The following is a 72,089-nucleotide window of genomic DNA, read 5'->3' on the forward strand; positions in this document are numbered from 1 at the left end:
CAATGGCCTCTCCACCAACGATGATGCTGTCGAGGATGACTCTGCTCCCACCTACTGCTTCATGGCACGTGGTGCCAAGGTAAACTCACGCGATGCTCACTATCAAACATCTTGTGAAGATGACTCTGAATGTAAATCTAAACCTAGCTACAAAACACTTGCTAAAATTGCAACACAGCAACATACTGCTACTGAACATATTCAAAAAACTGTTAGACAAAAGCGATGACCTGTCGCACACGGAAATGACTCAAACTCAGTCCTTAATTGAAGACATTAAAAATCTTCATGTTAAGTACGAAGAACTTGAAAGTCGTCATGAAACGCTTTCAACTACTCATGAAAAGCTTTCCTACGATTATCTTCAACGGAAGCAAGAACTTGAGAACATGAGAGCGGCTCATGAATATCTTCAAAAAGAGAATGAGTCACTTCACGCTCAACAGATCAGTTCCGCTCAGGAAGGATTTGAACCACCATGTCTAAAATGCCTTGAGAGTGATAACGCTAATTCTATTACTGGATGTTCTACTGCTACTACTATTGCAATATCTTCAACTGCTGATGTGGTAACTAACCCCTCTGCTGAGGATACCACTACTATTGCTGATGAGAATGCCAGGTTGAAGACATTACTTGAGACAGGAATGTACAAAAGTCTCAAAGGGCATCAGACACTATGTGATGTCCTCAAGAAATAGATTCTGAACCAAAACCATAGGAAAGAGGGTGTTGGGTTCGAAAGGAAAATGAACGTTGATGGTTCCTACTGGAAGCCTGAGCAGTACCCCAAAACCACATGGGTTGCTGCAAAGGGACCATCAGTGGATCCATCTACCTTGTCTGGCTTCACTTGTGCTAACCCGATTATCATTGATGAATCCTTTGATGCAAACTATAAACTGTTTAAGAATCAGAATGGTGAAGTGTTTGCCAGGTATATTGGTACTAACAGCAGGAATGGAGTGCTACCTCTTGAGCACTGCGCTGGTTTTCCCTTGAAGAGGAAAGGGTGATGCAGCAGAGCAGCGTAAGTATTTCCCATAGTTTTTGAGAACCAAGGTATCAATCCAGTAGGAGGCCACACACGAGTCCCTTGCACCTACACAAACAAATAAACTCCTCGCAACCAACGCGATAAAGGGTTTGTCAATCCCTTCACGGTCACCTACGAGAGTGAGATCTGATAGATATGATAAGATAATATTTTTGGTATTTTTTATGATAGAGATAAATAAAGATGCAAGTAAAATAAATGGCAAAGGAAATAACTACGTATTGGAAGATTAATATGATGGAAAATAGACCCGGGGGCCATAGGTTTCACTAGAGGCTTCTCTCGAGAGCATAAGTATTACGGTGGGTGAACAAATTACTGTTGAGCAATTGACAGAATTGAGCATAGTTATGAGAATATCTAGGTATGATCATGTATATAGGCATCACGTCTGAGACAAGTAGACCGACTCCTGCCTGCATCTACTACTATTACTCCACACATCGACCGCTATCCAGCATGCATCTAGAGTATTAAGTTCAAGAGAACAGAGTAACGCTTTAAGCAATATGACATGATGTAGAGGGATAAACTCATGCAATATGATATAAACTCCATCTTGTTATCCTCGATGGCAATAATACAATATGTGCCTTGATGCCCCTACTGTCACTAGGAAAGGACACCGCAAGATTGAACCCGAAGCTAAGCACTTCTCCCATTGCAAGAAAGATCAATCTAGTAGGCCAAGCCAAACTGATAATTCGAAGAGACTTGCAAAGATAACCAATCATACATAAACGAATTCAGAGAATATTCAAATATTGTTCATAGATAAACTTGTTCATAAACCCACAATTCATCGGTCTCAACAAACACACCGCAAAAGAAGATTACATTGAATAGATCTCCACAAGAGAGGGGGAGAACTTTGTATTGAGATCCAAAAAGAGAGAAGAAGCCATCTAGCTAATAACTATGGACCCGAAGGTCTGAAGTAAACTACTCACACTTCATCAGAGAGGCTATGGTGTTGATGTAGAAGCCCTCCGTGATCGATACCCCCTTCGGCGGAGCTCCGGAAAAGTTACAGCGGTGGAATTAGGGTTTTGGCTCTGTATCTGGTAGTTTGGGGGTACGTAGGTATATATAGGAGGAAGGAGTACGTCGGTGGAGCAACGTGGGCCCCACGAGGGTGGAGGGCGCGCCTGGGGGGGGGGGGGGGGTTGGCGCGCCCCCTACCTTGTGCCTTCCTTGTTGATTGCTTGACGTAGGGTCCAAGTCCTCTAGATCATGTTCGTTCCAAAAATCACGCTCCCGAAGGTTTCATTCAGTTTGGACTCTGTTTGATACTTTTTCTGCAAAACCCTAAAATAGGCAAAAAACAACAATTCTGGGATGGGCCTCCGGTTAATAGTTTAGTCCCAAAAATAATATAAAAGTGTATAATAAAGCCCAGTAATGTCCAAAATAGGATATAATATAGCATGGAACAATAAAAAATTATAGATACGTTGGAGACGTATCAAGCATCCCCAAGCTTAATTCCTGCTCGTCCTCTAGTAGGTAAACGATAAAACAGAATTTTTGATGTGGAATGCTACTTGGCAAAATTTCAATGTAATTCTCTTAATTGTGGTATGAATATTCATATCCGAAAGATTCAAGACAAAAGTTCAATATTGACATAGAAATAATAATACTTCAAGCATACTAACTAACTAAGCAATTATGTCTCTTCAAAATAACATGGCCAAAGAAAGTTATCCCTACAAAAGCATATAGTCTGGCTATGCTCCATCTTCACCACACAAAGTATTCAAATCATGCACAACCCCGATGATAAGCCAAGCAATTGTTTCATACTTTTGGTGTTCTCAAACTTTTTCAATCTTCACGCAATACATGAGCGTGAGCCATGGACATAGCACTATGTGGAATAGAATGGTGGTTGTGGAGAAGACAAAAGGGAGAAGATAGTCTCACATCAACTAGGCGTATCAACGGGCTATGGAGATGCCCATTAATAGATATCAATGTGACTGAGTAGGGATTGCCATGCAACGGATGCACTAGAGCTATAAGTATATGAAAGCTCAACAAAAAGAAACTAAGTGGGTGTGCATCCAACTTGCTTGCTCACGAAGACCTAGGGCATTTGAGGAAGCCCATCGTTGGAATATACAAGCCAAGTTCTATAATGAAAAATTCCCACTAGTATATGAAAGTGATAGCATAGGAGAGACTCTCTATCATGAAGATCATGGTGCTACTTTGAAGCACAAGTGTGAAAAAAGGATAGTAGTATTGCCCCTTTTTATTTATTTACTCTTTTTTTGGGCCTTCTTTTTTTATTTGGCCTTTCTCTTTTTTATTGGGACAATACTCTATGAATGATGATCATCACACTTCTATTTGTTTACAACTCAATGATTACAACTCGATACTAGAACAAAGTATGACTCTATATGAATGCCTCCGGCGGTATACCGGGATAGCAATGATGCATGAGTGACTTATATGAAAGAATTATGAACGGTGGATTTGCCACAACTAAAATGTCAACTACATGATCATGCGAAGCAATATGACAATGATGGAGCGTGTCATAGTAAACAGAACGGTGGAAAGTTGCATGGCAATATATCTCAGAATGGCTATGGAAATGCCTTGATAGGTAGGTATGGTGGCTGTTTTGAGGAAGGTATATGGTGGGTGTATGATACCGGCGAAAGGTGCGCGGTATTAGAGAGGCTAGCAATGGTGGAAGGGCGAGAGTGCGTATAATCCATGGACTCAACATTAGTCATAAAGAACTCACATACTTATTGCAAAAATCTATTAGTTATCAAAGCAAAGTACTACGTGCATGCTCCTAGGGGGATAGATTGGTAGGAAAAGACCATCGCTCGCCCCCTACCGCCACTCATAAGGAGGATAATCAATAAATACATCATGCTCCGACTTCTTAACATAACGGTTCACCATACGTGCATGCTACGGGAATCACAAACTTCAACACAAGCATTTCTCAAATTCACAACTACTCAACTAGAAGGACTCTAATATCACCATCTCCATATCTCAAAACAATTATCAAGTTTCAAACTTCTCATAGTATTCAACACACTCATAAGGAAATTTTATTATTAATCTTGAATGCCTAACATAATTAAAGAAAATTGCCATGCTGTTTTGTAGGACTCTCAAAATAATATAAGTGAAGCATGAGAGAACAATGGTTTCTATAAAACAAATCTACCAACGTGCTCTAAAAGATATAAGTGAAGCACTAGAGCAAAAACTATATAACTCAAAAGATATAAGTGAAGCACATAGAGTATTCTAACAATTTCCGAATCATGAGTGTCTATCTCAAAAAGGTGTGTGCAGCAATGATGATTGTGGAAAACTAACAAATAAAGACTCAAATAATACAAGATGCTCCAAGCAAAACACATATCATGTGGTAAATAAAAATATAGCTCCAAGTAAAGTTACCGATAGAAGTAGACGAAAGAGGGGATGCCTTCCGGGGCATCCCCAAGCTTTGGCTTTTAGGTGTCCTTAGATTATCTTGGGGTGCCATGGGCATCCCCAAGCTTAGGCTCTTGCCACTCCTTGTTCCATAATCCATCAAATCTTTACCCAAAACTTGAAAACTTCACAACACAAAACTTAAAGTAGAAAATCTCGTGAGCTCCATTAGCGAAAGAAAACAAAACACCACTTCAAGGTACTGTAATGAACTCATTATTTATTTATATTGGTGTTAAACCTACTGTATTCCAACTTCTCTATGGTTTATAAACTATTTTACTAGCCATAGATTCATCAAAATAAGCAAACAACACACGAAAAACAGAATCTGTCAAAAACAGAACAGTCTGTAGTAATCTGTAGCTAACGCAAGATCTGGAACCCCAAAAATTCTAAAATAAATTTCTGAACGTGAGGAATTTATATATTAATCATATTCAAAAAGAATTAACTAAATATAATTTTCCAAATAAAAATGGCAGCAGTTCTCGTGAGCGCTAAAGTTTCTGTTTTTTACAGCAAGATTAAAAAGACTTTCCCCAAGTCTTCCCAACGGTTCTACTTGGCACAAACACTAATTAAACACAAAAAACACAACCAAAACAGAGGCTAGATAAATTATTTATTACTAAACAGGATCAAAAATCAAGGAATAAAAATAAAATTGGGTTGCCTCCCAACAAGCGCTATCGTTTAACGCCCCTAGCTAGGCATAAAATTGAGGATAGATCTAGGTATTGCCATCTTTGGAAGGCAATCCATAAGTGGCTCTCATAATAGATTCATATGGTAATTTAATTTTCTTTATATGGAAGTGTTACATGCCTTTCCTTAACAAAAATTGGAATCTAATATTCCCTTCCTTCATATCAATAATTGCACCAATCGTTCTAAGGAAAGGTCTACCAAGAATAATAGCACATGAAGGATTGCAATCTATGTCAAGAACAATAAAATCCACGGGCACATAATTCCAATTTGCAACAATAAGAACATCATTAATTCTTCCCATAGGTTTCTTAATAGTGGAATCCGCAAGGTGCAAGTTTAAAGAGCAATCATCAAAATCACGGAAACCTAGGAAATCACACAAAGTCTTTGGAATCGTGGAAACACTAGCACCCAAATCACACAAAGCATAGCATTCATGATCTTTAATATTAATTTTAATATTAGGTTCCCACTCATCATAAAGTTTTCTACGGATAGAAACTTCCAACTCAAGTTTTTCTTCATAAAATTGCACCAAAGCATCAACGATATGTTTGGTAAAGGCTTTATTTTGACTATAAGCATCAGGAGAATTTAGCACGGATTGCAACAAGGAAATACAATGTATCAAAGAGCAATTATCATAATTAAATTCCTTGAAACCCAAAATAGTGGGTTCATTAATATTTAAAGTTTTGACTTCTTCAATCCCCCTTTTAACAATTTTAGCATCAAGATCTAAAGACTCCGAATTTTTGGAACGTATTCTAGGTAAAGGTGGATCATATTCAGTCCCATCATTATCAAGATTCATATTACAAAACAAAGATTTAATAGTGGAGACATCAATAACTTTTAGATCTTCATCTTTATTATCATGGAAACTAGAAGAACACACTTTTATAAAGCAATCTTTCTTAGCACGCATCCTAGCGGTTCTTTCTTTGCACTCATCAATGGAAATTCTCATGGCTTTGAGAGACTCATTGATATCATGCTTAGGTGGAATAGATCTAAGTTTGAAAGAATCAACATCAAGAGAAATTCTATCAACGTTCCTAGCCAACTCATCAATCTTAAGCAATTTTTCTTCAATCAAAGCATTGAAATTCTTTTGCGAGGTAATAAATTCTTTAATATTAGATTAAAAATCAGAGGGTATCTTATTAAAATTTCCATAAGAATTGTTGTAGGAATTACCATAATTATTAGAGGAATTACTAGGATACGGCCTAGGATTAAAGTTTCCTCTATACGCGTTGTTAACAAAATTATTCCTACCAACAAAATTCACATCCAAAGATTCATTATTATTCTCAATCAAAGTAGACAAAGGCATATCATTAGGATCAGAAGAAACACTTTTATTAGCAAATAATTTCATAAGTTCATCCATCTTACCACTCAAAACATTAATTTCTTCTATCGCATGCACTTTCTTAATACTAGATCTTCCAGTGTGCCATTGAGAATAATTAACCATAATATTATCTAGGAGTTTAGTAGCTTCTCCTAAAGTGATTTCCATAAAAGTGCCTCCCGCGGCCGAATCTAAAAGATTTCTAGAAGCAAAATTCAATCCAGCATAATTTTTTTGTATAATCATCCACAAATTCAAACCATGTGTGGGGCAATTACGTATCATTAATTTCATCCTCTCCCAAGCTTGTGCAACATGTTCATGATCAAGTTGCTTAAAATTCATAATATCGTTTCTAAGAGAGATGATCTTAGCGGGAGGAAAATACTTAGAGATAAAAGCATCTTTGCACTTATTCCAGGAATCAATACTGTTTTTAGGCAAAGACGAAAACCAAGCTTTAGCACGATCTCTAAGCGAAAAAGGAAATAGCTTCAATTTAACAATATCATTGTCCACATCTTTCTTCTTTTGCATATCACACAAATCAATGAAGTTGTTTAGATGGGTAGTGGCATCTTCACTAGGAAGGCCGGAAAACGGATCTTTCATGACAAGATTCAGCAAAGCATCATTAATTTCAAAAGATTCAGCATTGGTAAGAGGACCAATCAGAGTGCTAATAAATTATTGTTGTTGGTATTGGTAAAGTCACATAATTTGGTATTATCTTGAGCCATCGTGACAAGCAAGCAATCCGACACACAAGCAAACAAGAAACGAGCAAAAAGAGGCGAATAGAGAAAGAGAGGGAGGATGGAGAGAGAGAGCGCGAATAAAACGGCAAGGCTGAAGTGGTGGAGAGGAAAACGAGAGGCAAATGGCAAATAATGTAATGCGGGAGATAAGGGTTTGTGATGGGTACTTGGTATGTTGACTTTTGCGTAGACTCCCCGACAACGGCGCCAGAAATGGCTCGTTGTCGGGAGTCCAAATCTTGACTTGACCTTGCGTAAGCCTCCCTGGCAACGTCGCCAGAAATCCTTCTTGCTACCTCTTGAGCACTGCATTGGTTTTCCCTTGAAGAGGAAAGGGTGATGCAGCAGAGCAGCGTAAGTATTTCCCTCAGTTTTTGAGAACCAAGGTATCAATCCAGTAGGAGGCCACGCATGAGTCCCTCGCACCTACACAAACAAATAAACTCCTCGCAACCAACGCGATAAAGGGGTTGTCAATCCCTTCACGGTCACCTACGAGAGTGAGATCTGATAGATATGATAAGATAATATTTTTGGTATTTTTATGATAAAGAGAAATAAAGATGCAAGTAAAATAAATGGCAAAGGAAATAACTACGTATTGGAAGATTAATATGATGGAAAATAGACCCGGGGGCCATAGGTTTCACTAGAGGCTTCTCTCGAGAGCATAAGTATTACGGTGGGTGAACAAATTACTGTTGAGCAATTGACATAATGGAGCATAGTTATGAGAATATCTAGGTATGATCATGTATATAGGCATCACGTCCGAGACAAGTAGACCGACTCCTGCCTGCATCTACTACTATTACTCCACACATCGACCGCTATCCAGCATGCATCTAGAGTATTAAGTTCAAGAGAACAGAGTAATGCTTTAAGCAAGATGACATGATGTAGAGGGATAAACTCATGCAATATGATATAAACCCCATCTTGTTATCCTCGATGGCAACAATACAATACATGCCTTGCTGCCCCTACTGTCACTGGGAAAGGACACCATAAGATTGAACCCAAAGCTAAGCACTTCTCCCGTTGCAAGAAAGATCAATCTAGTAGGCCAAGCCAAACTGATAATTCAAAGAGACTTGCAAAGATAACTAATCATACATAATAGAATTCAGAGAAGATTCTAATATTGTTCATAGATAAACTTGATCATAAACCCACAATTCATCGGTCTCAACAAACACACCGCAAAAGAAGATTACATCAAATAGATCTCCACAAGAGAGGGGGAGAACTTTGTATTGAGATCCAAAATGAGAGAAGAAGCCATCTTGCTAATAACTATGGACCCGAAGGTCTGAAGTAAACTACTCACACTTCATCAGAGAGGCTATGGTGTTGATGTAGAAGCCATCCGTGATTGATACCCCCTCCGGTGGAGCTCCAGAAAAGGCCCCAAGATGGGATCTTGTGGATACAGAAAGTTACGGCAATGGAATTAGGGTTTTGGCTCCGTATCTGGTAGTTTGGGGGTACGTAGGTATATATAGGAGGAAGGAGTACGTCGGTGGAGCAACGTGGGCCCCATGAGGGTGGAGGGCGCGCCTGGGGGGTAGGCGTGCCCCCTACCTCATGCCTTCCTGGTTGATTGCTTGACGTAGGGTCCAAGTCCTCTGGATCATGTTCGTTCCGAAAATCACGTTCCCGAAGGTTTCATTCCGTTTGGACTCCGTTTGATATTCTTTTTCTGCGAAACCCTAAAATAGGCAAAAAAACAACAATTTTGGGCTGGGCCTCCGGTTAATAGGTTAGTCTCAAAAATAACATAAAAGTGTATTATAAAGCCCAATAATGTCCAAAACAAGATATAATATAGCATGGAACAATAAAAAATTATAGATACGTTGGAGACGTATCATGGAGCACCTTTGAAGAAGATTTGGGTGCCCAAGAGTTGTCTTGAAAATCTTCAGGTGAATGTCATCATGACACCACCTGGGATGAAGACAATCCCCAGACCAAAGGCTTCACATGGTCCAAAGGCTTCATACAGACAGTGGACTCACCAGAGTCACCCTAACACAAATGTTTTGCAGGGAAACCATACTCAGGCCTATGAATATGAGCGTGTTTCATCAAACCGCCATGTTCATAAGACCAAGAACTATTCTGCTTACTCTTATGAGTATTATTCACCTCCTGCAAGACTATTTGCTAGGGCTCCAAAGCCAAAGTTCTCAGACGCTGCACTTAGACTCATTGCTTCGAAGTCACCCCTGAAGATGTGGGTGGTTAAGAAAACTTAACTCTCTTTTGCAGGGAAAGGTCTTCAGCCAAAAATCAAAGGCGTCAGACGCTATTGCTGGGGACCTAAAACATCTTGTGGGGTGCAAGATAAATGCCCAAATGGTCTTATTATGTATTTCGTTCCTGAATCGCTTGCCAATCATCCTATCAATCCTAACCTTGATCTGAGCTTTCACAATCCGCTTGTTCGTCAAATGTTTATGCTTCACAATACCCTTGGTGAAGCCTATCCCCCTAACTGCGGTGTAGGGTATGACACTAGCTACTTCAGAATGGATTATTGACAGTGGATGCACTAACCACATGACTGGCGATCGAAATCTTCTCATGGACTCAACCCTACGCCCATCTGACAAGAGTTACATCACATTTGCTGACACTGGTAAAAGCAAGGTATTGGGTCTAGGTAGAGTTGTACTCTCAAAGGATGAGCACATGGATAAAGCGATGCTTGTTGAATCCCTTGCTTTCAACTTAATGTCTATCTCAATGCTTTGTGACTTGAACATGATTGTGATATTTGGAAAATATCGTTGCCTTGTTCTAATGGAATCTGACAAGTCTCTAGTATTTGAAGGGTACCGAAAAGGTGATCTGTACATGGTCAATTTCTCAGTAGGACCACAGTTGGCCGTATGTCTTCTATCAAAAGCTTCAGAGTGCTGGCTCTGGCATCGGAGGCGAGGGCATGCTGGCATGAGGAACTTGTACACCCTCGCGAAGAAGAAACACGTCGTAAGCATCGAGGGCGTCAAGTTCAAGAAGGATCATCTATGTGGTGCCTGCGAAGCCGAAAGATGAGTAGGGCCAAACATCCTTTGAAGACAATCATGACGACATCACGTCCCTTCGAGCTGCTTCACATGGACCTATTCGGCCCTACTCATTACTCCACTCTTACTACCACTGCTTGTCTCTATGGCTTTGTTATTGTTGATGATTACTCTAGATATACCTTGGTGCATATAATTCTCTACAAGACTGAAGTTCAGGATGTCTTCAGACGATTCGCAAACCGTGCCATGACAAACTATGGCATCAAGATCAAGCACATAAGAAGTGACAATGGCACAGAGTTCAAGAACACATGCCTCGACACTTATCTTGATACATTGGGCATCACTCATGAAATCTCAGCTCCATACACACCTCAGCAGAATGGCATTGTGGAGCGCAAGAACAGAACACTCATTGAGATGGCTCGGACGATGCTCAATGAGTACAAGACTCCAAGGAAGTTCTGGCCTGAAGCCATTGATACTGCGTGCCATGTCATCAACCGTGTTTATCTTCACAAGCTTCTAAAGAAGACATCATATGAACTACTGACTGGTAAGAAGCCAAACATAAGCTACCTCAGAGTATTTGGTGCCAGGTGCTGGATCAAGGATTCACATCACACTTCAAAATTTGCATCGAAAGAACATGAAGGTTTTATGCTTGGTTACAGAAAGGATTCACACTCCTACAGAGTCTTCAACCTCTTTCACTATAAAGTGGTTGAAACAGTGGATGTGCGGTTCGATGAAACTAACGGCTCGCAAAGAGAGCACCTGCAAAATGTGCTAGATGAAGCCCCTCCTAGTGAATTAATCAAGCTTATGGGTACTGGAGAAATCATACCTTTAGAGGCACAGGCTGAAGAGGAACTTATCATTTCTGCGCCAAATCAACCTGAAGACCCTGCTCAGCCTGAAGCGAATGCTGAAGATGAAGATAATGATCAGCAAGAGCAAAATCTTCGTCCAGTTCATCCTCGTGTTGCAAATGAAGTACAGATTGAGAAGATAATTGATAGCATCAATGCACCTGGTCCCTTACTCGTTCAAGAGCTACACATCTAGCAAATTTCTGTGGGCACTTTGCATTTGTGTCCATATCTGAACCTAAGAAAGTTGCTGAAGCCTTCATGGAACCTGAATGGATTCAAGCTATGCAAGAAGAGCTTCAATAGTTCGAGCTGAACAATGTATGGGAACTGGTCAAGCGTCCTGATCCTCACAAGCATAATACCACAGGCACAAAATGGATTTATCGCAAGAAACAAGATGAGCATGGTCAAGTTGTCAGAAACAAGGCTCGTCTCATTGCACAAGGATATACTCAAGTTGAAGGAATTGACTTTGATGAAACATTCACTCCGGTGGCTTGGGTTGAAGCCATTCGCATTCTGCTGGCCTATGCCAACCATCACAACATCCTCGTATATCAAATGGATGTTAAGAGTGCCTTTCTCAATGGCAAGATTGAAGAAGAAGTGTATGTTGCACAACCACCTGGCTTTGAAGATCCAAAACATCCTGATATGGTTTACAAGCTCAACAAGGCACTGTATGGCCTCAATAAGCCCCTCGTGCTTGGTATGACACACTCAAAGACTTCTCAAAGAGCAAAGGTTTCAAACCTGGTTCCCTAGATCCTACACTCTTCACGAAGACATATGATGGTGAACTATGTGTGTGCCAAATCTATGTGGATGACATTATCTTCGGCTGCATTGACAAAAGATATAGTGATGAGTTTGGACACATGATGCAAGAGCAATATCATATGTCCATGATGGGTGAGCTGAAGTTCTAGCTTGGTCTTCAAATCCGTCAGCAAAACAATGACATCTTCATATCTCAAGAGAAATACCTCAAAGATTGCCTGAAGAAGTTTGGAATGCAAGACTGCAAGGGATTCGCGACGCCAATGCCAACCAAAAGTCATCTGGGCCCCGACGACAATGGTAAAGAGTTTGATCAAAAGGTATACCGCTCCACGATTGGTTCTTTAATCTATTTGTGTGCATCTAGGCCAGATATCATGCTTAGCATTTGCATGTGTGCCCGATTCCAAGCGGCACCAAAGGAATCGCATCACTTAGCTGTGAAGCGAATTCTTCGATATTTGGCTTACACCCCAACACTAGGATTATGGTATCCAAAGGGCTCAGAGTTTGATCTAGTTGGATTCTCAGATGTTGATTATGCTGGTGACAAGGTTGATCGCAAGTATACATCATGCACATGTCACTTTCTTGGACGATCTCTTGTGTGTTGGTCTTTAAAGAAGCATAACCGTGTGTCTCTCTCCACTGCTGAATCTGAATACATTGCTGCTGGATCTTGCTGCGCTCAGCTTCTGTGGATGAAGCAAACTCTCAAGGACTATGGCATCCATCTAAAGCATGTGCCACTCTACCGCGGCAATGAAAGCGCTATCAAGATTGCCAACAACCCAGTTCAACATTCGAAGACAAAGCACATTCAGATCTGTCATCACTTTCTCAGAGATCATGTCAGAAGGAAGATACTGATATCATTTACGTCAACACTGAAGAGCAATTGGCAGATATCTTCACAAAGCCCTTGGATGAGAAAAGGTTTAGCAAGTTGCGGTGTGAGCCAAATATCTTAGAATCCTCGAACGTCCTGTAGTTGGACACACATCCTAACGCTTATGCATGAGATGACTTAGATGTGCAACACACAAAATAACGTATATCTTCAAATAATGAAGACATACATTCTAAGTGTGAATATATTAATGCGGAAATTGACTTCGGAGCGCCACGATAATTGTGCGCCGTCTCCGGATCTAATACTTCCTATACGGTGGGTAACGCCACCACCAAACTCTTGTTTGAAGTGTTTTCAATTGGCGTCACACTTGCATAATCTTCACATTTGTTTTTGGTGTAGGGTGGAACCCTACGTGGAGATCTTTCACGAATTAGAGGGGGAATCCCCAAGAATAAGATGAACACAAGAGGGAAAACACTCAATTGACTAGATCCAATCACACATATGCTAGATCCAATCACACAAAGAGAGATACAATGATTTAAAGACAACAAAGGAAACATACAAGGTACTAGTTCATCCCAATCGTATGAGGAATGATGTCTTGGTGATCCTATGATGGCGATCTATCCACTAGGGATCTTCTCCATAGGAGGTCTTGATCTATCCACTAGGGATCTTCTCCATAGGAGGTCTTGATCTCCAATGGAGAGGTCTCTCTCTCTCTCTCTCAAGAGGAGGAGTGGTACAAGGAGCAAAGCTCACATAGATCATGTCATATCCTTTGCTAACCCTAACAAATGGTCTAGGTATGGAATATATAGGTGGCTGGGGGTGAGGGACGAGTTGGATGAAGAGGAGGCCCAAACAGCAATCACAACCGTCCATCCTGTAGGGCTCGTGCGCACGGGGTAAGTTGGGCCCGTGCGCACGGGGGTCCCGTGGGCACGGTACAAGCCCATGCGCACGGTGTGCTCCATTGCCAGCTCCCTGTGTAGTCTGTGTGCACGGGGTCTTCGAGGCCCGTGGGCACGGGGTCGCCTGGGAGGTGCAGAGTTGGTCTTGTTGCACTCCTTCTTCCTCCTTGTGGCCTTGGGGTCCTTCTCCTTGGCCTCCGGGATACTCCCCAACTGCTTGGTGGCAGTCGTCCTCGTACCTAGTGATGCACGATGATCCAAGGTGAGGTAGCGACCACGTACAATAGATATTCATGTAAATCTTGAAGAGGAGCGGGTTCACCTTAAGTCTGGTAGGTCCACTTGGGGCTTGATGTGCAATGAAGGTATACATGGAGATGAACGTAGGATGCTCCGCATCATCTCCCCTCCCTTGAGAAAGATCCAACCTCGGATGGTGATCCTCATCACCATGGAAACGGTTGTCGTGGACGGACTTGAAGTTGGACGGAGTTGAAGACATGGCGCAATCTAAGTACTCCAAGGTGTCTCCGGAGTGGTATACATGCAAAAAGAGCAAACACAAGCGACACTCGGAAATACAATGGTTAGCACACACAAGGTGTCCATCAAATAAGCATAAGTCCGTGCGACAAGAGTGAGCAAGACAAGGTGCATGAAGCTTATCCAAAAGATATGGAATGGTATGCAAAGCATTCATGGGAGCAAAAACATTCATTATGCACACAAATTTGTTGTGAATATGATCAATGCAACCAGGGTGCAAAATGATGTCATAGTGAGACGGTTTATCAATAACATGAATATGGTAATGGATGCTCAATATGAATGAGTTATCATGCGATGTATGAATATGCCATCAAGAAAGATCACAACAAATTTGCTAAGGAAATGCACAAGCTCATATATCATGGATGACATGGAAATAGGTGCAACAAGGCAATCATAATGTGAGTCAATCCATGCATAAGATGCAAATTTGTCATGTGTATGATATGTCCATCGAGCATGACATGGGTGAGCACAATCAACAAGTATGGAGGTGTTGGCGTACCAATGCTCGATGTCGTTGCATGAGTGGAGGTTTGAAGGTGCCTCCAATAAGTCCGAGCGCTCCTCAATGTGAAGGTCCATAGAGTCAATCTTCAATGTCGCTCCTCCGTTCGCGAGATGTACCATGCAGACAAGAAGAAGGAAACAACAATGAAAGAGTTACCCATCAAATATGCATATTTGAGGATGGCTCAAAGGGAAGGAGTTCACCTTTAGGACATTCTTGCAAATGTTGGTGTTGCACATCGTGTATGCCTTCACATGACCAAATTGTCTCATGACGGTATCGCCTTGTGAATCCTTCAACATGAAAAACATGACAAACACTCGAAAAAACAAATGAGGTTATCGGAGATGCAAAACCTATCATTCGTGTGGTAAATACCCAACAAGTGGATGCATCACGCTCATCATAAGAAAGTACAAGGGAGCATTTCATAGTATGGAGGCATATGATGATGCGAGGACAACCAAATACAATAGGCTCAATAAAGCAAGCATGCATCACAAGTAAAGTGTCCAAGTCTCCATGATCAATAAGCATAGATGCAACAATTGGAGGCAAGCGACAATGAACAAAATATATCATGTGAGAGGCATGAACATATACGCCATCAACCCAAGAAAGCAAGGAAAAATGGAACATGGGTGATGCAACAAAGCAAGCAATCATGTGAATCAAGGCAAGCAAGCTAGTATTGCGAAGATGCAACATACTAGAAAGAATATTGTCAAGTATGTCATGTGTGCAAATGGTGGGCATGAATAATGCACAAGACATATCACAAGCATGAAAGGAGGATATGAGCAAAATAGCATCAATAGCATGAGGCACATGATAAACATGGCAATAGCAACAAGGATCTCCACCAAGCATGCAAATACACATAGGAGTAACATAATTGTGAATCATGGGTAGATGCAAGCAAGGGTCACAATTGCATGGCAAAGGCATAGAAGCAAGCATAGCATGCAAAGTGAACACGGTAAAATGAGCAAGAAGTGAGAAGCGGTATATAGCCCATAGCCGTGTGAGAGCCAAGTGAAAGAGATGCGCGTAGTCGTTGCATGAAGAGAGTGGTGGAAAGGATAGTTCACGGGATCCCAAGTCATCTTTGCTCTCAAGAGCTCGTTTCATCAACTCTTGGGATTGAGAGGTTGACGAGTATACGTGAGTACCTACACAAAACAAAGACAAAGGGAAAATTGTGTGTGCGTGGTAGATGTACACATCATCCATCATGATGCGCACATGCTTGTGTTGGTTAGCACAAAATAGCCAATGCTCAAATAAATGAGATGCGTGATATAGAAACATGTCATCCATCATGATAGGTCTGTTGTTATGTATAGCATAATGGAGACTCAAATTGTGTAATGCATCACAAGAAATATGTAGATCATTGTTATTCATGGAATGCATACGGTGCAAGCAATTATGAGAATCATGCAATTATGAGAATCATGCAATGATTGCTCAATAGGCGGATACGACACTTGTGCACAACCTATAAGATGCAAAATGTATGAGCTTTCTATCCCAAGTATGCTATGTGTATGATGTTCCCGTTGTTCTTCTCAAGGTGATCCAAGATGATCGGATATGACAATCTTATGCGCAATGTGGTATGATGCTATGGCACTTGCTTGCAAGCTCTTTGCTCTCTTTTATTTTGCTTAAAAGCTTATTCTCTTTTTTTAATATGGCCACTATGGGAAATGCACAAACCAAGATAGCAATTGTGTATATGTGGGAACAATCTTGTGACACAAGAGATGATATGATGATACCAATATGATATGGTATGTATGCAATGGAAGGTGTAGATCACTAATGTGCACAAGTAACATTGCCGGCAATACTCAAATGGCTAGTCTCGATAGGCAAGTGACGCAAAAGGGGCTAGGGGTTATCAATGCAATTGCAAGGGGAATGTACAATGGTGTCGTCGAGGTTACCGTCCTTGAAGATGGTGAGTGGCGGTGTTCTTGATGTAGATACCAAGATGATGGAGACTCATCCCTAAGTAGCCGAAACACCTTAGGAAACGGTAAAAAACCGCGAACTCAAAACCTCAAATGCCAAATGTCGGTAGCGGGATGCGGTGGTGGTGTAAAGATGGGGGAGGGCTAGATCCACTTGAAACCAAGCAAATCCATGGATCAAATCCAACAAAACATCATCAAAACCAACAAATCACAAAAAAATTTGGGGCTATTTTTGGTGGGGAATTTTCAAAATTAGGACAAAATCAACAAAACTAGGCTAGAAAACAAAGAGGGGGGCTCCAATTTCGTGAGAAACCATGGCTCATGATACCAAAATGGTATAGGGTGGAACCCTAAGTGGAGATCTTTCACGAATTGGAGGGGGAATCCCCAAGAACAAGAAGAACACAAAAGGGAAAGAAAGAGGAACACTCAAGAACAAGTCCAATCACACATCCACTAGACAATCAAACACACAAGATCCACAAGGTACATGAACAATCAAAGGGAAATAAGATGCATGGTAGAGTTCATCCCAAATCCTATGAAGGAGATGAGGGCTTGATGATCTAGATAGATCCTTCCCTCAAGGGGGGCTTTATCCACTAGGGATATTCTCTAATGGAGGCCTTGAACTCCAATGGAGTGTTTCTCTCTCAAGAGGAATCCCACATGGGGAGATACATGAGCTAAGCTCTAGTGTTTAGATCTACTCTTAGCTGAGTCTAAATGGAGGAGAAAGGGGAGTATATATAGGTCCAAGGGATGAAGGGGTAAGTAGGGACGAGATGGGGATACAAGGGCCAAGCCCAATAGCCACGCACAGGGGGCCCCGTGTGCATGGGGTAAGTGGAGCCCGTGCGCACGGGGTATCCAGAGACCTGACGCATGAGCCCATGCGCAAGAGGTCCATGGGGCCTGTGGACACGGGGGTCCCGTGGGCACGGTACACGCCCGTGCGCATGGGGTCTTTAGGACCGCTAGCCTGGGAGGTCCGTGGGCACGGGGTCGGAGGGGCCCGTGCGCACGGGGTTGCCTGGGAGCTGCTGCCTTGTTCTTGGCGCTTCCTTCTCCACTTCCAGGCTTCCCTCTTGGATGGTGTAGATGTTCCCTTCTTCTTCGACTCCTCCTCAATGAATGTGCAGCTCCGTTCACACCTATGTATGCACACGAGAGAGGGGTCAAGTAGTATACCATCCTCGAAAGGTACAAGTGGACACGTGTAAAGGAGATGATCCACCTTTGTATGTATGAAGTAGATGTGGCACGTGTCACTTGCCAAATGTACTCTTGACATGGTGATGTCCATAGGATGCTCCGCATCATCAAATGATATAGGGTGGAACCCTAAGTGGAGATCTTTCACGAATTGGAGGGGGAATCCCCAAGAACAAGATGAACACAAGAGGGAAAACAAGAGGAACACTCAAGAACAAGTCCAATCACACATCCACTAGACAATCAAACACCCAAGATCCACAAGGTACACGAACAATCAAAGGGAAATAAGATACATGGTAGAGTTCATCCCAAATCCTATGAAGGAGATGAGGGCTTGATGATCTAGATAGATCCTTCCCTCAAGGGGGGTCTTCATCCACTAGGGATCTTCTCCAATGGAGGCCTTGAACTCCAATGGAGTGTCTCTCTCTCAAGAGGAATCCCACAAGGGGAGATACATGAGCTAAGCTCTAGTGTTTAGATCTATTCTTAGCTAAGTCTAAATGGAGGAGATGAAGGAGTATATATAGGTCGAAGGGATGAAGGGGTAAGCAGGGGCGAAATGGGGATTACATGGGCAAAGCCCGCAGTAACACACAGGGTCCCCGTGTGCACGGGGTAAGTGGAGCCCGTGCGCACGGGGTATCCAGAGACCGGACGCAAGGGCCCGTGCGCACGGGGTATCCAGAGACCGGACGCAAGGGCCCGTGCGCACGGGGTCTGTTGGGCCCGTGGACACGGGGGTCCCGTGGGCACGGTACACGCCCGTGCGCATGGGGGCTTCAGGACCGCCAGCTTGGGAGGCCCGTGGGCACGGGGTCGGAGGGGCCCGTGCGCACGGGGTTGCCTGGGAGCTGCTGCCTTCTTCTTGGCGCTTCCTTCTCCGCTTCCAGGCTTCCCTCTTGGATGGTGTAGATGTTCTCTTCTTCTTGGACTCCTCCTCGATGAATGTGTAGCTCCGCTCACACCTATGTATGCATACGAGAGAGGGGTCAAGTAGTATACCATCCTCGAGAGGTACAAGTGGACACGTGTGAAGGAGATTCACCTTTGTATGTATGAAGTAGATGTGGCACGTGTCACTTGCCAAATGGACTCTTGACATGGTGATGTCCATAGGATGCTCCGCATCATCCCCTCCCCCTTGGGAAAGATCCGACCTCGGATCGAAATCCAAATCACCATGGGAAAGAGATGATGTTGCCTTGTAGTAGTAGACGATCACCAAGCATTCATCATCTTGTAGTTCCAAATGGGCACTCTCCGATGTCGTACCGTCTTGTAATTCCTTCAAAAGGAGCAAAGATAACAAGCACTTGGAAAAACAAATGTGGTTGGCGTAAGAGCAAAACCAAGCATTCAAGAGGTGGTTCACCCAACAAGTGTTGTCATCAAGCATAGCATATGGTTTGACAAAGAAGTGTGGCATGGCATTTAAGCATATAAGGTGAGCACAATCAAGGACATCATGGAAACAAGTATGCAAATGGGAGGTAAAGATGCTAATATGTGTGACAAGTGAACAAGCATCAACCTCAAGATCATAGCAAGAATGCGCAATGTGCTCAACAAAAGGTCTATGGTAGGCATAGGAATCATTCACAACACCAAGTAGAATGAGGTGTCTAAACACATGGGTCAAGTGCAAGACAATCCAAGCATAATGTGCATGGGGTGTAGTGAATATAGTGTGGCACTCAACATAATAGAAAGAGCAAGTGTTCATCATGTGTGAGGCAATCAAGGCAAGCATGTAGCAATCGATGGGACATGGCATATGTGAAGTGATGACATTGTTGCAACCAAACATATGAGAGGAGCAAGTAATCCAAGAATTGGATGCAACACACAAGGCATATATATCATGATGAACAATAAGTCTCATGGTGCAAGCAACACAAGTAGTATGATCCGCAATAGCTATGCTCAAGAAAGATGTCACCTTGAAGGCTTGTCCTTGTGCATTCTTCACAATGTCGAAGAGGTAGCAAAGGTGTTTGAGAAGCGAGTCGTGGTCGAATGTATGAGGCTCGCTCTCAAGGGCTCGAATGGTCAACTCATGTGAAGCGGAAGTCAACACAAGGTCCAAGTATCCTACACATGCACAAAACAAAGCAAAGAATGTATGCGCATGGTAGATAAACACATCATCCATCATGATGGTTCTCTTCTCTTGCACATAACCATTAGAAGCACAAGTGCATGCATAATATGATGCAACAATGGCAATATTCATGGCACTAGGTATATGGTGCAAAGGGGTAAGACAAGCATGCTTCACAAGAAATATGTCAGAATCTCCAAATATATGCGAGAATGCTATGGGGGCAATCTCATTAGCAAGACTAAAGGCATAGTTGCACTCAATACATGGCAAATCATATAGCATGAGAGAGGCAACATGTGGAGATATATGAAAAGAAGCGATAATAATCATGTGATAAGCATGTAGATGGTTGTCATCAACCGCATGAAGTGAGCAAGTATGAGTCATCGGTGATGCAACAAGGCAAGCAATCATAGGAAACAAGTCGTGCAAGCTAGTAGTGCGAAGATGCAACATACTAGAGGAAATCATGGCAATCATGTCATGTGAGAAAATAATAGGCATAGGCAATGCACATGACCTATCGCAAGCACGAACACAAAGCAAGATCATAGTATAATCATAGGCATGGGGCACAAAGCAAATATGGCAATAACAAGCGATATCTCCACCAAGCTTGTAAATACACATACAAGTATTAGAATCAATCATCATGTCTAATGCAAAGCATGGGTCACAAATGCATGGCAAAAGCATAGGAATGACTATATCATGCAAAGTGAACATGGCAAGATGGGCGTAGAATATGTAATGAACAATAACCCATAGCCAAGTGAGGGTCATGTAGAAGAAATGTGAGAAGTCTTTGCGCGAAGAGAGCGGTGGGAAATAAAATCCATGGGATCCCAAGTCATCATTGCTCTCTAGAGCTCGTTTTGTCAACTCATGGGATTGCGAGGTTGACAAGTATTCATGGGCACCTACACAAAAGAGACACAAACCAAAGAAATTGTGCGCGTGGTAAATGTACATATCATCCATCATGATGTGTATGTGCATGTGCGAGTTAGCACAAGATAAGCATCTCTCAAAGAAATTTGATGCATGGTATAAGAACATGTCATCCATCATGAAAGAATAGTTATTGTGTATGACACGATGGGGAAACAAATTGAGAATGCAAGTATATGGCACATAATTCACGGAAAGCATATGGTGCACACAAGTATTGGGATCATGCATTGAATGTGATGAATCAAAATATCCTAAAATGTATGAGGAAACTAGAGCAAAAATGGAAACATCATATGGAGAAAATGGACAACATCCAAAACAATGCATATCCGAAGCTAGGTGTTCATGGCATGGCATATGAGATAAATGATGCAAAGGGAGCATATCAATATCATCACAAGTAAAACAAATGCCAATAACCATGGGCTTGTCATCTATGCCATAAGTGAAAATTGGGTTAATCTAAATGGCATATGCATAGTCACTATGAAGAGATTGCAAATATGACATATGATTAATCTCATGCATAGCATATGACAAGTCAAGCAGATTGGCAAACATGATGTGACCGAGAGAATTAGCACAAGAAATCCTATGTAACATGGTATCACAACTAATAGACTCCACATGGCAATCATCATACTCATCATAAATGGGTAAATCATCGCATGGGGAAGTCACACTAGCATGAAACATGGAAATAGGTTGATCAACATCATGCAAGCAATCAACGTCAAGAATGTCCACTAGTGGGACTAGAGAATCACCTTCACCTATGTTACCTTTGTCATTCCACTCATGTGGTGTAGGTGAGGTGGGAAAGACCAAATGGTGGTCATCTTCATCTTGATGGAACCATGTGGGGGTGCATCACATTCCACCATGGCCATCGTCTTGTCCAAAGGTAGGACGAAGTCGTCGAGAATCGGCGCGTCATCATATAAGGGACCTAGCACCAAATGAGAAGACACAATAGAGGTAGAGGTCAAGTCGTTAGAAATCATAGTGGCCTCACATGCCCTATCAACTATCTCACTCTCTCTATGTGGTGGTTCACTTACTCCCTCACAATAGGTGCACTCAAACTCACATATGGTGGAGTCACTCTTCTCACTCAAGAGGTGGGGGTTGTGGCTCTCCTCACATGGGAATTGTGGAAACACATCATATATGGGGCTAGTGGTGAAGTCACTCTCACTCTCAATATGGTGGAAAAAGTCACTCAAGTCATCATGCGTCGCCGTGGTCGAGGTGACATACTCAACCATCTCATCGCCGTCGTCATGGATGAAGGCCGAAGATGGCACATCATCACTCTCGCCTCCTAAGATGGAAGCATCATCCTTGCCCGCCACTGTGTCGCTCGCCTCCAAATCTTGATCGTTAAAGGTCTCCGTAGTTGAACTCGTCGCCGCACCGTCTTGAAAAAGAGTCATAGGAGACTCGGCATCGTCAATTCCACAAAGAGGGATGGTGGTGAAGTCAAACTTGGGAGCATCGTCTTGGAGCTCGTCGGGCTTGAACATCGTGGTGGTACTAGCCTCATGCTCGTCGTGTTGGAGCCTGGTCTTCGAGAAGTGAGCTTGGGATGGAGAAGCCTTGGCCTTCATGAGTTCTTGTTCCGCCTTGAGAGAACCAATGTAGTTGTCGTCGAGGGACTTGTAGTTCTCGAGGAAGATAGGCTTGGAGATGTCGTTGTTCAATCCCATCATGAAGTGGAACTTCATTAACATGGGGTCGTCCACGCCGGCACGTCGCAAGGCATGCTTCATATCCTTGAAGTACTCGTCGATGGACTTGGATCCTTGGATGGTGTTCTCCAACTGGCGTAGAAGTTGTTCCGTGTAGGTTGGAGGCACGGACTCTCGCCACAAAACTCTCTTCGTCTTGGGCCAACTCATGTCGTAGTTCTGCAAAGGTGTGTGAAGCCACCATGTGTACGCGTAGTCGTGGAAGTTTCTTGAGGCGCACTTCACTTGATCTTCGGGAGGGACTTGATGTAGCTTGAGGTAGTCGTCCATCAAATGCTCCCAGTCGAGATACTCCTCGGGTTCTAGAGTCCCATAGAAAGGAATCTCGTGGTTGGTGTCGAGGTCGTAGTAGCTCGAGGGAGTAGTGGACTTGAGCTCGTGGAGTAGGCGAAGATGCCGTACGTCCGAAGGCGGAGATGCCTTGAAGTCACTTGGTGAAGATGCCAAACGTGTTGAAGAAGCCGTAGCCTTGTAGTCGATGTTGCTGTACTGTATGGCCCATGTGCACGGGGGTGTTGGAGGCCATGTGCATGGGGTCCCGTGTGCACGGGGGTGGCAGAGAAGCTAACTCTCGTCCAGTAGGTCGCTCTTCATGGTCTTGTCGATGTTGATGCTTGTGTGTACTTGCCGGAGATGGTAGCACGAAAGTCTTTGCACTTGAGCGTCTTCTCGAAGATGAGGAAGACCGCTTGCCGTTCTTGATGAGGACCTTGAGCTCCTCCATGTGCTTGTCCATCTTGGCGTCGATGACGTTCTTCATAGCATCGAACTCGTCGTCGTGGTTGTAGACCGGAGGTGAAATGCCTTGCCTATCCATCACAAAACTCGAGCAAAGGTGAGTAGGAAATGAGATAAACAATACCAAGCTACCTTTTCCCAAAGTTGAGGATGTATCTTGTATCACTCAATGTGAGATGAAAGAATAGTGGAATTGGTACCGAACTTGTTCACTCACACCTACCAAGTATAGCTTATGGTGGAGCTCGGTGAGGATAGTGGCACAAAAATTTGATGCAAAATGTTAGCAATAGTCAATAATGTTGTAAAAGATTCACAAATTCGCAAAGTGAAACAAGTAGACCAATAGCAATATGTGGCACACGGAAACACACACACAGATAGATAAATGGGGTCATGCAGCCAAGGAATGAGCACAAAATGTGGAATCCCCAGAAAACGCTCGTGTTGCACAACTCAAGAGAGACGCTAGCACGATTGCTCAATAGGCGGATACGACACTTGTGCACAACCTATAAGATGCAAAATGTATGGGATTTCTATCCCAAGTATGCTATGTGTATGATGTTCCCGTTGTTCTTCTCAAGGTGATCCAAGATGATCGGATATGACAATCTTATGCGTAATGTGGTATGATGCTATGGCACTTGCTTACAAGCTCTTTTCTCTCTTTTCTTTTGCTTAAAACCTTATTCTCTTTTTTTGATATGGCCACTATGCGAAATGCACAAACCAAGATAGCAATTGTGTATATGCGGGAACAATCTTGTGACACAAGAGATGATATGATGATACCAATATGATATGGTATGTATGCAATGGAAGGTGTAGATCACTAATGTGCACAAGTAACGTTGCCGGCAATACTCAAATGGCTAGTCTCGATAGGCAAGTGACGCAAAAGGGGCTAGGGGTTATCAATGAAATTGCAAAGGGAAAGTACAATGGTGTCGTCGAGGTTACCGTCCTTGAAGATGGTGAGTGGCGGTGTTCTTGATGTAGATACCAAGATGATGGAGACTCGTCCCTAAGTAGCCGAAACACCTTAGGAAATGGTAAAAAACCGCGAACTCAAAATCTCAAGGACAAAAGTCAAATGGTGGTAGCGGAGATGGCAATGCGGAAGTGGTGGTGGTGGTTGAAGAAGAAGCAACCGTCCCTAAGTAGCCGAAACACCTTAGGAGACTCAAGTCACCACTCAAACAACCACAAATGCTAAATGGAGCAAAATGGGTTAGGTTGCGGAAGGCTATGTTGGGTTTTGCGGATGATATGGTGGAAGGCCTAGTCAAAGAAGCCAAAATGTCAAAACTTTGATGGAGTAAAATGGTGTTGGGGCCTATCTAGGTGGATGGGGGATGGCAATAGCTACTCATCGAGCTAAAGAACGCGAAAATCAGACTTCGGATGTGGAAGTTATGGGCAAAATGGTGAAGTACTCGCGACTGCTGTAGGGGGGCCATGCGCACGGGGTCTAGGGCCCGTGGGAACGGGGTGCCGTGCGCACGGTACACACACCGAGGGCACGGGGTCACCTGGGACACGCGGGTTTGGCGGATTTCTTCCCGATCTGGGCTCCAAATGGATGGATCTCTTTGCTTTGGTGTAGCTGGGGGGTATGGGGGTGGTATGGGAGGGTGGGAGGTCGAAGGGACAGCGGCCGAAACGCACTGGAAGGGTCGTGCACACGGGGTATGTCTGGCCCGTGTGCACGGGGTCCTGATGGCCCATGTGCATGGGGTGCTCTGTGAGCGGATGAACTGCTCCGGATCCGTGGGTAATCTCAAAATTGGGGTCAAAATCGAAGGATGGAAGGTAGGGGAAAGTGGAGAAAAGCTAGATCCACTTGAAATCAAGCAATTACAGGTTGTGCACTAATTAGATGATGTGGAGCATCCTTCCATCATCCCCATGGACTCTACACCGACACATCAAGCCCCACGTGGACCTATGACAAGAGCTAGAGCACGTGCTTTGGAAACCGAGGTGAACTCCTTCCTACTTAGCTTGCATATGGATACGAATGGAACATTGTTGCTACCTCACCAAGATACGCTATGTCTCATTAGGTACGAAGAGGAACACCACCAAGAGGCTCAGGAGCACCCCCAAGGAGAAGAGGAACCACCCCAAGGCCACGCAAACCAAGACAGAGTGCAACAACAGCAAAGCTGGAAGTCCCAGGTGACCCCGTGTGCACGGGCCCCCGAGACCCCGTGCCCACGGACTACCCAGGAAGTTGACGCTGGAGCACCCCGTGTGCACGGGCCTGTACTGTGCCCACGGGAACCCCGTGCGCACGGGCCCAACTTACCCCGTGCGCACGGGCCTCCCAGGATGGACGACCGTGATCCCCAATCCGAGCCCCTCTTCATCTACTTCGACCCAAGACTATATAAACCGCACCTAGGGCTATGTTTAGGGTTAGTAAAGTATTAGATGAGATATTGGTGAGCTTTGCTCCTTCTACCTTCCCACTTGTGGAATCAAGGCCCCTTTGGGAAGAATCCTAGTGGATTTCAAGACCTCCTCTAGGAGAAGATTATCTTCAAGACCTCATCTCCTAGGAGTGGGAAGAACTTTGCCATTGTATCTTTCCTTTGATTGTGTTTGTGACCCGTGGATCTTATATTGCTATTCTAGTGGATGTGTAATTGGGGAATTGTTTGAGTGATTTCCTCTTTGTGTTCTTGAGAGTTTGCCCTTTTCCCCCTCCAAGTGTGAAAAGATCCCCCTCTAGGATTTCATCCTATATCATTTTGGTATCATGAGCAAGGTTTATTCACATCTTGGAGTCCCATCCCCCCATTTGCTGGCTTGATTTTGTTGTTTTTCGTCCAAATTCGAAGATCCCCACAAAAATAGCCCAATTTTTTTCTTGCAATTTGTTGGATCTTGTGAGATTTGGTTGTTTTGATCCACGAATTTGGAGTTTGGCAAGTGGATCTACCCATCTTCCTGCTTCCCCACCTTCCAAACCCTCGAAATTGCCTTACCTTGGAAAATCCCCACGGATCCGGAGCCTTTCATCCGCTCCCAGCACACCCCGTGCACACGGGCCCTCGAGACCCCATGCACACGGGCCTCACTTACTTCATGCGCACGGACCATCCAGAAACTTTCAGCCATCTTTTGTTTTGCACCATTTTGCTTCCATACCAACACTCGTGTTCTTCCGCACTATTTCTCGTGGTTGTTTGAGTTTCGGACCGCGGTTTCTCTTGTGTCCTAAGGTGTTTCGGCTACTTAGGCGCATTTGGACATCATCATCGCTGCCACTCGATCATCAACTCGGACACCACACCGGCTTCAACAACTTCATTCTTACTGTACGATCGGACGGTAACCTCGACGACATCTCATTTTCCTTTTGCATTGATAACCCGAGCCATTTCGCGTCGCTTACCCATCGAGACTAGCAAGTTGAGAATTGTCGGGCCACGCTATTGTGCACCGTAGTGATCTTGTTACCATCTTAGTGCCATAAGTCTCTCCCGTGCATATCTTACATACTTGTCTCATATCATACTTGGATCTAGCTTAAAAAAACAAGAAAAGCTTTTAAGCAAAAGAGGAGTAACAAAGAGCTTGTAAACAATAGCATCGAGCCATTTTGCATATCATCTTCGACACCTCATACGTAGCATAGTTGGGATTGAAGACGACACGTTTCTCTTATAGGTTGGTGCACACACGTATCTAGCCCATTTGAGAAATCGAGCTAGCGTCTCTCTAGTATTCGCACAACAAGAGCATTTTCCGTGGTTGCACATTTTTAGCTCACCCCTTGGTTGTGCGGATCCCATCTATCTTTCGTGTGTGTGTTCCTAGTGATATCATTGGGTTTGATCTATTTGTTTTTACTTGCATTTTTGTGAATTTTCTCAACCTTATCGATATCTTGACTAACATTTGCTTGAAAGTTTTGCCACCATCCTAACCGAGCTCCTCCATAAGACTTTTACTTGTAGGTGCGAGAAACAATTCCCGGTACCAATTCCCCTATTATAGCATCGTGAGATCGTACTTGTTACATCCACAATCTTCGGAAAAGGTAACTTTGGTTTTGTTCTCTCATTTTTCCTACTCACCACCACTTTCTCATGATGGATAGGCCGAGTTCTTCTACCAACCCACTCTTCCTCGAGCAAGATGGCGACATGACAAACTTCGTCACCAAGTCGCAACTCTTTGGCGCACATCGAGCTTTGCATCAAGAACAACTTGCTTTGGGCGACCGCATCGACAATCTCGCCACCGACCTACGACAATCCGAGCAACGTACAAGGGACTACTTCGACACATCATTGAGTTCCCTCAAAGACGATATCCGAACCATGATGGTCAATCGCTCTTATTCAACTTCGTCCTCTTCAAGACGGAGCCGCTCAAGTCGATACACCGACGACACCATCTCCGGTTCAAGTACACCGTCTTCGAACACTTTTCGATGTGCCGCGTGCAACGAGAATCACGCAAACCTCAATCCTCTACACGACACCGACTCACAAGAGCATCGACGACGTCAAACCCAAGAAGCCTTTGCGCTAGCACGAGAACGACAACGACAACGCCAACATGAAGAGGAAGAATGCGCGCATCTACACCAACATGCACAAGATGCCGAGACACAACGTCAAGAACAACAACTCCGTGATGAGCAACCACTGGCGGCACAACAATCTCTACGCGATTTGAGTCGAGCCATTGCCAACCGAGGCCGTCAAGCCCATGAACAAGAGGAAGCACTTCGCGAAGAAATTCAAGAACAAAGATTTCAAGCTCGCGTGCATCGTCTAGTTCCTCCTCGAGCTCGCGAAGCTCCCCCACAAGCTCGCCAACACCATCAAGTTCATCGAGAGCATGAAGACAATGGAAATCCTCCACGACAAGAGCAACATGAGGTTGACAACCCTCCGCGTCAAGAGCACCACGAGTTGAACAATCATCCACAACATGGGCGTCATCATCCCCGACCCCAATACAATGAAGAGCAACGCTACAGCAAGCTCAAGTTCACCATGCCCAAGTTCAACGGAAGCAACGATCCCAAAGAGTTCCTTTCATGGGCATTGAAAGTTGACAAGATCTTCCGTTTGCACAATTATGAATAAGAGAAGAAGATCGCAATGGCATCCCTTGAGTTCCAAGACTATGTCCTTATTTGGTGGGAACAAGTCATTGAGCGCCGAGAGGCAAGAGGTGATCCACCCATCACTACTTGGGCGCAAATGAAGGATGTCATGAGAGCACGCTTCGTTCCTACCTACTACAACTGCGATCTCTTCAAGAAACTCCAACAACTCAAGCAAGGAACCAAGAGCGTTGAAGAATACTACAAGGAGATGGAGATTGCAATGCTAAGAGCCAATGTCACGGAAGATGATGAGCAAACAATGGCACGCTTCTTGAATGGCCTCAACCATCCCATCAAGAAGATTGCCAACTTCCAACCATACTCAAATCTCATCGAGCTAGTGCACCAAGCCACCAAAGCAGAACGCCAAGTGCAAGATGACTTCAAATATGCCAAGTACTCATCCAAGACCTACGGCTCCTCTTATCAAGCTCCCGTGACTTCGGCAACTCCTACCTCAACTAGAACATCACCAAGTACCGGCGACAAGTCAAGTTACAAGAAGACTTCGACAAGTGCAAGTCGTCCTCCTACTACAAGCAACTTCAAGCCGAAAGCTTCATCATCATCTACTCCAACCGATGAGACCATCAAGACAAGTTCCATCAAATGTTTCACATGCGGAGGCCGAGGCCACAAGTCCTTCGAGTGCACAAACAAGTGCACCATGATCCTCAACGACGACAAAACCTACGACTCCATGAGTGAAGGAGAAATGGAAGCCCTTAAGCAAGTGGCCATGCACCAACAAGTGAACAACGAAGACGAAGATGATCAAGTCTTTTGTGATGAAGATTCAAGTCCCGCTCTTGTTGTCTCCAAGGTCTTGACTCTTCAACATAAACAAGACGAAGATCAAAGATGCCATATCTTCCACACAAAGGCCATCATTAACGGACGGTCCGTCAAGGTCATCATCTATGGAGGTAGTTGCCACAACTTAGCAAGTGAAGAACTATGCTCCAAACTCCAATTGGTCAAGATGAAGCACCCTCACCCCTACAAGGTTCAATGGCTAAGTGACACCGGCACCATACAAGTCGAGCATCGAGTATAAGTCTCTTTCAAGATCGGCGCCTATGAAGACACTTTGGAGTGTGATGTCCTTCCGATGACCATTTGCCACCTCCTTCTTGGGCGGCCATGGAAATTTGACCGAGGTGTCATTCACAATGGGCGTACCAATCACTATAGCTTCAAAATGAAAGGGAAAGAGTTTGTACTACGTCCTATGTCTCCAAGCCAAGTGCTCGCCGACAAGCAAAACACCCATCGTGAAGAGAATAGTGAGAGAGTGAGCCACCAAAAAGAGAGTGAGCGCCACAAGCCCAAATTGAGTGCCTCCACGATGAGTGACAAGAAAAACTTAGTCATATTTGCCACCAAACATGAGATGAGAGAAGTGTGTGAGAACCCATCAAGTGTCCTACCCTATGTCCTATTGTGCAAGGACGAGACACCAAAAACTAACACCTCTCACAATCTACCTTTGGTGTTATCTTCTCTATTGCAGGAATTTCAAGATGTTTTTCCCGATGAGCTACCTCCGGGACTACCTCCACTACGAGGCATTGAGCACCGCATCGACCTCATCCCCGGAGCACCGCTTCCCAACAAAGCTCCCTACCGCGTCAACCCCGAAGAAACCAAAGAAATTCAAAGGCAAGTAAAGCATCTCATAGACCATGGCATGTGCGTGAAAGTTTGAGCCCTTGTGCCGTACCGGTCATCCTTGTGCCAAAACGTGACGGTAGTTTTCGCATGTGCTCTGATTGTAGACCTATCAATGCTATCACCGTTCGCTATCGATATCCCATTCCACGCCTAGATGATATGCTAGATGAACTTAGTGGTGCCACTATATTTTCCAAAATTGATCTTAAGAGTGGTTACTATCAAATCCGCATACAAGAGGGTGATGAATGGAAAACCGCCTTCAAAACCAAGTTTGGTTTGTATGAGTGGTTAGTCATGCCTATGGGTCTCTCGAAAGCACCGAGCACTTTTATGCGCCTTATGAATCATGTCTTTCGCCCTTACATTGGTATATTTGTTGTGGTTTACTTCGATGACATTCTTGTGTTTAGCAAATCTATCAAAGAGCATGTCACTCATGTCCGCACCGTTTTGCAAACTCTTAGAAAAGAGCGCCTCTATGCTAATATGGAGAAATGCCTTTTTGGTGTTGATAAGCTCGGTTTCTTGGGTTTTGTTGTTTCTTCTAAGGGTGTTCATGTAGATGAGTCCAAGATCAATGCTATTAAGACTTGGCCGCAACCAACCAACTTGCATCAAGTGCGTAGTTTCCTTGGTATTGCGGGTTTCTATCGTCGCTTTGTGAAGGATTTTAGCACCATTGCTTCGCCTTTGCATGCTTTGAGCAAGAAGAATGCTCCTTTTATTTGGGGACCATCCCAATATATCGCATTCAATGAGCTTAAGAATTTGGTTACTCATGCTCCCGTGCTTGCTTTACCAAACTTTGACAAACCTTTTGAAATTCATTGCGATGCTAGTGGTAATGGCATAGGAGGTGTGTTAACGCAAGATAAGCGCCCCATAGCTTACTTTAGTGAGAAACATTCCAGAGCGCAACTCAATTACCCTATCTACGACAAAGAGCTATATGCTTTAGTCCGCATTTTGCATGAATGGGAACATTACCTTCGTCCCCATGAGTTTATCATTCATACCGATCATGAGACTCTCAAGTATCTTAAGGGTCAAACTAAGTTGAACAAGCGTCATGCTAAGTGGAGTGAGTTTATTGAGTCATTTCCTTATGTCATCAAGTACATTAAAGGTAAGGAAAATGTTGTGGCGGATGCGCTTTCCCATATATGCATGCTTGTCACCCAACTTGAGTTAGCTGTCATTGGCTTCGAGCATATCAAAGACTTGTATGAGCATGATGCAACTTTTGCTACTCCTTATGCCAAGTGTTTGTCGCATACATCTTGGGAACGCTATTACCTAAAAGACGGATATCTTATGAGAGCTAACAAACTTTGCATTCCTGAGTCCTCTATTCGTTTGTTGCTTTTGCAGGAATCTCATGGAGGAGGCTTAATGGGACACTTCGAACGCGACAAGACGTTCGCCACGCTCTCGAAGAGCTACTTTTGGCCAAAGATGTTTCAGGACATCAATCATTTCACCAACCGGTGTTCTACATGTCGCAAAGCTAAGTCCAAAGCTCAATCTCATGGTCTCTATATGCCTTTACCAATTCCATACCAACCTTGGGAAGACATTAGCATGGACTTTGTACTTTGTTTGCCTAGAACTCGAAATGGCAAGGACTCCGTGTTTGTTGTTGTGGACCATTTCTCCAAAATGGCTCATTTCATTCCTTGCAACAAGATAGACGATGCTTCACATGTTGCAAATTTGTTTTGTAGGGAAGTATTACGTCTTCATGGAATGCCAAGGAAAATTGTCTCGTACCGCGACGTCAAGTTCTTGAGTTACTTTTGGAAGACCTTATGCGCCAAGCTCGGAATCAAGTTACTCTTCTCCACGGCGTACCACCCTCAAACCGACGGCAAAACGGAGGTGACGAACCGTACACTCTCCACTCTACTACGTGTCTTGATCAAGAAGAACATCAAGGAGTGGGAGGAGTGTCTCCCAATCGCCGAGTTCGCCTACAACCGTGCAAGACATTCGACTATCGGCAAGTCCCCTTTCGAGGCCGTCTATGGATTCAACCCATTGTCCCCATTGGACATTCTTCCTATACCACTACAAGAGCGCATCAACATGGACGTGAGCGACCGAGTGAACCACCTCAAGAAGATGCATGAAGATACAAGGCACACCATACAGTGCCAAGTACAACGACTCGCGACCAAACGCAACACCAACAAGTCTCCAATGGTGTTCCAACTGGGTGACCTAGTTTGGGTCCATCTTCGCAAGGATCGTTTTCCCAAGGAGCGCAAGTCCAAGCTACTTCCAAGAGCCGATGGCCCATTCAAGGTACTCGCACGCTACAACGACAACACCTACAAGGTCGACATCCCACGAGACAAGTACAATGCGAGCGACACATTCAATTTCAAAGACTTGACCAAGTACCATGGTGATGAAGATCATGATCCGTGGACGGATCTCTCCCAAGGGGGGGGGGGAGATTATGCGGAGCATCCTTCCATCATCCCCATGGACTCTACACCGACACATCAAGCCCCATGTGGACCTATGACAAGAGCTAGAGCACGTGCTTTGGAAACCGAGGTGAACTCCTTCCTACTTAGCTTGCATATGGATACGAATGGAACATTGTTGCTACCTCACCAAGATACGCTATGTCTCATTAGGTACGAGGAGGAACACCACCAAGAGGCTTAGGAGCACCCCCACGGAGAAGAGGAACCACCCCAAGGCCACGCGGACCAAGACGGAGTGCAACAGCAGCAAAACTGGAAGTCCCAGGTGACCCCGTGCGCACGGGCCCCCGAGACCCCGTGCCCACGGACTACCCAGGAAGTTGACGTTGGAGCACCCCGTGCACACGGGCCTGTACCGTGCCCACGGGACCCCCGTGCGCACGGGCCCAACTTACCACGTGCGCACGGGCCTCCCAGGATGGACGACTGTGATCCCCAATCCGAGCCCCTCTTCATCTACTTCGACCCCAAGACTCTATAAACCGTACCTAGGGCTATGTTTAGGGTTAGCAAAGTATTACATGAGATATTGGTGATCTTTGCTCCTTCTACCTTCCCACTTGTGGAATTAAGGCCCCTTTGGGAAGAATCCTAGTGGATTTCAAGACCTCCTATAGGAGAAGATTATCTTCAAGACCTCATCTCCTAGGACTGGGAAGAACTTTGCCATTGTATCTTTCCTTTGATTGTGTTTGTGACTTGTGGATCTTATATTGCTATTCTAGTGGATGTGTAATTGGGGAATTGTTTGAGTGATTTCCTCTTTGTGTTCTTGAGAGTTTGCCCTTTTCCCCTCCAAGTGTGAAAACACCCCCCTCTAGGATTTCATCCTATATCATTTAAATGGTGTAGGGTGGAACCCTAAGTGGAGATCTTTCACGACTTGGAGGGGGAATTCCCAAGAACAAGATGAACACAAGAGGGAAAACACTCAATTGACTAGATCCAATCACACATATGCTAGATCCAATCACACAAAGAGAGATACAATGATTCAAAGACAACAAAGGAAAGATACAAGGTACTAGTTCATCCCAATCCTATGAGGAATGAGGTCTTGGTGATCCTATGATGGGGATCTATCCACTAGGGATCTTCTCCATAGGAGGTCATGATCTATCCACTAGGGATCTTCTCCATAGGAGGTCTTGATCTCCAATGGAGAGGTCTCTCTCTCTCCCTCAAGAGGAGGAGTGGTACAAGGAGCAAAGCTCACAAAGATCATGTCATATCCTTTGCTAACCCTAACAAATGACCTAGGGGCGAAATATATAGGTGGCTGGAGGTGAGGGACGAGTGGAGGGCCAAAAAGGGGCATCTCCCGGCCAACTCGCAGGTATGCCTGTGCGCACGGGCGAAGTCAGCCCCGTGGGCACAGGGGTCCCGTGTGCACGGGGTCTTTTGGGGCCCGTGCGCACGGGGTATCCAGAAATTCTCTGGATAGGCCGTGCGCACGGGGTCCAAAAGGGCCGTGTGCACGGGGTCCTCTGAACTGTGCTTCTTCTTCCGTCTTCTCGCCTCCGTCTTCCTTGCGGTCTTCCCGTCCTTCTCCTTGGACTCGGCGAGCTTCCTTTTTTCATGCGTTCTCCTCGTGGATGGTGTAGTTGTACTCTTCCGATTGGGTTCCTCCTCGAAGAACTTGTAGCTCCGCTCACACCTATGCATGCACATGAGAGAGGGGTCAAGTAGTATACCATCCTCGAAGGGTACAAGTGGACACGTGTAAAGGAGACGATTCACCTTGTAAGCATGAAGTAGATGTCACACGTGTCACTTGACGAAGTGGCTCTTGACATGGTGATGTCCATAGGATGCTCCGCATCATCTCCTCCCCCTCGGTAAAGATCCGACCTCGGATCATGATCGTCATCACCATGGAAACGGTTGTCGTGGATGGACTTGTAGTTGGACGGAATTGAAGACATGGCTCAATCCAAGTACTCCAAGGTATCTCCGGAGTGGTATACATGCAACAAGAGCAAACATAAGCGACACTCGGAAATACAATGGTTAGCGCACACAAAGTGTCCATCAAATAAGAATAAGTCCTTGCGGCAAGATTGTTCATGACAAAGCGCATGAAGCTTATCAAGATGATGTAAAATGACATGTAGAGAATTCATGGGAGGAAAAGCATTCATTGTGCACACAAATGTATTGTGAATGTGATGAATGCAACCACGGTGCAAAATGATGTCATAGTGAGACGGTTTATCAATAGCATGAATATGGCAATATATGCTCAATATGGAGAAGTTATCATGCAATTGATGGTAGGAAATAATATCATGATGTATGAATATGCCATCAACGTATATCACAACAAATTTGTTAATGAAATGCACAAGCTCATATATCATGGATGACATAGAAAGACAAGATGCAACAAGGCGATCGTAATATGAGTCAATCCATGCATAAGATGCAAATTTGTCATGTATATTATATGTCCATCGAGCATGACATGTGTGAACACAATCAACAAATATGGAGGTGTTGGTATACCAATGCTCGATGTCGTGGCATGAGTGGATGTTCGAAGGTGCATCCAATAAGTCCGAGCGCTCCTCAACTTGAAGGTTCATGGGTTCCATCTCCAATGTCGGTCCTCCATCCAATAGATGTAACATGTAGACAAGAAGAAGGAAACAACAATGAAAGAGTTACCCATCCAATATGCATATTTGAGGATGGCTCAAAGAGAAGGAGTTCACCTTTAGGATATTCTCGCAAATGTTGGTGTTGCACATCGTGTATGCCTTCACATGACCAAATTGTCTCATGACGGTATCGCCTTGTGAATCCTTCAACATGAAAAACATGACAAACACTCGGAAAAACAAATGAGGTTAGCGGAGATGCAAAACCTACGGTAAAATACCCAACAAGTGGATGCATCACGCTCATCATAAGAAAGTACAAGGGAGAATTTCATAGTATGGAGGCATATGATGATGCGAGGAAAACCAAATACAATAGGCTCAATCAAGCAAGCATGCATCACAAGTAAAGTGTCCAAGTCCCCATGATCAATAAGCATAGATGCAACAATTGGAGGCAAGCGACAATGAACAAAATATATCATGTGAGAGGCATGAACATATACATCATCAACCCAAGAAAGCAAGGAAAAATGGAATATGGGTGATGCGACAAAGCAAGCAATCATGTGAATCAAGGCAAGCAAGCTAGTATTGCAAAGATGCAACATACTAGAAAGAATATTGTCAAGTATGTCATGTGTGCAAATGGTGGGCATGAATAATGCACAAGACATATCACAAGCATGAAAGGAGGATATGAGCAAAATAGCATCAATAGCATGAGGCACATGATAAACATGGCAATAGAAACAAGGATCTCCACCAAGCATGCAAATACACATAGGAGTAACATAATTGTGAATCATGGGTAGATGCAAGCAAGGGTCACAATTGCATGGAAAAGGCATAGAAGCAAGCATAGCATGCAAAGTGAACACGATAAAATGAGCAAGAAGCGAGAAGCGGTATATAGACCATAGCCGTGTGAGAGCCAAGTGAAAGATATGCGCGTAGTCGTTGCGCGAAGAGAGGGGTGGAAAGGATAGTTCACGGGATCCCAAGTCATCTTTGCTCTCAAAAGATCGTTTCGTCAACTCTTGGGATTGAGAGGTTGACGAGTATACGTGAGTACCTACACAAAACAAAGACAAAGGGAAAATTGTGTGTGTGTGTGTGGTAGATGTACACATCATCCATCATGATGCGCACGTGCTTGTGTTGGTTAGCACAAAATAGCCGATGCTCAAATAAATGAGATGCGTGATATAGAAACATGTCATCCATCATGATAGGTTTGTTGTTATGTATAGCATAATGGAGACTCAAATTGTGTAATGCATCATGAGAAATATGTAGAGCATTGTTATTCATGGAATGCATACGGTGCAAGAAATTATGAGAATCATGCAATGTATGGAATGCATCCAAATCTCCTAATATGTATGAGGAAACTATGGGGGTCTCCTCATGAGCATTAATGGAAACATCACATGGAGAATATTGACAACATTGAAAATAATGCATATTTGGAGCAATGTGATCATGGCATGGCATAGTAGATAAATTGCGCAAATCATGTAAAGGAAGCATGTCAATATCATAACATGAAAAACAAAAGCCAATGACCATCATCTCGTCATCTATGCCATAAGTGCAAATGGGATTGATTTTAATGGGGCATGCATAGTTACTATGTTGAGATTGAAATGATGCAATATGGGATATCTCACTCATAGCATATGACAAGGTTAATGGATTGTCAAACATGATGTGACCAAAAGAATTTTCACATGATATCCTATGGAGCATAGCATCACAACTAGGCAACTCAACATGCTCATCATCATATTTATCATAAATAGGTAAGTCATGACATGAAGAAGTCGCACTAGCATGAAGCATGGGTATAGGTGTGTCAACATCATGCAAGCAATCATTCGTAAAATAGTCCACTAGTGGGACAAGAGAAGCACTATCGCCTATGTTACCTTTGGAGCATCGTTCATGTGTTGTAGGTGAGGTGTCGAAGACCAAGTCGTGGTCATCTTCATCTTGATGGAACCATGTGGGGGGTGCATCATCGTCTACCATGGCCATCGTCATCTCCATTGGAGGTATGGACTCGTCGAGGATAGGCGTGTCATCATGTAGGAGACCTAGCACCAAAGAAAACACACTCGGAGTAGAGGTTAAGTTGTTAGAAATCATAGTGGCCTCACGTGCCATGTCAACTACCATACTCACTAAGTGTGGTGGCTCACTCACTCCCTCTTGGATGCTCTCAAGTGTGGGGCTAGTGGTTGTCACACTCATCCTCTCATAGGAAATGCACTCAATGTTAAAAATGATGGAGTCACTCATATCACTCATGGTGGGGTGGCTCTCCTCACATGGGAATTGGGGCATCTCTTTATATGTGGGTGTCGGAGAGATGTAGGTGCAAATGTCTCCATGCTCAATCATGTCATGGTCGTAGACGTGGATGAAGGCCGAAGATGGCACATAATCACTCTCCTCCAAGACCAAAGATAAGGTCTCATGTGCGGTCTCGTAGCTTGACTCGGAGTATGAGTCCAATATGGGCACCATCTCCATGTTGTTGAAGGGGGATGGCCCTAGCTCGACCTTCTTGTCACCGTCTTGTTGTAGGAGGTCCATATGATGTGGCATCTCATAGCTCGTCTCCATGACCGAAGGGAAATTCCCATTCTCGACCATCTTCCTTGAGGGGCTTCCGAAGATGGAAGTGTCGCCCTCACTTGTAGGTGGTCGCCTTGGACTTGATGAAGTCAATGTAGGCATACTCGTGGGAAGTAGGCGAAGATGCCGTATGTCCAAAGGCGAAGATGCCTTGATAGCACTTGGCGAAGATGCCGAAGTGGTTGTTGTAGCCGTAGCTCCGTCTTGGTGGTGCTCGTCTCGCAGTATTCTCTTATGCTCATGAAGCTTGGACTTGGCGTGAAGTAGGGCTTGTTCAGACTTGTACATTTGCGTGTGTTGAGCATCTTCATGTTGATGATGTCGTTGTCGTGCTTGAGCTCGTAGTAGATGTCGTTCATTGTCGTTGTGCACATGATACTTGGAGGTGTCTTGTCCTTCATGACGATGTTGGTGATGGTCGCCATGGAGATGTGGACGTGGACGACTTGCGCTTGTATCTAGTTTGCGCTCCGAAGATGATTGACTTGCTCGCCGCCGCCTTGAGGATGATGAAGGCGAAGAAGACTTGTAGTCGACCACCAAGTCTCGTAGTTGATCCTTTAGCTCACCCAACTTGGTGTCGATGTAGTCCCTTTTCCTTGTTTCAAAGTGGTGTATGTCGATGGCGAGGTTGTCGAGGTGCTCTCGCAAGGTAGATTGTGTGCCTTGCATTTGTCGTTGTAGATCAAAGATTGACGCTTTGGTGATGTAGTTGTTCACGCCGTCGTTGTTGTCGAAGACCGGAGATGAAGTGCCTTGCCTATCCATCACAAGACTCGCGCAAATATGAGTGGAAGAAAGGAAAGAACTAGACCAATGTACCTTATCCAATGTTGAGGATGGATCAAAGATCACACAATAATGTATCAAGGAAATAGAACAATTGGTATCAGATCTTGTCAATTCTCACACCTACACAAGTAAGGCTTATGGTGGAGCTCGGTGAGGATAGTGGCACAAAAATTTGATGCAAAATGTTAGCAAGAGTCAATAATGTTGGAAAAGATTCACAAATTCGCAAGTGAAACAAGTAGACCAATAGCAATATGTGGCACACGGAAACACACACACGGATAGATAAATGGGGTCGTGCAACCAAGGAATGAGCACAAAATGTGGAATCCACGGAAAATGCTCGTGTTGCACAACTCAAGAGAGACGCTAGCACGATTGCTCAATAGGCGGATATGACACTTGTGCACAACCTATAAGATGCAAAATGTATGAGCTTTTTATCCCAAGTATGCTATGTGTATGATGTTCCCGTTGTTCTTCTCAAGATGATCCAAGATGATCGGATATGACAATCTTATATGCAATGTGGTAAGATGCTATGGCTATTGCTTACAAGCTCTTTGCTCTTTCTCTTCTTTTTTTTGATATGGACACTATGCGAAATGCACAAACCAAGATAGCAATTGTGTATATGCCGGAACAAACTTGAGGTACAAGGGATGATATGATACCGATATGATATGGTATGTATGCAATGGGACGTGTAGATCACTAATGTGCACAAGTAACGTTGCCGGCAATACTCAAATGGCTAGTCTCGATAGGCAAGTGACGCAAAAAGGGCTAGGGGTTATCAATGCAATTGCAAGGGGAATGTACAATGGTGTCGTCGAGGTTACCGTCCTTGAAGATGGTGAGTGGCGGTGTTCTTGATGTAGATACCAAGATGATGGAGACTCGTCCCTAAGTAGCCGAAACACCTTAGGAAATGGAAAAAACTGCGAACTCAAAATCTCACGGTCAAAAGTCAAATGGTGGTAGCGGAGATGGCAATGCTGAAGTGGTGGTGGTGGTTGAAGAAGAAGCAACCGTCCCTAAGTAGTCGAAACACCTTAGGAAACTCAAGTCACCACTCAAACAACCACAAATGCTAAATGGAGCAAAATGGGTCAGGTTGCGGAAGGCTATGGTGGTTTTGCGGATGATATGGTGGAAGGCCTAGTTAAAGAAGCCAAAATGTCAAAACTTTGATGGAGTCAAATGGTGTTGGGTCCTATCTAGGTGGATGGAGGATGTCAATAGTTACTCAATGAGCTAAAGAACGCGAAAATCGGACTCGGGATGTTGAAGTTATGGGCAAAACGGTGAAGCACCCGCGGCTGTCTAGGGGGGGGGGTCGTGCGCACGGGGGTAGGAGCCCGTGGGCACGGGGTCCCATGTGCACGGTACAGGTCCGTGGGCACGGGGTGTCCATAGACTTTTCGGGGGCCCGTGCGCACGGGGTCTGGGGTCCGTGGGCACGGGGTGCGTGGAGATTTCGCGATTTCGTGGTGGAAATTGGAGATTTCTTGGGCAAAATTGGGGAGATTTTGGGGAAGGATGGAGGCGAAAAGATGGGGGAAGGCTAGATCCACTTGAAACCAAGCAAATCCATGGATCAAATCCAACAAAACATCATCAAAACCAACAAATCACAAAAAAATTTGGGGCTATTTTTGGTGGGGAATTTTCGAATTTAGGACGAAATCAACAAAACTAGGCTAGAAAACAAAGAGGGGGGCTCCAATTTCGTGAGAAACCATGGCTCATGATACCAAAATGGTGTAGGGTGGAACCCTAAGTGGAGATTTTTCACGAATTGGAGGGGGAATCCCCAAGAATAAGATGAACACAAGAGGGAAAACACTCCGTTGACTAGATCCAATCACACATATGCTAGATCCAATCACACAAAGAGAGATACAATGATTCAAAGACAACAAAGGAAAGACACAAGGTACTAGTTCATCCCAATCCTATGAGAAATGAGGTCTTGGTGATCCTATGATGGGGATCTATCCACTAGGGATCTTCTCCATAGGAGGTCTTGATCTATCCACTAGGGATCTTCTCCATAGGAGGTCTTGATCTCCAATGGAGAGGTCTCTCTCTCTCTCTCAAGAGGAGGAGTGGTAAAAGGAGCAAAGCTCACATAGATCATGTCATATCCTTTGCTAACCCTAACAAATGGTCTAGGTACGGAATATATAGGTGGCTGGAGGTGAGGGACGAGGTGGATGAAGAGGAGGCCCAAACAGCAATCACAGCCATCCATCCTGTAGGGCGCGTGTGCACAGGGTAAGTTGGGCCCGTGCGCACAGGGGTCCTGTGGGCACGGTACAAGCCCGTGCGCACGGGGTGCTCCAGCGCCAGCTCCCTGTGTAGTCCGTGCGCACGGGGTCTTCGAGGCCCGTGGGCACGGGGTCGCCTGGGAGTTGTAGAGTTGGTCTTGTTGCACTCCTTCTTCCTCCTTGTGGCCTTGGGGTCCTTATCCTTGACCTCCAGGATACTCCCCAACTGCTTGGTGGCGGTCGTCCTCGTACCTAGTGATGCACGATGATCCAAGGTGAGGTAGCGACCAAGTCCAATAGATATTCATGTAAATCTTGAAGAGGAGCGGGTTCACCTTAAGTCCGGTAGGTCCACTTGGGGCTTGATGTGCTATGAAGGTGTACATGGAGATGAACGTAGGATGCTCCGCATCAGTTTTTGTCTTCAACTTTGTTTCGACTTCATGTTTATCTTCACAATGTTGATTTGGTATCATATTGATATATACTTATATTGGTGATCTGTCCTCTACAGCATTCACTTATAGCTATGTCTTCATGTTTGAATCTTTTGACCTAAGTGAATGTGATCGGACCCTAACCTCTTCTATGCTTATACCCGAAATTCTATCTATCCAAATCATATGCATTCTATTGAAACTGTCAAATGTCTTCTTTGCGTCCTTGTCAGTAGAAGATACAGAGATAAACATTAAATCTATTTTAAATTCTATATCCTTATTGCCTGAACCCTGGAGAAGCCGGAACGACCACCCGACAATCCAGACGTGCGTGGGAACATGGAATAACTTCCAATGTGTTGCATGCTTGCCACGTGTCCCTCAGATGTGAACCTCCAGGGGCACCTGCGTAATTGCGATGTGCTGTCCATTTCCTTATAAATACACATCACATTGCGGTAAAAAATCCTTCTCCCACCTCTCCACCTCGCTTAAACCCTAGCGCCACCGCTAGCTCTCGACGACGCCGATGACGAAGCGCTTAGCTACCGCGACCTCACCGACGCCGTCCTCACGCCGGCCGCGGACCTCGTCTCCTCTGCCGCCGCCGTAGGTGTCTTCCGTCACCAAGTTAGGGCACGACAGATTGAACTGCTCGGCCTCCAACTCCACTCCGTCCAGCAGTTCCTCGTGTGGTAATTAGAACTTACCTTTTACTGCCTTTTTGATATTATAAATCCATCCCTCTCCACCAAAAAGTAGTTTCGAAACCTAAAAATTGGATCTATCATGTTCTGCATCTCATATCATGCCTAGTATATTCACTTATGCTTCACTACTAGTTAGATTCCTCATTTGTACCTATTCTTGGATTCGTACAAATCTGGAACCAACTCTCAACAAATAAGTGAATGTCTTCACGTCATGAGGTCAATGTCTTCAAACTAATTTATCTTGAAAATCTTCTGAGAATGCATATGACCTGATGAGGACATCAATACCATTGTTACACCCACATCCCCTACTGTTACATATACTGGACCAATTACTAGAGCTCGCGCACGCCAATTAAATTACCAGGTACTTTCGTTTCTTGGTAATGATTCTAATGTTCATGAGATTATGATGCTGCCTAAATTGGATACATTTGTTTTGCTTACAAATGAAAGGCCTAGCTTGGAGAAGGATGAACATTGGAGCAAGAACACGCATGGAGTTGATGGCATGCGCAAGGGGATCAAGAACGGAGTTACAAGTGATGATTTCAGGACTTTGAAGCCGCCATAAGGAGTGCATGAAGCCTTGGACGAAATATACAAGATGCCACTTCATAATATTCGTCCATAGGCTATTCTAGGTGCTGCGTCACCTTATTAATGGGCCAGGCCCATGTAATTTCGAAATACTTAAGTATAGGCTATTTTTAGAGTCCGTATGTGTGGGGAAACAAGAGTTAGGGTTGGTTTCGGACCCCACCCTCAAGGGCCACGAAATTCCCCCCTCTTCCTCCATATATACAGCCCTTAGGGCATCGTTTAGACTTTGGGTTTTGTTTAGATTAAAAGTTCGCCATAGCTGCAACTTCGCGTACTTCGTTTGTGTCCAACGACCAGACCAAGACGTCACAGAACCCCACCTTGATCAATAAAGCTTTCATCTTATATTCGCAATATCCCGATTGCAATCACAGTTTCTTGCTTGTTCTTCGTTTGCTCGCAGGAAACAGACCCTCGTGGTCAGGTTGATCGTGCTCCGGCGTGGTCAATAACCCTCGGAAGTTGGTTTAGCGATTGCTAAGGCGCGACGTCTCGCACGTTCGTAGTCGGATCGTCAAGGTCGACTCCCACAGAAAACGATAGCCACCATCTCATCGAAACATCGGGACACCTTAGCCTCTATCAAGTCTAAAAATCAGGGAAGCGACGACGAAAAAGTGCGACAAAAAATCACCATGATGGCACGTGGCTCAAAAGACTCACAAAAGTCTAAAAATAGGATAGGGAAAAAAAATTTTGCCCGTGAAAATTTTGGCCTAAAAACTGCCCGGGGGTCTCCAGACTCTTTTTTTTTGAGACCTACGCAGGCAAGGAAACACGAATCGGAATTTAGATTGATCTCAAGAACAAACCTAATGTGAGAAGAACTCGGATTGGTGGTGGATATATGGTTGTGGTATATGGCAGCGGTGGTGGTATATGGAAGCGGTGGTGGTATATGGATAGAGATTGATGGTGGTATATGGATACGGATTGGTGGTGGTATATGGGTATGGATTCAGAGCGGTGGCGGATAAGCAAAAGTGGTAGATGGGCGATGATGATGGTGCGGCGGCGGCGTGACAACTTGTGACCAGAACTCGAAACTCTAAAAGACTAGACTCTAAGACCAGCAACTTGACACGACGATGCAACCGCAAATTCAACAAAGCAAAAACCCTAAAAAGATTATGCAAAGGCTCAGATTGGTTCGGATATGATGAACTAACCCTAATTTTTTTTCTGGCTTTTTCGTGGACTGTAGGTATGAAGAACAGACTCGATCTAATCTACGAAAAACTGTAAAATCTCACCGAGCAACCTGGAAATCTGATACCACTTGATAGAGGCTAAGGTGTCCCGATGTTTCGATGAGATGGTGGCTATCGTTTTCTGTGGGAGTCGACCTTGACGATCCGACTACGAACGTGCGAGACGTCGCGCCTTAGCAATCGCTAAACCAACTTCCGAGGGTTATTGACCACGCCGGAGCACGATCAACCTGACCACGAGGGTCTGTTTCCTGCGAGCAAACGAAGAACAAGCAAGAAACTGAGATTGCAATCGGGATATTGCGAATATAAGATGAAAGCTTTATTGATCAAGGTGGGGTTCTGTGACGTCTTGGTCTGGTCGTTGGACACAAACGAAGTACGTGAAGTTGCAGCTATGGCGAACTTTTAATCTAAACAAAACCCAAAGTCTAAACGACGCCCTAAGGGCTGTATATATGGAGGAAGAGGGGGGAATTTCGTGGCCCTTGAGGGTGGGGTCCGAAACCAACCCTAACTCTTGTTTCCCCACACATACGGACTCTAAAAATAGCGTATACTTAAGTATTTCGAAATTACATGGGCCTGGCCCATTAATAAGGTGATGCAGCACCTAGAATAGCCTATGGACGAATATTATGAAGTGGCATCTTGTATATTTCGTCCAAGGCTTCATGCACTCCTTATGGCGGCTTCAAAGTCCTGAAATCATCACTTGTAACTCCGTTCTTGATCCCCTTGCGCATGCCATCAACTCCATGCGTGTTCTTGCTCCAATGTTCATCCTTCTCCAAGCTAGGCCTTTCATTTGTAAGCAAAACAAATGTATCCAATTTAGGCAGCATCATAATCTCATGAACATTAGAATCATTACCAAGAAACGAAAGTACCTGGTAATTTAATTGGCGTGCGCGAGCTCTAGTAATTGGTCCAGTATATGTAACAGTAGGGGCTGTGGGTGTAACAATGGTATTGATGTCCTCATCATGACCTCTTCCCCTTCCGTCGCATCTCTAATGCTATCACAGGTACATGTCCGTGGGAGAATCCCTTGGTTCTCATAGTCTGCATTCATTTGCAGAGTTCTTACAATGTCACATTAATTCTCCTGAAGCCAGTTCCTGTCTGACCAGTAGACGGAAGCCTTTGCAAGTTCTGAAGCCATTCAGTTTGAACTTCATGGCGACAGAAAAGTCAGCAAGAAAGGGCGGCAGACAGCGTCGTGGGGATTCTACCAAGGACCTGCCACCGGATCTCCTTGAACTATACAAGTCAGATCCTGAAGAAACCTATGGTGAACACAAGACTCGAATCCAATGGATTCGCAGATACTGGAATGAACAGTGGTTTCTGTACAGATTTATGACTGTAGAGTATGCGGAGAAGAATGCCATCAAGCGACCATGGGGAGATATAATATACAAAGGTCTGCAGCCAAGTCCAAGCCCGAAGCTATTGCTCAAGCCTTCTACCCTTGCATGGTCCGAGGACCTCAGCCTGAAGATGCCAACCCATCCAGTTTGCTATGGTGTCACGACGACAATTTGTTCAAGTGCAACTTTCAGTTCACCAAAGAGTCTGCCAAGAACAAGAAGCAGTTTGGCCACGACTTCAACCCTGGCCCACCTGCTCCACGGGCTAATGGCACACGTGAGGCTAAACCCAATGAAATAGGCCCCTTCTACAACCTTGAAGATCTCATCACTCACGTTGCTGTCCAAGGGGCTGCAATGGATCACTCAGCTAGCGACGCGAATTCTGAAGAAGCGCCAGCCCCACCGAAGCAGAAGCAGAAGAAATCAAAGGCTTCAAAGCCCTCTGCAGCACCGAAAGTTTCGCGTGCGAAGCCTCTGGCCACTGCACCTCCTGAAGCAAGTGTGCAGTCTGAAGATCGTTCTTGCATCTCCAAGAAGACCAAGAAGTCTTCAAAGAAGAAGAAGCCCATCCAGTGCTTTGGGCAAGAACTGACCCAAGCTGATATTTTGCGGAATGAAGAAGCCAACATTGATCTGTCCAACGATGATGATCTTGGTGATGATGCTCTTGAGATGCTCATAAAGAGCAAGGAGGAGGCGGAGATCTTCAATGATCTGCCCCTTTTCGATGTGGATATTTTGAACAACTTCATTGATGAATGGTTTGAAAACCCCAGCATCAACATCGATGACCTTGAGCTTCCAATTGGCATCAGTGTCTCTTTCCACAGTTCCATTGCTAATGAGCTGGCTCTGGCTCAGAAGATCATTGAACTGAAAAACAAGATTGATTATGAGAAAGCTCGGTTCAAAAGGAACATGGCCAGTCTCAACGTGGCTGATGTTCAAAGCTTCAAGAAGATGCTGCATGAGCTCAAGGAGCAATTTCACACTAAACGCGAGGAAGGTAAAGGTTCAAGAGAGAGAACGAAATACTTCGCTGAAAAATCTGTGCAAGTGCACAATGAGGGTGAGAAGCGCAAGGCGCCCTGGTATAGACCCCAGAATGGCTGCCAAAAAGAAGAAGAAGTCTGCTGTGGGACGCACTGAAGAAGTAAGGCAGGAAGCACCTAGCATTGTCTTCCCTGCCAGCATGATAGGCTCTAAGCCTAAGGTCCCCATAGCTGCTTCCGAACTGAAGAAGACAAGGGCAGCTGAGGCCGAAGCTAGAAAGCGCAAGAACAAGAATGCCACTGATGATGCCCCACAGACCAAGAAGCAGAAGACAAAGTCTTCGAAGAAAGATCGGGCTGCTCCCTCAGAGCCCCTCGTTGTCGAGCCCATCTCAGTTGCTTGTCCTGCATCCACCAACGAAGAACGTCAGCTAGTACTTCATGAGCCCGCTTCCACAGAGGCTCCTGAAGCTGAAGACATTCTAGCTGCTGACCCCTTCACAGCTGAAGACATTGGTCATCATGACAATGTAGATGATGATGAAGTCCTTCCTCAGATCGAGAACCAACCGGTATCATCGCCTGTTCTTACAAACAGCGAACTCATCAGCATTGGTCGTCCTTTGACGCCAATTGCTCAGGATGCATCGTGGGCTGATCACCCCCAAGACACACCAAGCCAAGACCCCCCAGTACTCCCCCTCCTCAAGTTACCACTGCGGTACTTGATGATGACAATTACATGGTGAAGACCACCCCATCTCCAAAGGCGTCGCCCACACTCCGCAGGCTTCGCAAAGGCCCTAGGCCACAAGTCGCCATGCCGAGCATTCTAGAAAGAGAAGTGCAAAACAACTCAGTGTCACGACAAGTGTTTCCTGACGCCACTCCAACTGCGAACGTCTCTGAGTCCGAAGCAAAAGCTGCTGAAGACATTCCAGTTGCATCAGCTGATGACCAACAAGAACCCCATCAAGAAGAAGAGCGAGTTGCCACACCCCCTACCAACCAAGAAGTTGTTCTCAAGGAGAACGAGTTAGTTCCTGACCCTCCAGCTACTCAAGTGGAGGTTGAAAACACTGAGGTGGCCACAAACAACACTACTGAAGCCAATGATGTTGTCATGGTTGAAGCTAATGTGGCGCCTGCAATGAATATGGTGCGAGAAGTCAATGTTGCACCTGAAGCCAATGTGCAGCTTGAAGCCCAAGTCAATGCCTCTGCTCATGTACCACCTCCAAGACCCCACACCATTGAGAAAGCATACGATCATGGTCAACTTGTCACCGTTCGCTAGGCCATTCTGGTTCCTCCGCCCGCTCTCGGACCGTAGTTTGACTATCATGTGGAGCACAGACCTCAGGTCCAGAAGCCAAAGCCCAGGCTGCCAAGATTTCCAGGCACTGCTACTTCGCCAGGATCGTTCAATGTGAATGGCTTCAAAGCACACGACACCTTCTTTGATAGTGCCAAGAACCCATACTCGCAGCCGAGAATTTCATCAGATCGGTTCTAGAGCTATCAGCAATGCAGTTATTATTCTTGTGTCTTATACAATTAAGGGCGCATTTTTCCCCATATGCATCTAGACCGCGAAGCCATTTCTGGCCTGCCCTGCTTGGAAGAAGCCCTAGAGTGCTTCAAAGATGCTGGCCTTCTGCAGTTTGTGACCGACAAAGAAAATTGGAATGAGGAGCTTCTGCTACAATTATATGCCACTCTTCACATTCGCGGCTACAACAGAGATTCGAAGACTTGGGTCCTTGAGTGGATGACAAGCGATGTACACAATGAAGCCAAAGCCCAAGATATAATTGAGCTCACTGCCCTTCCCACTCCTGGTGAACACTATGAACCTGGTTGTGAGCTTCACCGTAATGCTTTGGAGAGCATATTCCAGAAGCTTGAGCCGAACATGAGTCAAATGCTCAGCATGATGAAGCCACTACCAAGCGATGCTGAGTACCCAACAGAATTCTTTGTTGAAGACCTAGAGTATCTGCCCCGCACCATTTATCATATCATCAGGCGAACTATGTGGCCTGCCAAAGGACATTCTCCTGCAGCAAAGCTTGAAGGAGCAATGAAGACATTGGTTTTCTATCCTCAATGGCATCAGCTTCAATGCTCAAGATTTCTTCATCAGGCAAGTTGCTGCGTCTGGCTCTGATCTATTTGGTCTGAAATTTTATGCTCCATAGGTAATGCGCCTCATCAAGCTTCACTCTTCTGTCAACTATCAGCCCTCTACACGCAATTATCTCATCTTCTTGCCAGAGGTTGATATGTTTGTTGATGCCATCTACCCTGAACCTGCCAAGGAGCCTATATATCTTCACAATGCAGATCACCAAAGCTTCACTCAACCCACTGAAGGATTTCTTGCTGCAACTCGTGTTTATCCTTTGGCTGGGAACACTCGTGCAGCTCGTCATGCAAACACTGAAGCCACTGAAAGCACCATGGCTCAAAGGCCTCGGAAGCGATCTCGCGCTCTCAATGACCGAGAGCTTCTCGTGGCATTACATCAAAAATAGGATAAGCATCATGACTGGCTCATGCGTCAGATGCAGAGCCTCTTGGTGGACGTTAATCACATTCGAAATCTTGCCACCAAGAATGCCTTTGTCACCCATGAAACCTATCGGCGGTCGTGGAAGGGTCTGACAGTGCTAAGCTCTTAAGATGATCTTCAACAGGATGGCTTCACAGAGCGATTCAAATTTGATTCCACTCCTCCTAGGAACACTCTCTTGCGTCGGACTCCCTCACTCGAAGACTCTGAGTACTCCTCCTCGACGGCAACTGTCGATGACGAAGATGATGGTACTTCACCAACTACAACTTCACCGCGAATCGACACTGCACCAAGCTCTTCTGCACCATCGAACTCCAACGTCGACCCTGCACCTTCACCTATTCATGGGAACGAGTAGAAGCTCTATGTCTTCAAACCTTTTTGGTCCTTACTGACAAAAGGGGGAGAAGCATATGAGTTGATAGTCTTTGAGCAGGTCTTTATGGGTGGTTGCTATACTTTTTGCCAAGTGTTTACAACTCTCGCTTTTGATACTTTTGGTTCTTTGAGTTGTAACGCTTAAAACTTGATGGTCGTCTGCTACCTTTTCTGTTAACTATGTGATGCAACGATAAATTCCGCATGTGCGATGATAAATTCCACACGAAGTCATTCCACAGACGTCCATTTTTGATTATGCATTTCATTATCTTCATTGTATCCTTTCATGCATGATGAATTGTCTTCATAAGTTGAAGAGGATCTCCACAAGTAAACCCTGCCATGTGCATTTGCATTCAAACTATTTATATGCACATCTTCAGGGGGAACCTTTTGCTACTTATGAAGACAATACCTTATCCTTACAATTTCACATACTTTTATCCCCGTTGAAAACTTCAACCAGTTTGTCATCAATCACCAAAAAGGGGGAGATTGTAAGTGCATCTAGTGCCACCCATAGTTGGTTTTGGAGTATTGACGACAAACTTGGTTGAGGGACTAATGTGTTTGTGAGAATTGTAGGATAACACAGGTAGTAGTCCCTCATTGATTCGGTTTACCTACCAGAGATGACCCCTAAAAATGTGTGAAGACATTGAAGACAATGGTGGTTTGTGAAGAGTTTCACATTGAAGACTATGACATGAGAAGACATCGTATGAAGACTATGGAGTGCGAAGACATAGTTGTTTCGTAGTTTCCTTTTCTTCTTTGTTGAGTCATAGGAATCACCGTACTGCTAAGTGGGCTCCAAGTGAACAAGGTCAGAGTGAGTGAAGTGATGCTCAACCAAATCCTATGTCTTCGAGCAAATACAATGAGAGCAAATCTTATCCAGAGCTGGATAAGTCAGCTTTACTTGTAGCCCAAGTCAAGCTGCCGCGTGTGTTTTAAATCTGACCATTGGACACGTGTCAGTTCCTTAGTGACCCAGGGTCATTTCGGACAAATCAGGCCGGGTTGTCTCTTGGCTATAAATAGCCTACCCCCTACACCATAAATTGGTGGCTGCTCAGAGTTAGTGCACGACTTTTGTCGTTTGAGAGCAACCCACCTCCGAAGCTTTTGAGAGTGTAAGTGCATCTAGTGCCACCCCTAGTTGGTTTTGGAGTATTGATGATAAACCTGGTTGAGGGACTAATGTGTTTGTGAGAATTGCAGGATAACACAGGTAGTAGTCCCTCACTGATTCGGTTTACCTACCGGAGATGACCCCTAAAAATGTATGAAGACATTGAAGACAAAGGTGGTATGTGAAGGTATTCACATTGAAGTCTATGACAAGAGAAGACATTGTGTGAAGACTATGGAGCACGAAGACTTAGTTGTTTCGTTGTTCCATTTTCTTCTTTGTTGAGTCATAGGAACCACCGTACTGTTAAGTGGGGTCCAAGTGAACCAGTCAGAATGACTGAAGTGATGCTTAACCAAAATCCTATGTCTTCGAGCGAAGATAATGAGAGCAAATCTTATCCAGAGCTCAAGTAAAGTTGCTGTGTGTGTTTGAAATCTGACCGTTGGAACACGTGTCAGTTCCTTAGTGACCCAGGGTCATTTTGGATAAATCAGGTTGGGTTGTCTAGTGGCTATAAATAGCCCACCCCTACACCATAAATTGGTTGGCTGCTCAGAGTTAGTGCACGGCTTTTGTCGTTTGAGAGCAACCCACCTCGAAGCCTTTGAGAGAGAAATCCTTGCGAGGACAAAGCCCTAAACACCCAGAGCCAAAGAGTGTTAGGCATCACTTAAGTCTTCTTGTCTGTGTGATCTGAAGACTTATTACACTTGAGGACTGTGAATCCTCCAGCCGGTTAGGCGTCGCGTTTTGAGCATCCAAGAGTCATTGTGAATCGCCGGTGAACGAAGTCAATGAAGGTTTGCAAGTCTACCTTGAAGACTTACCAGAGTAATTGGGCGAGGACTGGGTGTCCTTAGCTCAAGGGGAATAAGGTGAAGACGCGGTCTTCTGAGTTGAATCTCAGCCTCCCTAACCAGACATACAGTTGTCACAACAACTGGAACTGGTCCAACAAATCATTTTCTTCAACGAGCCACTGGTTCTTCCTTCCCATCTCTTTATTTGCAGATTGGTCCTTGTGAAGTCATTGCCTGTTTGCATTATCTATTTGTCTTCATTGTGTGACTGCTTGTTCTGATTGGCTTCATACTATCTTTCATCCTGATCTATACTGCCTAGCTTCTATTAGTCTTTGCGCTTTTCATTTCATTGAATACTTGACTATGGCTTGCTTAGTGTAGTCTACCTTCCGCTGCATGGTAATAGGTTTATTTCTATCGTTTGTCTTCGAAACTTCCATGTTTTGAAGACTTTCATAAAAATCGCCTATTCACCCCCCTCTAGTCGATCACTAGCACTTTCAATTGTTATCAGAGCTCGGTACTCCCTTGTTCTGTGTGATTCGGTTTAACCACCTAGAGTTTTAGCTATGTCGACTGCAGGGATAATCAAATTCTCCGTTGCGTGCCCCGTCTTCGATGGAACTGAATATCCCTACTGGAAGAATAAGATGCGCATGCATCTGGAAGCCATTGATGTCGACCTCTAGTATGTCGTCAAGAATGGCGTCCCCAAGGCTGGTGAAGGTGTCACCGCTGCTGATGTCAAGAAGTTCGCTCAACTGGATTCCACTGCCAAGAATATCATCTGTGTTCATCTTACCAAAGGACAGTATGGCCGTGTGAGTGCTCTGGAAACATCTAAGCTAGTCTGGGACTGGCTCTCCAAGGTCAACGAAGGCGTCTCAACCCAGAGAGATCAAAGAATCAGTGTCCTTCACAACCTCTTCAACCGCTTCAAGAGAAACGACAATGATAATGTTCAGCTCACGTTTGATTGACTCACTGACATCACAAATGAGCTTCAAGCTCTCGGCGCTACTGAGATCACCAAGCATGAAATCGTCAAGACACTCCTGAGATCACTTGATAGCTCATTTGACACCCTAGCCCTGATGATTCAAGAACGCCCTGACTTCAAGACACTTGATCCGTCTGACATACTTGAAAGGCTCAACACACATGAGTTTCAGCTTTCTAAGAAAAGAGACATCTACGGTCCCAACTATGGGCGAACTCGTGCTTTGAAGGCAAAAGATGTTTCCTCATCTGAAGAAGAATCTGACTGCAGTTCTGATGATCCTGAAGACATTGGAAAGGAGCTTGCTATGCTTGTGAAGAAGTTCCAGAAATTCACCAAGAAGAAAGGCTTCAGAAAGTCCTCACAATCCAGCTCAAGAAATGATGAGGCTTCTGCTCATGACTACAAGAAGAGAACATGCCACAAGTGCAAGAAACCTGGTCACTACATCTCTGAGTGTCCGCAGTGGGACAATGAGAACAACAAGAAGAAGAAGAGCAAGGAATATGATTCTGACGACAAGAAGAAGAAGAAATACTCAAAGTCTTCTTCCAAGTCTTCCTCGAAGTCTTCATCACACAAGAAGAGCTCATCTGGCAAAGCGTGTGCGTTTGTTGGCAAGGAAGTGGATTCAGAGGAGGAGTCTGCTTCTGAGGAGGCGGAGGTGGAGTCTGAGGAGGAGTCCGATTCTGGCATTGCAAGTCTGGCTACAGCCTACGTTGCCAAGTCCATCTTCAACACTGAAGACAATGACTTCATCACCGACGCCGATGCTAATGACAAGGACAACTCCGCTCCCACCTACTGCTTCATGGCACGCGGTGCCAACGTAAACTCACACACTACTCACTATCAAACATCCAGTGAAGATGACTCTGATTGTGGTTCCAAACCCAGCTACAAAACACTTGCTAAAATTGCAACTGAACAACAGAAAGCTATGGAACATATTCAAAAACTGTTAGACAAAAGCGATGACCTGTTGGACGCTGAAATGACTCGATCTCAGTCCTTAATTGAAGACATAAAAAATCTTCATGTTAAGTATGAGGAACTTGAAAGTCGTCATGAAACACTCTCAACAACTCATGAAAAGCTTTCCTATGATTATCTTCAAAGGAAGCAAGATCTTGAGAAATTGAGAACGGCTCATGAAGATCTTCAAAAGGAAAACGAGTCACTTCACGCCAAACAGATCAGTTCCGCTCAGGAAGGATTTGAACCACCATGTCTTAAATGCATTGAGCGTGACAACGCTACTTCTGTTGCTGGATGTTCTACTCCTGCTACTATTGCAATATCTTCAACTGTTGATGTGGTAGCTAACCCCTCTGCTGAGGATGCCACTGCTATTGCTGATGAAAATGCTAGGTTGAAGACATTGCTTGAAATAGGGATGTACAAAAGTGTCAAAGGGCATCAGACATTATGTGATGTCCTCAAAAGGCAGATCCTGAACTGAAACCCTAGGAAAGAGGGTGTTGGGTTCGAAAGGAAAATGAATGCTAATGGCTCTTACTCGAAACCTGAGCAGTACCCCAAAACCACATGGGTTGCTGCAAAGGAACCTTCAGTGGATCCATCCACCCTATCTGGCTTCACTTGTGTTAATCCCATTGTTATTGATGAATCCTTTGATGCAAACTATAAACTGTTTAAGAATCAGAATGGTGAAGTGTTTGCCAGGTATATTGTTACTAACTGCAGGAATGGGCCACCTATGAAGAAAGTCTGGGTGCCGAAAAAGTGTTTGGAAAATCTTCCTGTGTATGTCGTCATGACACCACAAGTGAAGAAGACAAACCCTAGACCACAGGCTTCATATGGTCCAAAGGCTTCATACAGACAGAGGACTCACCTGAGTCGCACTAACGCAAATGTTTTGCAGGGAAAGCATACTCAGGCCTATGAATATGAGCGCGTCTCATCAAACCACCATGTTCATAAGACCAAGAACTACTCTGCTTATTCTTATGAGTACTATTGTCCACCTGCAAGACTATTTGCAAGGGCTCCAAAGCCAAAGTTCTCAGATGCTGCACTTAGACTCATTGCTTCGAAGCCACCCTTGAAGATGTGGGTGGCTAAGAAAGCTTAACTCTCTTTTGCAGGGAAGGGTCTCCAGCCGAAAATCAAATGCGTCTGAAGCTATTGCTGGGGATCTTAAACATCTTGTAGGGAGCAAGATCAAATGCCCAAATGGTCTTATTATGTATTTTGTTCCTGAGTCGCTTGCTACTTGCCATATCAGTCCTAACCTCGATCTAAGCTTTCATAATACACTTGCTCGTCAAATGTTTATGCTTCACAATTCTATTCGTGAAGCCTATCCCCCTAACTGCACTGTAGGGCATGACACCAGCTGCTTCAGAAAGGATTATTGACAGTGGATGTACTAATCACATGACTGGCAAGCGAAGTCTTCTCATGGACTCAACCTTGCGTCCATCTGATAAGAGTCACATCACATTTGCTAATACTGGTAAAAGCAAGGTATTGGGTCTAGGTAGAGTTGCAATCTCAAGGGATCAACACATGGATAAAGTGATGCTTGTTGAATCCCTTGGTTTCAACTTAATGTCTGTCTCAATGCTTTGCGATTTAAATATGATTTTGATGTTTGGAAAATATCGTTTCCTTGTCCTAATGGAATCTGACAAGTCTCTAGTCTTTGAAGGGTATCGGAAAGATGATTTGTACATGGTAGATCTCTCAGCAGGACCACAGCTTGCCGTATGTCTTCTTGCAAAAGCTTCAGAATGCTGGTTCTGGCATCAGAGGCTAGGGCATGCTGGCATGAGGAACTTGCATACTCTTGCAAAGAAGAAGCACGTCATAGGCATTGAGGGTGTCAAGTTCAAGAAGGATCACTTATGCGGTGCCTGTGAAGCTGGAAAGATAACAAGGGCCAAGCATCCCTCGAAGACAATCATGACAATGACTCAACCCTTCGAACTACTACACATGGACCTCTTCGGTCCCACTCACTACTCAACTCTTACTACTACTGCTTGTCTCTATGGCTTCGTCATTGTTGATGATTATTCAAGATATACATGGGTGCATATAATCCTCTACAAGACTGAAGTGCAGGATGTCTTCAGACGCTTCGCCAATCGAGCCATGAACAACTATGGCGTCAAGATCAAGCACATCAGAAGTGACAATGGCACTGAATTCAAGAACACCGGCCTTGACACTTATCATGATACTTTGGGTATCACTCGTGAGTTCTCAGCTCCGTACACGCCGCAGTAGAATGGCATCGTGGAACGCAAGAACAGAACACTCATTGAGATGGCCCGGACGATGCTCGATGAATACAAGACTCTAAGAAAGTTTTGGCCTGAAGCCATTGATACTGCATGCCATGTCATCAACCGTGTTTATCTTCACAAGCTTATGAACAAAACATCCTATGAGCTCCTCACTGGTAAGAAGCCAAATGTCAGTTAGTTCAGAGTATTTGGTGCCAGGTGCTGGATCAAGGATCCACATCACACTTCAAAATTTGCACCAAAAGCACATGAAGGTTTTATGCTTGGTTACGGTAAGGATTCGCACTCCTGCAGAGTCTTCAACCTCTTTCACTATAAAGTGGTTGAAACAATGGATGTGCGGTTCGATGAGACTAACAGCTCGGAAAGAGAGCACCTGCCAAATGTGCTAGATGAAGTTCCATCAAGTGAATCCATCAAGCTTATGGGAACTAGAGAAATCATACTGTATGAAGCACAGCCTGAAGAGGAACTCATCATCTCTGCACCTGATCAACCTGAAGACAATAGTCAGCCCGAAGACAATCCTTCTAAGGATGACAATGATCAGCAAGAGCAAAATCTTCGTCCGGCTCATCCTCGTGTTGCAAATGAAGTACACATTGAGAAGATAATCGATAGCATCAATGCACCTGGTCCACTTACTCGATCAAGGGCAACACAACTAGCAAATTTCTGTGGGCACTTCACATTCGTCTCAATATCTAAACCCAAGAAAGTTGATGTAGCCTTCATGGAACCTGAATGGATTCAAGCTATGCAAGAAGAGCTTCAACAGTTTGAGCTGAACAATGTATGGGAACTGGTCAAGTGTCCTGATCCTCGTAAGCACAATATCATAGGCACTAAATGGATATATCGCAACAAGCAAGAAGAGCATGATCAAGTTGTTAGAAACAAGGCTCGTCTCGTTGCTCAAAGGATACACTCAAGTTGAACGAATTGACTTTGATGAAACATTTTCTCCTGTGGCTAGGCTTGAAGCTATACGCATACTGCTGGCCTATGCAAATCATCATAACATTCTTCTGTATCAAATGGATGTGAAGAGTGGCTTTCTCAATGGCAAGACTGAAGAAGAAGTGTATGTTGCACAACCGCCTGGCTTTGAAGATCAAAAACATCCTGACATGGTTTACAAGCTCAACAAGGCTCTGTATGGCCTCAAACAAGCCCCTTGTGTTTGCTATGACACACTCAAGGACTTCCTAAAGAGCAAAGGCTTCAAACCTGGTTCCCTGGATCCCACGCTCTTCACGAAGACATATGATGGTGAACTATTTGTGTGCCAAATATATGTGGATGACATTGTCTTCGGCTGCACTAATTAGAAATATAGTGATGAGTTTGGATACATGATGCAAGAGCAATATCAGATGTCCATGATGGGTGAGCTAAAGTTCTTCCTTGGTCTTCAAATATGACAGCAACGCAACGGCATCTTCATATCTCAAGAGAAATACCTCAAGGATTGCCTGAAGAAGTTTGGAACGCAAGACTGCAAAGGTTACACGACGCCAATGCCTACCAAGAGTCATCTAGATTCTGACGCCAATGGTAAAGAGTTCGATCAAAAGTTATACCGCTCCATGATTGGTTATTTGCTTTATTTATGTGCATCTAGGCCAGATATCATGCTTAGTGTTTGCATGTGTGCCCGATTCCAAGCGGCACCAAAGGAATCGCATCACTTAGCTGTGAAGCGAGTTCTTCGATATTTGGCTCACACCCCAACACTAGGATTATGGTATCCAAAGGGCTCAGAGTTTGATCTAGTTGGATTCTCGGATGCTAATTATGCTGGTGACAAGGTGGATCGCAAGTCCACATCAGGCACATGTCACTTTCTGGGACGATCACTTGTGTGTTGGTCTTCAGAGAAGCAGAACTGTGTATCTCTCCATTGCTGAATCTGAATACATTGCTGCTGGATCTTGCTGTGCTCAGTTTCTATGGATGAAGCAAACACTCAAAGACTATGGCATTCATCTAAAGCAAGTGCCACTCTACTGCGACAATGAAAGCGCCATCAAGATCGCCAACAACCCAGTTCAGCACTCGAAGACAAAGCACATTCAGATCCGTCATCACTTTCTCAGAGATCATGTCATGAAGGAAGATATTGATATCATTCACGTCAGCACTGAAGAGCAACTGGCAGATATCTTCACAAAGCCCTTGGATGAGAAAAGGTTTTGCAAGTTGCGGTGTGAGCTAAATATCTTGGAATCCTCAAATGTCCTGTGATCATGCACACATCCTAACACTTATGCAAGTTGATGACTTAGATGTGCAAACACACGAAGTAACGTATATCTTCAACAAATGAAGACTTACACTCTAAGTGTGAATACATTAACGTGGAATTTGACTTCGGAGCGCCACGATAATTGTGCGCCGTGTCTGGGTCTAATATTTCCTATACGGTGGGTAACGCCACCACCAAACTCTTGTTTGGAATACTTTCTGTTGGCGTTACATTTGCAAAGTCTTCACATTTTGTTTGTCTTCATTATTAACATGGCTTCATGTTTATCTTCAATGTACTGATTTGGTTTTTGTCCTCTACAACATTCACTTATAGCTATGTCTTCTAGTTGAATCTTTTGAACTAAGTGAATGTGATCGGACCCTAACCTTTCTATGCTCCCGTCTTAAGTCTATCTATCCAAATCATATGCATTCTATTGAAACTGTCAAAACGTCTTCTCTGCGTCCTTGACAGCAGAAGACACAAAGACAAACATTAATCTGTTTTCAATGCTCAATCCTTGTTACCTGAAACCCGGAGAAGTGGGAACGACCACCCGACAATCCAGGCATGCGTGGGAACATGGAACAACCTCCAATGTGTTGCATGATCGCCACGTGTCCTTCAGATGTGAACTGCGAGGGGCACATGTGTAATAACACTGTGCCATCCCTGTCCCTATAAATACACGCCTCACCCCAGTCATTATCTCTTCTTCCACTCTTGCAAAAACTCTAGCGCCACCGCTAGCCCTCGACGACGCCGGCGACGAAGCGCTTAGCCGCCGCGACCTCACTGACGCTGTCCTCACGCCGGCCGCGGACGTCATCTTCTCCGTCGTCGCCGTAGGTGTCCTCCGTCACCAAGTTAGGGCACGGAAGATCGAACTGCTCGGCCTCCTCTCCCACTCCGTCTAGAAGTTCCTCGTGTGGTAAATAAAACCTCTTTTTATAGTCTTTTTTATCCGATAGATTCATCCTTTTCAACCACAAGTGGTTTCTGTTCCTACAAGTTGGATCTATCTCATTCTACATCTCATAGCATGCCTATTATGTTCACTTATGCTTCACAAAGTAGTTAGATTCCTCACTTGTAGTTATTCGTGGATTCGTACAAATCTGGAAGCAACTCTCTACATATGAGTGAATGTCTTCGCACTATGAGGTCAATGTCTTCTAAATTGACTTATCTTCAAAATCTTCTGAGAATGCATATGACCTCTTTCCCTTCCCTCGCATCTCTAATGCTGTCACAGGTACATGTCCATGGGAGAATCCCTTGGTTCTCATAGTCTACATTCATTTGCAGAGTTCTTACAGCGTCACATAAATTCTCCTGAAGCCAGTTCCTGTCTGACCAGTAGACGGAAGACTTCGACAATGTTGAAGCCTTCAGTCTAAACTTCATGACAACTCAGAAATCAGTCAGGAAGGGCGGCAGACAACACCGTGGAAACACTGCTAAGGACCTGCCACCGGATCTCTATGAGCTATACAAGTCAGATCCATAAGAAACCTATGGAGAATGCAAGAACCGAATCCAATGGATTCGAAGACATTGTGCACATGAATGGTTCAAGTACAGATTCGTCACCAAGGAGTATGCTGAGAAGAATGCCTTAAAGGGCCCCTGGGGAGATATAATATACAAAGGTCTTCAGCCCAAGTCGAAGTCCGAAGCTATTGCTCAAGGCTTCTACCCCTGCATGATTCGTGGACCTCAGCCTGCTAATGCCGACCCATCCTCTCTGTTATGGTGTCGTGAAGATAATCTGTTCAAGCGCAACTATCTGGCTGCAAAGAAATCGGCCAAGGAAAACAAGAAGTCTTTGGGATTAGACTTCAACCCAGGCCCCTCTGCACCACGAGCTGATGGCACACACGAAGCTGAACCCAATCTTATTGGGCCCTTCTACAACTTAGAAGGTCTCATCACTCACATTCAAGTTCAAGGGGCAATCATGGACCACTCTGTAGATGACTCTAATTCTGATGAAGTGCCTGCACCTCCGAAGCCTGTGAAGCAACAGAAACCAAAGGCTTCAAAGCCCTCTTCTGCACCAAAGGTCTCACGGGTGAAGCCTCTGGACACTGCACCTCCTGAAGTCAGTGTGCAATCTAAAGATCTCTCACGCATCTCCAAGTCTGACAAGATGAAAAAGCCCATGCAACCCACTGGTCAAGCACTGACTCATGCTGCTGTTTTGAGAAACGAGAATGACGCCATTGATCTGTCCAGCGACGACGATCTTGGCGATGATGCTCTAGAGCAATTGATAAAGAGCAAGCAAGAGGCGGAAATCTTCAATGATCTTCCTCTCTTTGATGTGGAGATCCTGTACAAGTTTATTGATGAGTGGTTTGATAGACCAGATGTCAGTTTTGATGATCTTCAGCTTCCAATTGGCCTCAGCGTCTCCTTCCACGGAGCCATTGCTCCTGAGCTGGCTCTTGCTCAGAAAATTGTTGAGCTGAAGCATAAGATCGATTTTGAAAAGGCTCAGTTCAAGAAGCACATGGCCAGGCTCAATGTTGAAGACATTCAAAACTTCAAGGTCATGATGCATGAGCTCAAGGAGGCATTCCACAAGAAACGAGAAGAAGCAAACTGTTCTCGTAAGCGCATGAAGAATCTTGCTGCCAAATGTGTTCAAGGCTACAATGAAGCTGAAAAGCGCAAGGCTTCGGGGCGACCAGGCATCGACCCCAGAATGGCTGCCAAGAAGAAGAAGAAGCTAGCTGTGGCAGAACCAGAAGCATCAAGACAGGAAGAACCTCGCATTGTCTTCCCAGCCAGTATGACAGGCTCGAAGCCTAAGGTCCCCACAGTGGCTTCAGAATTCAAGAAAACTAGAGCAGCTGAAGCCAAAGCCAGAAAGCGCAAGACTAAAGCCACCACTGATGATGCTCCCCCAACCAAGAAAATGAAAACAAAGAAGAGAGACCAGGCTGCTTCCACAGAGCCCCTTCTTGTTGAGCCAATTTTTGTTGCTCGTCCTGCGTCTGAACATCATGAACGTCGTCTGGTAGTTCATGAGCCTGCTTTCACAAAGGCTCCTGAAGCTGAAGAGAATCCAGTTGTTGACCCCACCACAGCTGAAGACATTGGTCCTCACGACAATGTTGAAGATGATGAAGTCATCAACATTGGTCATCCATTGACGCCAATTGCTCAGGATGACTCATGGGTTGATCACCCTTAAAAATCCCCTTGTGCTGAAGAAACACCAGTCACTCCCCCACCACAGGTCACCACTCCGGTGATTGATAGTGAAGACTTTGAGGCCCAACCAACTCCATCTCCACAGGCATTTCGCCGACATTTCGCAGGCTTCGCAAAGGACCTAGGCCACATGTCACATTGTCAAGTGTTCCCGATGGAGAAGAGCGCCAATCCGTCTCACGCGAAGTCTTTCCTGAAGCCTCTCCTACTGTGAACATCCCTGAATCTGAAGCCAAAGCGGCTGAATATATTTCGGTTGCATCAGCCGATGAAGAAGAAGAACCACGTGATGAAGAAAGAGTTGCTACACCCCCGTCCAACCCTGAAGTTGTTCTCGAGGAGAACATGTCTGACCCTCCAGCTCCTGAAGTGGAGGTTACCAATACTGATGCGGAGCATCCCATGATCATCCCCATGGACGCACCTACACCTCCAACAACACCACTTGGACCAATGACACGAGCCTGAGCCAAAGCTATCGAAGATAAGGTGAACTCACTCCTCTCCGAACTTCCACTTTCTATGCATGAGACATGGCTACTACCTAAGTCCGAGGTGTTGTGCATGATTAGGTACCAAGAGGGTCCTCCCGAAGATGTGCATGAAGATGTACAAGTCCCCAAGTCCACGGAAGAGGAGAACCAACGGAAGGAGCCAAGAGCATCTCCTAGGCCCCGGACGTCCAGCCCCTGGAGCGTCTTCCACTACAGCAGCCCAGCCGCAGAAGGCTATAGGCCCCGAACATCTGGCCCAGGCAGCCCGGACATCCGGCCTCTCCCGAGCCCCCGGACATCTGGCCACCGGCCCGGAAATCCGGCCCCTCCGAACTCGAGAGCAACAAATGCCACCGCTCCAGCTCGGACATCTAGCCCCCCCAGCCCGGACATCCGGCGTCGCCTGAAAGCCCGGACATTCGGCCTCCCCTGTCTACACAGTGAATGGCGAGGCCCGTGTATCCCTTCTCCCCCTAGACTATATATACTCCACACCGTACAACTTTCTAGGGTTAGCAAAGGATTAGCTCATATTTTGTGTGAGAGCTTTGCTCATGCACTTGGTTACCTTCTCCTCGGAGATTCGAGCCTCCACCGGAGAAGATCCCCCAAGCGGATTCAAGACCCCTCTTAAGGGAAGAACCTCAAGACCTCCTCACGGAGAAGAACTGGATACCCTTTTGTATCGTCCCTAGTTGATCGTGGATTGTGTATCTTACTTTATGTACTCGAGGATCTAGCCCATGTGTGACTTGTTCTTGTTAGTTTGAGTGTTCCTCTCGTGTTTCCCCTTGTGATTTCCCTCGTTACCCTCTTTGTGTTCCTCGTGTTCTTCGCGGGATCCGCTCCTTTCATGAAAGATCGGGCGATTAGGGTTCTACCCTACATCATCTTGGTATCAGAGCCATGTTGATCACAATTTCGGAGCCTCCCCGTTGTGTTTCTAGCCTTGTTTTGTTGATTTTCGTCCTAGTTCGGAAAATCCCCACAAAAATAGCCCCAAATTTTTTTGTGATTTGTTGGTGTGTTGAGATTTTGTTGGTTTGGATCCGTGGATTTGCTTTGTTTTGAGTGGATCTAGCTTCCCATCCTTTTCCCCCCAATTTCCATCCTCAAATTCCTCCGAATTTCGCCCGGTTTTAACCTCTCCTCGTGGTGTTCATCCCGTTTGTCCCCGGATCCAGAGCCCAGATATCCGGCCCGTCCAGCCCGGACATCCGGCCTCCAACCCGGACATCCGACCCCTGGCAGCAACATCTCTATCCACCACCCCGTTTTCCGCCCAATTTCCACCAAATTTTGTTCCGATGCCCACCATATACCATATATAGTTATGCATACCTCCACCACTTCCTCATATCCCAACCATTTTTGGACCGTTTCGCTCTCCGACACATTTGCTACATCGAGGTTTGACAATTTGAGTTGCGGTACCGTATCCTTTTGTATTTCGGCTATCTAGGTACGGTTCGACATTGACATCACCGCCGCTCATCTTTGCCACGGACATGTCCTACATCGTCATCAACAACGACCACCTTGACTACACCTTGGTATTCGTGCCACCATTTTGACACCATACCGGAAGCAAGACCGGTAACCTCATCTTGGTACTGGACATATCAATCTTGCCATTACATTGATAGCCATCATAGCCTTACTCCTTTGCGTTGCTTACCCATAGAGACTAGCCATTGAGTATTGCCGGCAACAAGACTTGTGCACATTAGTGATCATACTTCCCATATCATACATACATCATTGTTGCATATATTGGTATCATCTCTTGTGTCACAAAGTTGTCATCGCATACTCACTTGCTATCTTGGTTCGTCAAGCATTGCATGAGAAAAGAGCTCAAACATCAAAGAGCCAAACAAGCTTTTAAGCAAAGAGAAAAGATAAGCAAAGAGCTTTTAAGCAAGAAACATAGCATCTTACAACATTAAGATTGTCATACTCGATCATCTTGGATCATATCATAGCAACACCTTGCATACAAAATATTTGGGATAGAAGTCGTTGCATTTTTGCTAAGTAGGTTGTGTACAAGTTCTTATATCCGCCTATTGTGCAATTGTGCTAGCATCTCTCTAGTGTTGTGCAACAAGAGCATTTTTGTGGATTCCACATTTTGGCTCACCCTTGGTTGCACAACCCCACTTATCTTTTTGCGTGTGTGTTTCCGTGTACCTTATATGCTTGGTCTACTTGTTACATTGCATCTTATGAATCTTTTCCAACATTATTGAAGCTCACTTACAATTACATCAAAATTTTGTTCCACCATCCTAACCAAGCTCCACCAAAAGCTTTTACTTGTGTAGGTGTGAGAAACTGACAAGAACTAGTACCAATTATGCTATTTCCTTGTCCTACATTGGAGTGATCCTCGATCCACTTTCAACTTCGGTCAAGGTACATTTGGTACTCGTTCTTCTCTTTCTACCACTCACATTTGTCTTGGAATGATGGATAGGCCAAGTACTTCTACCAAGCCACTCTTCATGGAGCAAGACGACGACATGAACTCCGTCGTCACCAAGAGTCACCTCTTTGGTGCACAACGTGCTTTGCATCAAGAGAAACAAGCTATGAGTGAACGCATCGACAACCTTGGCACCGACTTGTGACTTTCCGAGCAACATACAAGGGACTACTTTGACCACAAGCTCGACGATCACAAGCAAGAGAATGACGCAAGGATGGACGAAATTCGTGCTTTGTTGCTCAACCGTTCGTCTTCCACTTCAAGAAGGAGCCGTTCAAGCCGCCACTCCGACTTCACCCTCTCCGGCTCAAGTACACCTACATCGAACACTCTTCGCCAGGCCGTGCACACCAATCATCAAGCAAGCCTCAATCCGCTACGCGACACCGACTCTCAAGAGCGCCGACAATGTCAAACTCAAGAGGCCTTTGCGCTAGCTCAAGAACGGCAACGACAACGCCAACATGAAGAGGAAGAGAGAGCGTGTCTACACCAAAATGCTCAAGATGCCGAGGCACAACGTCAAGAACAACAACTCCATGACGCTCAAGCACTTGTGGCACAACAAGCTCTACGCGATTCGAGTTGAGCCGTTGCCGACCGAAGCCGACAAGCCCGTGAACAAGAGGAAGCACTTCGCGAAGAAATTCAACAATGAAGATTTCAAGCTCGCGTGCATCGTCAAGTTCCTCCTCGAGCTCGACAAGCTCCTCCACAAGCTCGCCAAGAACAACAAGTCAATCAAGAGCATGAAGACAATGGAGATCCTCCACGACAAGAACAACATGACGATAACAACCCCCCGCGCCAAGAGCACCACGAGTTGCACAATCATCAACAACATGGGTGTCACCATCCCCGACCCCAACACAATGAAGAGCAACGTTATGGCAAACTCAAGTTCACCATGCCCAAGTTCAATGGAAGCAACGATCCCGAAGAGTACCTTTCATGGGCATTGAAGGTTGACAAGATCTTCCGTTTGCACAGTTATGAAGAAGAGAAGAAGATCGCGATGGCATCCCTTGAGTTCCAAGACTATGTCCTCATTTGGTGGGAACAAATCAAAGAGCGCCGAGAGGAAAGAGGTGAACCACCCATCACTACTTGGGCGCAAATGAAGGATGTCATGAGAGCACGCTTCGTACCTACCTACTACAACCGCGACCTCTTTAAGAAACTCCAACAACTCAAGCAAGGAACAATGAGCGTTAAAGAATATTACAAGGAGATGGAGATTGCAATGATAGGAGCCAATGTCACGGAAGATATGAGCAAACAATGATACGTTTCTTGAATGGACTCAATCATCCCATCAAGAAGATCGCCGACTTCCAACCATACTCCAATCTCATCGAGCTAGTGCACCAAGCTACCAAAGCGAAACGCCAAGTGCAAGATGATTTCAAGTATGCCAAGTTCTCATCCAAGTCCTACGGTTTCTCCAACAACCAAGCTTCAACGACTCCAACACTGACTACAAGACCTTCTACTTCAAACATCGACAAGTCGACTTCCAAGAAAGCTTCGTCAACTACAAGCCATCCTCCTACGAGCAACTTCAAGCCGAGAGCTTCATCATCATCATCAACCCCAACCGATGAGACCGTCAAGACGAGTTCCTTCAAGTGTTTCACTTGCGGAGGCCGAGGCCACAAGTCCTACGAGTGCACCAACAATTGAACCATGGTCTTCAACGATGATGGCACTTATGACTCCATGAGTGAAGGCGAAATGGAAGCCCTTGAGCAAGTCGCCATGCACCGCCAAGTGAACAATGAAGAAGAACAAGTCTTTTGCGATGAAGATTCAAGCCCCGCACTTGTTGTCTCCAAAGTCTTGACTCTCCAACATCACCAAGAAGAAGACCAACGATAATATTCCACACCAAGGCCGGCATCAATGGACGATCCGTCAAAGTCATCATCGATGGAGGAAGTTTTCATAATCTCACAAGCGAAGAGCTTTGCTCCAAGCTCCAATTGCCCAAGACGAAGCATCCACATCCATACAAAGTCCAATGGCTTAGTGACTCCGGCACCATCCAAGTCGAGCACCGAGTACAAGTCTCTTTCAAAATCGGCGCCTACGAAGACACCTTGGAGTGCGACGTCGTTCCAATGACCGTTTGTCATCTTCTCCTTGGACGGCCATGGCAATTCGATAGAGGAGTCGTCCACAACGGCCGAACGAACCACTACATCTTCAAGATGAAGGGCAAGGAGTACGTCCTCCGTCCAATGTCGCCAAGTCAAGTGATCGCCGACAAGCAAGCCACCCATCATGGAGATCATAGTGAGAGAGCGAGCCACCAAAAAGAGAGTGAGCACCACAAGCCAAAATCGAGTGCCTCCACGATGAGATAAAACAAATACCTAGTTCTATTTGCCACCAAACATGAGATAAGAGAAGTGTGTGAGAACCCATCTAGTGTCCTACACTACGTCCTCGTGTGCAAGGACAATGCACCATAAACGAACACTTCTCACACTCTTCCCCTAGTGTTTTCTTCTCTTTTGCAGGAATTTCAAGATGTTTTCCCCGATGAGCTACCTCCATGTCTACCTCCTCTACGAGGCATTGAGCACCAAATCGACCTCATCCCCGGAGCACCTCTTCCGAACAAAGCTCCATACCGTGTCAACCCCGACGAAACAAAAGAAATACAAAGGCAAGTAAAGCATCTCATAGACCATGGACATGTGCGTGAAAGTTTGAGCCCTTGTGCCGTTTCGGTCATTCTTGTGCCAAAACATGATGGTAGTTTTCGCATGTGCTCCAATTGTAGACCTATCAATGCTATCACCATTCGCTATAGGTATCCCATTCCACGCCTAGATGATATGCTTGATGAGCTTAGCGGTGCCACTATATTGTCCAAAATTGATCTTAAGAGTGGTTACTATCAAATCCGCATACAAGAGGGTGATGAATGGAAAACCGCCTTCAAAACCAAGTTTGGTTTGTATGAGTCGTTAGTCATGCCTATGGGTCTTTCAGAAGCACCGGGCACTTTTATGTGCCTCATGAATCATGTCTTTCTCCCTTACATTGCTATATTTGTTGTGGTCTACTTTGATGACATTCTTGTGTTTAGCAAATCTATCAAAGAGCATGTCACCCATGTCTGCACCATTTTGCAAACTCTTAGAAAAGAGCACCTCTATGCTAATATGGAGAAATGCCTTTTTGGTGTCGATAAGCTCGTTTTCTTGGGTTTTGTTGTTTCTTCTAAGGGTGCTCATGTTGATGAGTCCAAGATCAATGCTATTAAGACTTGGCCGCAACCAACCAACTTGCATCAAGTGCATAGTTTTCTTGGCCTTGCGGGTTTCTATCGTTGCTTTATGAAGGATTTTAGCACCATTGCTTCGCCTTTGCATGCTTTGAGCAAGAAGAATGTGCCTTTTGTTAGAGAGACGCTAGCACGATTGCACAATAGGAGGATACAAGACTTGTGCACAACCTACTAAGCAAAAATGCAACGACTTCTATCCCAAGTATGCTCTATGCAAGGTGTTTCGATGCTATGATCCAAGATGATCTAGTATGACAATCTTAATGTTGTATGATGCTATGGTTCTTGCTTAAAAGCTCTTTGCTTATCTTTCCCTTTTGCTTAAAAGCTTGTTTGGCTCTTTGTTGTTTGAGCTCTTTTCTCATGCAATGCTTCACGAACCAAGATAGCAATTGTGTATGCGATGACAATCTTGTGACACAAGAGATGATACCAAGATATGCAACAATGATGTATGTATGCTATGGGAAGTATGATCACTAATGTGCACAAGTCTCGTTGCCGGCAATAATCAAAATCTAGTCTCGATGGGTAGGTGACGCAAAGGAGTAAGGCTATGATGGCTATCAATGTAATGGCAAGAATGATATGTCCAATACCAAGGTGAGGTTACCGTTCTTGCGTACGGTATGGTGTCAAAATGGTGGCACAAATACCAAGATGTAGTCGAGGTGGTCGTTGTTGATGACGCGTCCATGGCGAAGATGAGCGGCGGTGATGCTGATGTTGAACCGTACCTAAATAGCCGAAACACAAGTAGGACACGGAACCACAACTCAAATTCTCAAAGCAAAATTGGACCAAAATTGTCAGAGTTGGAAGTGGTAAGCGATGGTGGTGCTATGCGGAGGTGGTGGTGGTATGCGGAAGTATATGTGGGCACCGGAACAAAATTTGGCGAAATATGGACGGAAAAGGGCAGTGGAGAGGAAGTGATGCTGCCAGGAGCCGGATGTCCGGGCTTGATGGCCGGATGTCCGGGCTGCCAGATGTCCGGGCTATCGGACCGGATGTCCGGGCTCTGGATACGGGGACGAACGTGATGAACACCACGTGAAGAGGTCAAATCCAGGCAAAATTCGGAGGAATTTGTGGATGGAAATTGGGGAAAGGTGGATGGAAAGCTAGATCTACCTGCAACACACGAAATCCGTGGATCAAATCCAACAAAACTTCATCACACCAATAAATCACAAAAAAAATTGGGGCTATTTTTGTGGGGAATTTTCGAATTAGGGACAAAATCAACAAAAACAAGGCTAGAAACACAATGGGGAGGCTCCGAAATCGTGATCAATGTGGCTCTAGATACCAAGATGATGTAGGGTAGAACCCTAATCGCCCGATCTTTCATGAAAGGAGCGGATCCCGCGATGAACATGAAGAACATGAGGGGAAACACGAGAAAATCACTAAACCAACAAGAAATAGTCACACATATGCTAGATCCTCGAGTACATAAGAGATCACACGATCCATGGACAACTAAGGACGATACAAAGGTAGCCGGTCTTCTCCGTGAGGAGGTCTTGAATCCACAAGGGGGTCTTCCCTTAGAGGGGTCTTGAATCCAAAGGGATCTTCTCCGAAGAGGGGCCGCGGTCTCACTTGGAGTAGATCCGATGTGGATGAGCAATGCTCTATCTCTAAATATGAGCTAAACCAATGCTAACCCTAGAAAGAGGGACGAGGAAGAGTATATGTAGTCTAGGGGGTTGAAGGGGTACATGGGCCTCGGCCCTTCATTATGCGCAGACAGGGGAGGCTGGACGTCCGGGCGTCGGGCCGGATGTCCAGGCTTTCACGCGGGGCCGGATGTTGATACGTCTCCAACATATCTATAATTTTTGATTGCTCCATGCTGTATTATCTACTGTTTTGGACATTATTGGGCTTTATTATCCACTTTTATATTATTTTCGGGAATAACCTATTAACCGGAGGCCCAACCCAGAATTGATGTTTTTTTTGCCTGTTTTAGGGTTTCTAAGAAAAGGAATATCAAACGGACTCAAAACGGAATGAAACCTTCGGGAACGTGATTTTATCAACAGATAAGACCCGAGAGACTTGGACCCTGCGCCAAGGCACATAACAGGAGGCCACGAGGTAGGGGGGCGCCCTACCCTACCAGGCGCGCCCCCACCCTCGTGGGCCCCCTGTTGCTCCACCGACGTACTTCTTCCTCCTATATATATCCACGTACCCCCAAACGATCAGAGCAGGAGCCAAAACCCTAATTCCACCGCCGTAACTTTCTGTATCCACGAGATCCCATCTTGGGGCCTGTTCCGGAGCTCCGCCGGAGGGGGCATCAATCACGGAGGGCTTCTACATCTACACCATAGCCCCTCCGATGATGTGTGAGTAGTTTACCTTAGACCTACGGGTCCATAGTTAGTAGCTAGATGGCTTCTTCTCTCTTTTTGGATCTCAATACTATGTTCTCCCCCTCTCTTGTGGAGATCTATTCGATGTAATCTTCTTTTTGCGGTGTGTTTGTTGAGACCGATGAATTGTGGGTTTATGATCAAGTCTATCTATGAACAATATTTGAATCTTCTCTGAAATATTTTATGTATGATTGGTTATCTTTGCAAGTCTCTTCGAATTATCAGTTTGGTTTGGCTACTAGATTGATCTTTCTTGCAATGGGAGAAGTGCTTAGCTTTGGGCTCAATCTTGCGGTGTCCTTTCCCGGTGACAGTAAGGGCAGCAAGGCACGTATTGTATTGTTGCCATCGAGGATAACAAGATGGGGTTTTCTTCATATTTCATGAGTCTATCCCTCTACATCATGTCATCTTGCTTAAGGCGTTACTCTGTTTTTAACTTAATACTCTAGATGCATGCTGGATAGCGGCCGATGAGTGGAGTAATAGTAGTAGATGCAGAAAGGAGTCAGTCTACTTGTCTAGGACGTGATGCCTATATACATGATCATCCCTAGATATTCTCATAATTATGCTCAATTCTGTCAATTGCTCAACAGTAATTTGTTCACCCATCGTAGAATACTTATGCTCTCGAGAGAAGCCACTAGTGAAACCAATGGCCCCCGGGTCTATGTTTATCATATTGTTCTCCTACTACTTTGCTATTTACTTTGCCTTTATTTTACTTTGCATCTTTATCACAAAAATACCAAAAATATTATCTTTATCATATCTATCAGATCTCACTCTCGTAAGTGGCCTTATAGGGATTGACAACCCCTATTTGCGTTGGTTGCGAGGATTTATTTGTTTTGTGCAGGTACGAGGGACTCGCGCGTAGCCTCCTACTAGATTGATACCTTGGTTCTACAAAACTGAGGGAAATACTTACGCTACTTTGCTGCATCATCCCTTCCTCTTCGGGGAAAACGAACGCAATGCTCAAGAGGTAGCAAGAAGGATTTCTAGCGCTGTTGCCGGGGAGGTCTTCGCAAAAGTCAACATACCAAGTACCCATCACATACCCTTATCTCCTGCATTACATTATTTTCCATTTGCCTCTCATTTTCCTCTCCCCACTTCACCCTTGCCGTTTTATTAGCCCTCTCTCTATCCTCCCTCTCTTTCTCTATTTGCCTCTTTTTGCCCGTTTGCCTTTTTGTTTGCTTGTGTGTTAGTTTTCTTGCTTGTCGTTATGGCTAGTCCTTTACCTTCTGTCTCTATGTCTGAAATTGGGGAAACTATGGTTGATAATAATTATGATGCTCCTACTAAAGAAGCCACTATCTCACATATAAAAAGATTCCGTGTTGGTAGTGGTAATATTATTGGAAAAGGAGTTATTCAAGATTTCTTTACTTGTACCGGTGCTTTACCTTCTATGGGTAGTTCTATCCTTCATAGAACTAGTAACCTTGCGGACGTTATTGCCATACTTGTAGTTGAACTTGAAAGACAATTCATGCACATGCATCCTTCCATACAAAGGATTTTTTTTGGAATTTTCTAATATTGAGCACTCTTCTGTTAAGCGTGTCGCTACTATCTTTTTGGCTCATGAGTTTAGATTCATAATAAAAGAGGCCAAATAAATCTTTGCACATTATAGGGTGGACGCTTGCCATCCTCCCATAGAGGATATCCTCTTTGATCAAGAAGAAATAATGCGTTTTCAATCTCTAGATTATGTTGCTTTCAATGAAAATCTTAGAAAAAGGGTTCCTACCGATGTTTTAGTTGACAGAATCTCTAAACTTACTGATGATTTGGCTATTAGAAATAATGAACTAGGATATTCTCTTGAATATAGGCTCACAAAGTTCTGTCAAAAGAATGCTTATAATGATGAATTGGTTGTGCGATATGAAGGACCAAAGGAGGAACCTATACCTCCCAAGGTTGATCTTGGGGACTTTTGTCCCATTAAATTAGCCCTTTTGATTACTTTTGCTTGCCTAAAAGAAAACTTGCCGCTGAACTTAGAGAATATGAGATGAGTTTTAATAATCTATCTTACTATTATGGCAATACCTAGATCTATTCTTGCCTGTTATGCCTAGCTAGGGGCGTTAAACGATAGCGCTTGTTGGGAGGCAACCCAATTTTATTTTTATTCCTTGCTT

This window comes from Triticum urartu, chromosome 3A, assembly GCF_056163025.1.
Source record: "Triticum urartu cultivar PI428250 chromosome 3A, HENAU_Tu73, whole genome shotgun sequence".
NCBI lineage: Eukaryota > Viridiplantae > Streptophyta > Magnoliopsida > Poales > Poaceae > Triticum > Triticum urartu.